General features: G+C 49.5%; 1 protein-coding gene and 4 non-coding genes across 5 annotated transcripts; 2 read left to right on the top strand and 3 right to left on the bottom strand.

The window, feature by feature from the left end:
- Positions 1 to 9,620: 9,620 nt before the first annotated feature.
- Positions 9,621 to 9,754, bottom strand: LOC125110172 (small nucleolar RNA SNORA71). The gene has a single exon (XR_007130496.1). It is a non-coding gene; the product is annotated as a small nucleolar RNA SNORA71 (small nucleolar RNA).
- Positions 9,755 to 11,082: 1,328 nt separating this feature from the next.
- On the bottom strand, positions 11,083 to 11,225 carry LOC125110173 (small nucleolar RNA SNORA71). The gene has a single exon (XR_007130497.1). It is a non-coding gene; the product is annotated as a small nucleolar RNA SNORA71 (small nucleolar RNA).
- Positions 11,226 to 21,978: 10,753 nt separating this feature from the next.
- On the top strand, positions 21,979 to 22,112 carry LOC125110170 (small nucleolar RNA SNORA71). Its single transcript, XR_007130494.1, has one exon. It is a non-coding gene; the product is annotated as a small nucleolar RNA SNORA71 (small nucleolar RNA).
- Positions 22,113 to 23,193: 1,081 nt separating this feature from the next.
- LOC125110171 (small nucleolar RNA SNORA71) lies at positions 23,194 to 23,326 on the top strand. The gene has a single exon (XR_007130495.1). It is a non-coding gene; the product is annotated as a small nucleolar RNA SNORA71 (small nucleolar RNA).
- A 7,842-nt stretch (positions 23,327 to 31,168) lies between these two features.
- On the bottom strand, positions 31,169 to 53,645 carry LOC125109251 (lipopolysaccharide-binding protein-like). Its single transcript, XM_047746059.1, has 15 exons — positions 53,388 to 53,645; positions 52,592 to 52,706; positions 51,167 to 51,295; positions 50,459 to 50,614; positions 46,114 to 46,177; positions 43,437 to 43,500; positions 42,229 to 42,320; positions 41,349 to 41,525; positions 39,376 to 39,435; positions 39,075 to 39,245; positions 36,432 to 36,499; positions 34,810 to 34,855; positions 33,813 to 33,876; positions 32,605 to 32,681; positions 31,169 to 31,745 (listed from the first exon to the last, which is right to left on the bottom strand). The coding sequence occupies exons 1-15, from the start codon at positions 53,509 to 53,511 to the stop codon at positions 31,713 to 31,715; spliced, it is 1,440 nt and encodes a 479-aa protein (XP_047602015.1). The 5' UTR covers positions 53,512 to 53,645; the 3' UTR covers positions 31,169 to 31,712.
- Between the last annotated feature and the right edge of the window lie 414 nt (positions 53,646 to 54,059).

Raw genomic sequence — 54,059 nt, 5'->3', positions numbered from 1 at the left:
TAAATTTAACATGACCAGAAAATAAATTATCATGCACATTTTTTTTGCATATTCTGGGTGAGATTTGTATTTGTAGTTCTCATCAATGAGTCCCAGGGAAAATCTCTGAGTCCTTGGAAACCAGTGTATCGACACCCCCGCTCATGGATGATGAAGCATCATGAGTAATAATATACAAGCATTAAATAAATATATTAGAAGGCTACAAAGTTATGTTATATTGCTTCAATAATAACAGGTTCCAAATAGCATATTTTTGCAGTGGGAAATATGAAATTAGGCAAAAATGGCAAATTTTATAGTAAAAAAAATGAAGGGATGATACTTGGACTGGAACTGGAAGAGATCATGTCTGGATACTACCAAGAACCTTCCTGTGCCCTGATAGGATGATAAATACAGCCCCAGGACCTCCTCCCTAGCCATTATTCTAAATCACCACCAATGAACCACTGTATTCCACATGGGCCCATGAATTTTGTGATATATTTTTAAGCAAATTGCTTATATAGAAAGGAGCCACGCAAAAAACATTTGCTCAAGGCCTTGCATATACTAGGGCTGCGTTGGCTAGTGTCTTCTTCCCCCAGTAGCCCCCTTGAGTTTCCCTGAGCTCACTTCCTCCACTCTTGAGAGCACCATCTTCCAGGCAGTCTTGCTTGCCAACCTGGGCCCCACTGGAGTAGCTGCTTGTGCCCAGATCATCCCCTCCCATCAAAAGGTCCAATTCATACATATACTCCTTTCCTGCTTGGAGTGAGTGTGCCTGCTCTTTTAAGATCAGAAGATAAATTTTGTGACTAAATAAGGGCAAGCCACTGAGAATGGACTGTTGTCTGAATGCCATGAGCAAGGGCCATCACAACATGTTTATTCTGAGAACTTGACATGCTGCCTGTTTGCCGGAATCTAGCTAGGCTGCCCAGGGTCATACAGGGGAAAGTCAGCCTGGATAAGCAAATTGACCACAGCACCCCATGCAAAGCATCCATGGAATACCGTAATAACTGGCCATTTGGATGCAAGTTAAGGAAGAAATAGGCTTTTTGCCAGGATGCACTGGTGACAGAAACCTAACTTATGCTTCCAAAAGAAATAACTTTTGGAAAACTTAGAGAATCAAGTGAAGGGGAGGGCAGGGGTCAAACTGGCCCAACACAACACATACCAGGGACTGGAATGCCGCCAGACTTCCTGTTCTGCATCTCTGCCTCTCTCTGTATGTGGACTTGCTGACTTCACACTCAATCTGGTTTTTTGCATACAGTGAGGGACATATGCTGGGTTTATCCCAGGGCACATCCCCATCCATCTTCCACTGAGGGTGGGCAGGACAGCCACATAAGAGTCGTGCATTGGACAATTCATGGGAGCCATTCACATCGTCGTTTACTGTTGGGAAACAGAGATGCTGGGGATGCTTGGCTGAGCCAATGCCACAGAAAATGGAAGGAAATGGATAGGTTTTCCTAGCGCATCCTTCTCTGGTGAGGAGTGGCCCTTGATGAGCCCATTCCAAGGGAGTTCAAAGAATCCCATCTTGACCCTTAATGACCTCCCCAATAAAGCTACCAGGGAATAAAGCTGGCCTTCTGATTCCCTCATGGTTATGGAGTGCCAAAGACCAGAACAGTAGGGAGTTCTGAACCCTCTGAATTCCTGTCTACAGGTGTCAATACAGGTAAGTCTCCTGTGTGATGGGTCACATGCTCCCTTACTGGTGGGAAATCTCAACAAAAGCATTTGAGGTTATAAACTCCTTGCGTAGTCTTTAGCTGCATTCAACAAATTTTGATATATAGTATTTTCATTTAATTCAAGCAATATTCAAGAATATTCTTTAAAGTTTGTTTTGGTTTTATGCCTTTCTGTTGTAGTCACATATTGTAGTCTATATCATACTGACGCATTGGTATGTGAGATTTGCTTTGCAACATACAATGTGGCCAATATTTAGAAATGTTCTAAATGTGCTTGAGAAAATATATGCTCTCTCACTGTTGAGCAAAGATTTCTAAACATGTTTTCTAAAATATGTATTAAAATCATGCCTATATTCCAAAGACCAGAATCTTTGGAAAAGAAGAAACAGCAACTTTATAGTGAAGTTTGGCAGCCTCCCCTTAGCCAAGTAATCAAGGCTAATATCACTAGGGATAAGTCATGTTGATATCATGTGCTCCTGATATGTGACAAGAGGAACTTCACCTCTGTGATAATTCTTTCCCCAAACCCATAACCCCATTCTAGTCATGAGAAACCAGCAAAGAAAGGCAAATAAAGGACATTCTACAAATAAAGGACATTCCCAAAACTGTCAAGCTCTGGAAAAACAAGGAAAGACTTGAGAATCTGTTGCAGATTGGAGGAGATGAGGATACACGCCGATGAAATGTAATGTGGTGTTCTAGATCAGGTCCTGGCACAGAAAATGGACAATACGGGGGAAGCTGGTGAAATCCAAACTGAGTCTAGAGTTCAGGTAATGGTCATGTGCCAATATTAATTTCTTAATGGTGACAACTATACTGCGGCTACATGATAGCCATGTGCTTGTTAGGGGAGGCTGGGTGAAGGGTATATAGGAAGTCTTTGTACTAGGTTTTTAACTTTTCTGCAAATCTAAAATTATTCCAAAAGAAAAGATTTCTTTTTAAAGATTTTATTTATTTATTTGTCAGAGAGAGAGAGAGAGAGAGAGAGAACACAAGCAGGGGGAGCAGCAGGCAGAGGCAGAGAGAGAAGCAGGCTCCCCGCTGAGCAAGGAGCCCGATGCGGGACTCGATCCCAGGACCCCGAGATCATGACCTGAGCCGAAGGCAGCGGCCTAACCAACTGAGCCACCCAGGCGTCCCAAAAGATTTCTTTTTAAAACTCAAGTGTGTTGCGTGTGTTGTTCAAATCTTTTAGTAAAAATAAAGTAAGGGAAACAATAAGGGGAAGGGTCTGTCTCTACTTCTCTAAAAACTGCTCTGGAGCCTTCAACCCCAATATCCCCAAGACAAGGAAACAAACACAAAATTTGGCCATCTTGATATGGTGCAGAAGAATCTTTAATAAAGGAGGTCAATAATTTCACAATGAATCAGGGCATCTGCTATATCAATGTTTTCATATGTCTTTACCGCATTCCTTTAAGGGAGGTAACCAAGGCCCAGAGAGGGTGAAACTTGTCACCCAAGCTATGCAGCTGGCTTGAATTAGGTGTGTGTGGCACAACGAAGCCAGTGTTGTCACACTCACTCCAGGATGCTGCCCCAGTTCTCCATGCTGCATGCCATCCACATTGGCCCTCCTCCAGCTCCCCCTACGCCCCCCACGCTGCTTGTGCCCGTGCACCACTCCTCCACTGCCCAGGTAATTCTACTTGCTCAGGGACCTTCTCTGACCCCTTCCCCCACGACAGATCTCCAGTGTCCCCATTTAGTCCCATGGCAACTTTCATTTGTCTTTCAGAGCATTTATTACATTTCTTCATTTGTTGGTTACTCATTTATCATGACAGGACTGTGAGTTTACAATGGCCTGTATTCACCGGTGTGTGTTCCCATTGCTTACCCCAGAGGCAGACACTTAGTAGGTGCTCAATAAACAAGTAGTGACTGACCGAATGTACAGACTCTGGGCATACTAAGCTTAATTCCAGGAGGTGGGGCTTGCACTAGATAAGCACTACAGAAGTTGGTGTCCTGCTTCCAGAAGGCTCTGAACATGATGCGAGGATTCCATCAGGCACAGTGAATGTATACCCAGCCCTTCTCTGCCAGGATGTAGGATACCCAGGTGGGGTACCAGAGAATGGGGGACCTAGGCAAGAGAAGCTTCTTTAAGACTCTACAGAATGCAGCAACCTTTCTGTAGAGAAGGCATCCTCAGGACACTCTTCTTACATGGAATTAGCCTTGAACCTCTCACCACCTGGATCTTTGCTGTCTAATAATGTAGCCACCAGCCGTATGTGGCAACTGAGCATTCTAAAGGTGCTTAATTGAAACCCAGATGTGGGTTTAGATGTATAAGCATAAAATATGTACCCGATTTCAAAGACTTAGTTTGGGAAAACATGTAAAATATCTCATTAGTAATTTCTTATATTAGTTATATACTGAAATGACAATATTTTCTGATATGTTGGGTTAAATAAAATACAGTATTAAACTGCATTTCATCCTCTTTTTATTTACGGGACTACTAGGGAAACTTTAAATTACCTTTGTGGGTTTCATTGTATTTCTGTGGGATATTGCTATTCTAGACTATAAGCTCAACGAGCCCCCCTCCTCTGCTTTTGTCAGAGCTGCACGCCCAGCTTACAGCAAGACTGAGAATAAAGTGACGGTTCATAGCAATGTGGGGTGTGGATTAATAAAACTTACTATCTTAGGTAGTTGTGTGTGATCCTCAGGGCAGAAACTTTCTTTTTCATCACTGTATCTCTATTCTTAGCGTAGTGCCTGGCAGTATTTTTGAACGGAAGAGTAAACCTTCATTCTTCTGGCTCTCTGTTCTCCTACAGTAGCAGCAGTGGTGGCGAATGTAAGGTCTCTAATGCAAAAAGCAACAACAGTAAAGATCAACAGTTGAAATTCTGGTGTTGGCTGAAACATGCCTATTGTCTCTGTACATGTCAGGTTCACAAGTTCAATGCTAAAAGCTGTTGATTTAGATGGAGAATATTTTAGAAGACTGGAAAATAGGCAGTGTGAAGCAGATGGGACAGAATAGTAACATACCCTAATTTCTGGTTTTCCAGCACAAACAAGCATCTGACAACCTGATATGCTCATGCTATTTATGAAATCAGCCTGCAACATTTTTCACTACTTAATATACCAAGCGATGGAAAACCAGCTGAGCCACTCATTAGAAGTAAGACACGTCCCTTCATTACTCTGAGCCTTGGTTTCCTCATTTATAAAATGGGAGATCATGAAATCTACCTCACTGGGTTGTTGTGAAGATTGAATGAGGTAATAACATCTATAGGCTTCCTTAGTACAGTGTGTGACATTTAATCAAAGTTTGATCAGTGGTGGCGATGATTAACACCAGTCCTACTGGGGTATCTGCAAATTAGCAAAGAAGGAAGTATTTGTGGTGTCACATTAACGGATGAGTCTGTCATCATGATATACTTGTTCTCCATGTTAACCATCAACAAGCTAGACATGCTCATCCAATAAAAACGGCTGACGTTTAGCGAGAGCACAGCAGGAGGTGGGCACTGTGTTATGCAGTGAACGTGCATCAACTTACTTCGTCCTTGTTGTGGGGGGTGGGTGCTGATGGTCAAAGTACGGAGCCAGAAACTGAGGCCCAAGGAGGCAAAAGGACATGCTCCAACCCCACAGTCTCACAGGGACACTGAGAATTCAACAGGCCCTAAATGATCTCATTAGGCTGCTTCCCAGGTGTAGTTAGGTATCCTGGTGACATGGCAGTTATAGTCCCGGGGACAGAGAGGCCTCCAGGAGCTATTCCTGGTGCACATGGTCAAGACCACTCTTGGCCTCCTTCCTCACCCTTGAACGCTGACCGAGCTCCTGGCATGTGTCAGTCACTGTACCCGTCAGGCTGTTAGTGGCAGAGGCTCACTTGAATCCTGATTGTAACAAATGGCACGGTGGTGGTAAATGTTAGGTTTCTGATTAAAAAAAAAAAAAAAAAGGAAGACAGGGGACGCCTGGGTGGCTCAGTCAGTTAAACGTCTGCCTTCAGCTCAGGTCATGATCCCAGGGTTCTGGGAATGAGCCCCACATCGGGCTCTTTGCTCATCAGGGAGCCTGCTTCTCCCTCTGCCTGCTGCTCCCCCTGCTTGTGCGCTCTCTCTCTGACAAATAAATAAAAAAAATCATTTAAAAAAAAAAAAAAGAAAAGGAAGACAGGAGTTTTGGTCACTTGGCCACATCTCACAAAAATTCAGGCAAACTGGACCCTGGGCCTTGCAGAACACAGATGTGGTTTGGAAACTGAAATATGCTCCTCCCTTCAGAAGAGTTCTAGAAATGGCCCCTCACCTGCAACAGGAGCCAGTGCTCTGTAATTGAGATCCTGTGGTTAAAGGGACTCAATCCCTCCGTCTCTTCCAGTTTCTGTTCCTGTGACCAATCACAACTCCCAGAGAGGAAAACCTGCTCTTAGTCGGAGACCAAAGTCATGGGTTAGGGCTGCCCTTGGGTGGCTGGGCTTTCTTATCCACTGAGCTGCAGTGGAGGATGGGGAGGGGCTGCAGGGCTGGCAGAGGCGGAGCCTACCCTCAAGACACACACAGCCTAGACTGACCAGTCAGTAGACTGACCATGAGTGGGTCGCCACCCCGCCATGTGACAGCCATTCATAACCAGATGCAGCATGGCGATGTCCTCTTCGATGTCCTCTTCGGCCTCCTATGCCCCCAGTTTCCTGAGCCTGGTACCCCAGAGGAAAGCTTCCTACCACTCCATCTACACTGTAATGGAGGCAGCAAGGCTGCCATGAACATCCAGAGGTGAGAGGCCCTCCCTTGACTCCAGTCATACCTGCCAGGTGAGGCCTTCCCTGTCTGCTCAGTTTCAAGCGCCACTCCCCCTCTTGCCCCAGATTTCCTGTCTCCTTTCCCTGTTTTTCCTTTTAGCCCATCTCTAGCATGTACACGTTTTAGTACTTTATGGTCTGTCTCTGTCCTCTAAAATGTTAAGTACTATGAAGGCAGGGGTTTGTTCTTTTGCCTTCTTTCGTTGACCAGTATCTGGAATGGTACTGCACGTGACTGACACTGGGTATGAAGGAAAGGAAGGGCAGGGAATCCAGTCTGGCTGCGGGTTAGCCAAGGAGGGTTTCCTTAAAGAAGTAACACAAGCTGAGTCAAGTCCAGCCTCTGACACGGGGGACGCATGCCAAGCAGGGAGGCCAGGAAAAGGAGAGCACGTTCAGGAGCCTCCCGTAGTAGCATGGCTGCGGCCTTTGGTGATCCCAGGGCGTGGTGTGTGAGGTAAGGATGGATACGCAGACCATGGGCAGTGAGGAGGGCCCCGCAGGTTCCCTGGAGAATGGAATGTCCATGCTACTAGGGCCCCTCAGATGGGGCCAGGGGGGCAGAGGGCAGGGGAGGGCAGACCAAGAGGCTGGGCCTGGGGTAAGGATTGGTCACAATTTGAAAGCAAACAAGTTGTTGACTGAGGAGAGCTGTGCTCTGAGTGTGGACTGTGTGCCAGCTGCTGCCACGAGGACCTCTCTGATCTCCCCGGCCCACCACTATACTAAGGGGCTGCAGGAACAGGGCAGCGATGGCTGACACTCCACAACCTGACCAGTTCAGCTTACTGGGAAGGACATTTTGGTGATGCTGGGCCAAGCCACGGTCAGTGATCACGCCTCCGCAGCCCCAAGACGCCCCTCCCTTGGCCATCTCAGCAACCATGGCAATGTCACCTCCTCCTTTCTTCCCCAGCACTTCGTCGCTGCCCTCTCCACAGATCATTGACCAACGGGCAGCAGAAATGCCACAGGACTGAGGTGCAGGGCAGGGAGGCAGTTAAGAAAACATGAGAAAACAAACAGAAGAAAGGGGAAGGGAATGCAGGGCACGGGGCTACCCAAAGCTGGCGGGAAGGTGCCTGGCAAGGAGGGGCTGGTCAGTGTGAGAGAAAGGACATCTACAATAGCAAGGCAACATCCAGCTGTGAACTTCACTGGAAAGGAACTTGGGCCAAGCTGGGGAAAACGCTTTCATTTTTCACGAGGGGACCAGGGCCATGGTGGGAGGACACTGGCCCAGAGAGTGGAGTAGGTGGGGGACCTTTGAGAGAGAGTGGGTGACATCAGGTCCTCGGGTAGGAGTTCGGGAGAGGGGAGAGGGAGAAAGAAGGGCCTCTGGTGGAGCTGGTGGGCAGTGTAGACGCTTCAGCCCCAGGAATGCCTCCTGTGGACTGAGGCTGTCAAGGTGCTGAACTCACAAAGGTAGGCCTCACCACCTGGTTTTGACTTCAGCCCCAATCAAGGTGATTTCAATTTCCATGCAAGGTTTGCAAGGCACACTGAACATGACTCTCAGAGACCAAATCTACCTTGTGGCGAGAGCAATAAAAATCCTGACACCAGGCCTTTGCCTACCCCAGCCACAGAGCCCTCCAAAGGACAGGTGTTGTTCGTCACCTGCCCCTACTCAGAACCATCTCCCAAAATCCCCCGGGGGAGCCCCGGTGCCAGCACTCAGGGCACTCCTTCCTCCTCACTGTCAAAAAGTATTCTTTTCCAAAGCCTGGGCCCAGATGTCCTTCAGCCAACACTCCTAATGTTTTCCTTTTCTCCCAAACCTGAGCCCCCCAGAAGCACTCGGGATTGTTCAACCCCTAGGCCAAATTCTACATCCCAGCGCCTAGCGCTAGGCGCGCCTCGGGAGTGCACTAAACGGAACAGCTCGGTGAGTAAAAAATGGAAGGTTTGTTCATGACCCACCTTCTTTATAGCTACCCTACTGGCACATGGAGGTATGGGCTTCAAAAGAGAAGAAAAACAACAAAAACAAGCAGCAGGGCAGCTTCAAAATTTATTGGATGGGTAAGAGGACAAGGATGCACTGTGCAGAAAACTCTTGGTTCTAAAAAGTTATAGGGGGAGGAGGCGGGGAGACGTGGAGGCTGCTGGACAACATGGCCCAGGTGGAAGGGAACTGGTCTTCCTGGTCAACAGCGCTTGGTGACAGCTGCTGGGGGAGTGGCAGAACCAGCTAAAGTCTCTAGCTCTGGACCTCAAGCTTCCAGAGTGCCAGGGCTTTCCCTCAGGCCTGCCTACACAGACGGAAAAGGCGTTCCATGCTGTGCTGAGGCAACCAGGCAAGGAGGTCTGGCAATGCTTCACACGGCAACGTCCTTCTTCACCACGCCACTCCAGCGTCCACGATCAACCCCGACATCATCTAAAGGAGAAAGTCCAATAAGAACAGCAGCCTGGAATTTCCGTATCAGAAACACAGGCTGACTTAGCCCTTTGGCATTAACTCACCATGAGGAGGTCCCCCCAGGGCAGCTGGGACCCAGCTCACCATGAAAGGGCCGGTGCTTCCATCCCCTCTGGCTTCCTCCAACAATCTCCAGATTCAAGGCAGCACTCTTGGAATGAGCAGGACACCATGGAGCAGCAGGTGGTCATAACAGACGTCTGGGTTCCAGTGTGGTCTCATCTTTAAGCTGCTATCGATGAGAATGCCCCAATGAATCAGGCATGAGCTGATTTCACGCCAAACACAGCTCAGAAATGAATCTCAATTCTCAGAGAAGAGTCAAAATAAACACGGTCTTAAAAAAACGGGTGTTTTCAGGGCAAGAGCAGGTAGAGCAATTGGCAAAGAGCTGGCCAGAGAGCTAAAGCTCAGAAGCTCCTCCCACGGAGCCCCCACCCCCACGCTGGGAGTGAAGGCCACCACTGCAGCCTCCCTCCACTGTCATTACATCCCGGCACATCTGTCTCTCTGATGCTTGTGCTCACCCCAAGGTCAAACTCCTCGTGTTGCCCCATCTCCCCATACCTTCCTATTTCCCATCACATCACATTTGGGCCATCAAATTTGTGTCCCGTCACTGACTCACACAGCAGCCCTCAATGCCTGAGACCAGAGAGCACTAGCTGGAGAGGAGCAGGAGTGTGTGAAGGCATCAGCATTTGGAAGGGACAGGGATGGACCCTCCAAACACGGGAAGCCGCTTTCAACAATTCCTCTCCCTGCATTATCAATGACCAGAGCACAGGCAGCCCATGATCGCTTTTGAATGCAGGTGCATGAAGGGCAGAGAGAGACCTAGGAAGAGCAGCAAATGCTACTGGCCTTTGGAATAGACTGAATCTGGGAAACCACCCAGCCGAGCACAGGACCTCAGGAGTGGCCATTCTTACAAAAGCCCAGTAGAGCCTCCCTGCCAAGCGGAATCAGAGAAGTCACTTTGAGCAAAAATGCTGGGAAAATCTTAAGGGTTGGAAATGACAGGAATCCTGTGGTATTAAGCAGCACGGAAATCACCTCTATTGTAAGTGTGCTTCTTAAATAAAGAAAATAAGGTTCTGAATAGGTTACTGAGAGAGCAGCACAAGGAGATTCAAAGCCAGGGACAAGAGTATCTGATGTGTGGGTCCCATTTCCCATTAAAACATGCTTCTGCCATTACTCCAAGGATGGAAGGCAGATACCCCAGAGAACTCTCATTACCCAGTGGGACTCTGGAGACCCTCAGTGGCTCTGCAGCAGCCACTGAAAACTTAGCAAGGGCCAGATGTGATCAAGGTTGTCTGGAATTGAGGAACAGATCTGGGGACTCACGGACATTACCTTCTCACCTCTCAGTTCCCCGATACCCTCACACGAAGCCCTAGGAACCCACACGTGACTGTACCAGATGCAAGGAAACCACACTCTAGAGAAAAGTCAAGAAATCTTATCTCAAGGACACTGGGGTCTAGAATGTTCCTGAGAGAACTCCCATGATGCCTCTGCACACGGTGGGCTCACCTGCAACAGACAAAAACCCAGGAATGGGCACCCAACTTATCCCTGCTCACAGCAGGGCATGGGAGGCATCAGGAAAGGACTCAGCACAGTAGCTATCACAGAGTAAAGTAAGCATTCAACAAATGCTGGCTGTTATTATTTCCCCAACAATCACACTATTGCCTCGTAAAAAGGGTGGAGGTTACTCTAAAGAGGGAGAGAGTGCATGGCCTATGACAGGTGGCCAATGCTGCTGAATGCATCATTAACCAGGCTGAAAAGGATGCCAAGGCCAGATTTTTGGGAGTATGTGTTGGCTGCCCGGCAGCAACCCTGCTGGACATTGAGGAAAACTCAAGTAACATGCACAGACTGGTTCCCAACAGCACGGACAGAAGTCAAGCCCCAACAATGACACTAATGCACCCATGACTGCCCCCCTGGGCCCTGGAGGCCCAAGGTGTCTGTGGAGAAGCTGGAACGTGGGCAAACTCCCGGAAGGTGAGGATGTGCACACTCCAAACACAGGACAACCTTCCCTGAATCCTCTGCCTACACCATCCATGAGCACGACATTGGCACAGGTGACAGAAGACATCTAAAAGGTGGTAGGAAAGAGGAAGTGTGAGAACTCTCCAGGTTTGGAAGGGACAGGAAAGGGCCCTCCAAACTTGGGGAAACACTTTCAGGAAATCCCTTCCTTGCACTATCAGTGACCAGGACACAGGCAGCCCATGTTAGCAGCCTGCCACCTTCCCAGGCAGGAGAAAGCGGTGTCGCCAGGCCCACGACCCTGAGCATCATCAGCCCTTTATGTAAAGATTCCATCTCCCATCATCAACGGGAAGACCAGCTCCTGGGAAAAACGCCTACAGTGTTCATTCACCCCACACATACAGCTTGAGTTCCTACTATGTGCCACCCATCCTGGGCTCAAATACAAAGGACACACAGGAGACCTCTGTCCTCCCAGAGCTCTGGCAGTTTCCCCACTAAAAAGAAACCGAAGCTCAGGACAAGGAAGGAGCTGAGCCAAGGTTATGCGGTGGGCCACCAGCTGAACCAGGACCTGAATCCATCCAGACCTCTCTGACCCCAAACCTACCCCACCTACCACACCAGGTCCCCTTCTGCGCAAGCGCTTTGCAAGAAGGCGGCTCTCAGAACCTGTGCTCCAGGATCACCTGCCCCCTCACCGCGCTGTGGCAGGAAGGCAACCCACTCCCTGGTCAAGGGGCTCGGGCCCAGCAGCACTTACCTAGCAGGCCTCATCCCTGCACACAGGGGCGGCCTCAGGCGCGGCGGATCAGGGTCTTGCGGGACAGAAGCGGGTGCTGCCTGCCGCACGGCCCGCAAAGCCGTCCAAGGGACAGTCTCCATCTGCTTCCCAGACAGCCGCAGAGGCCGCACGGCCTGGGCACGCAAACAACAGGGAAGGGGCTTTAGTGCCAGGCAGGGAGGGAGCAATCACACGCTGCCCCTCTGGGGCCCTGCGAGCGCCCCCAACCGAAAGCTCAGACAACAGCTCCGCCCAACCGGCGTTTTCACGCTCTCCGTTAACGACGGGTGACGGCAAAACGGGTTCACGTTCCTCAGGTCACTTCGGAGGCAAACGAAGAGTGGTTCTGGGGAACTAAGGGTCCGGAGGTGGGTGTGTGTGAGCAAATCGCGGGGGCCAGTGCGGGATCCGAGTCCTTCCCGCGTGCGAGCTGAGGGCGGGGGATCGGACCCCGGGCCCCTTTCTCGAGGACCCGCCTACCGAGAGGTCCGCACCCGGCGGAGGGGCCGGACACGGAGCCAGGAGCGGAGCCCGGAATCCGGGCTGACCTCCGCCGGCTCTCCCCGCCCCTTCGGGCCTCAGTTTCTCCTCCTGTCTGGGAGAGGGGGATGCAGCGCTGACGCTGTGCTGCGCGGCCCCGTAGTGACTCACCCGGGGCACCAGGACTGTAATCGACGGGACCAAAGGGAACGACGAGAGAAAGTGCAGCACGGTTCCGGACGGTTCGGCATCGCTCGGGAAGGCGGCTGCAGCCACAAGAAACCTCCCCACCAGCCGGTCGCCGGCGGAAATGGCCCTGGGGCGCGGGCTGCGGCCTAGAGCGGCGTCTCCCGAGCTGAACCCGCGCGCGCGGTCTCTTCGCGCCCCCTCGTGGATAGGAGGTGAAAACCTGAGCGGCCAAGTACCCAAGCATCCTTTTATCTTCCCATCACTCCATCCATTTATCCGGAAACTATTTAGGGAGCACCAGCTTTTTCATCTATCCATCCACCCACTCACCCACACACCTAACCATTCATACATCTATATGTTCATCTAGACTTCCATCTACACCCCAGAAAAATCTACAGAGCAGCAACTTCGTATCAGGGACAGGGTTAAACGTTGGAAGTATATTGAAGACAGACAGGGTTCCTGATTTTTTTGTTGTTATATTCTCGTAGGAATGAGACAGCGAATGCAATAATTAAAAATCCTAACTAATCAGGACGTTTGGGTGGCTTAGTTGGTTAAACATCTGCCTTAAAAGCTCTTAAAAAAAAGAGTTTTAAAAAATCATGACAAGTGCTACAAAGGAAAGGGACAGGGTGGTATAATAGTGGGGACATATTTAGCCAGGGTGGACAGCAAGGGGCTGCCTGAGGGAATAACAGTGTTTTTCTTTCTTTTCTTTTTCTTTCTTTCTTTCTTCCTTTCTTTCCTTTTTGTTTAAGATATTTATTTATTTTTCAGAGAGAGAGCACGCACTCACAAGCAGAGGGAGAGGCAGACAGAGGGAGAAGCAGGCTCTCCACTGAACAAGGAGCTCGAGGGGGGACTGGATCCCAGGACCTTGAGGTCACATTTAGAACAGCAGAGACAAACACTTTCAGGAATGAGACAGCGGTCAGAGGACAGTCAGAGCAGAGAGTAAGAAATTAGAGAAAAATAAATTGAAAACTTACATAAAAGGAACACATTCCTGAAAAATATATAGCAAAATTGCCTTAAGGAAAAACAGAAAACCTGAATCATCTTAGAACATTTTAAAGTGTTGAATCAGTAGTTAACAATATTTCCACAAAGAAAACATCGTACCCAGCTTTTCAGCCTTACGAAGTCTCCCAGATAATAGAATAAGAGGGAGTTGTTCTCAGTTCAGAGATTAACCATGACTCCCAAATTAAGCAAGGAAGGAAGGAAAAAAAGTTATAGTCCATCTCATGAATGTAGATGTAAACATCTTTAAAAATATATTGGCAACTTCAGGTGGAAAGAGCTGTGGCCCCCTGTGCCCTTAAAGGGCAGTAACCGCGCTCCTGTCTTGTGAATGTCTTCTGACCATTGATTTCAGACTTCCGGGTTTCCAGAATAGTGACAGGATAAATTTCTGCCATTGTCATCCACTCAGTTTGTGGTGCTTTGTTATGGCAGTCTTAGGAAATTAATACAACAGACATACTTAAAACTTTTCTTTACCACATTCTAGCTGTATTAACAAGTGACTTCATCTTTCTGAACCTCAGTTTTTAAACTTTAAAATAGATAAAATATGCAAATTAGTGCAGCTGCTATGGAAAATAGTATAGTATAGCAATTGCTCAAAAAATTAAAAATAGTATTACCATATGATCCAGCAATTCCACTTAAGGGTATATTCTTTTTTTTTTAAGATTTTATTTATTTTATTTGACAGATAGAGATCACAAGTAGGCAGAGAGGCAGGCAGAGAGAGAGAGGAGGAAGCAGGCTCCCTGCCGAGCAGAGAGCCTGATGCAGGGCTCGATCCCAGGACCCTGGGATCATGACCTGAGCCGAAGGCAGAGGCTTTAATCCACTGAGCCACCCAGGCGCCCCTTAAGGGTATATTCTTGAAACAGTTAGGAATGTAATCTTAAAGAGATATTTGTCTACCTGTGTTCATAGCAGCACTGTTCATGATAGCCAAAGGTTGGAGTAACTCAAATATCTAACAACAGATGAGTGGATAAAAAAACGTGATACACACACACACAAGCACACCAATGGAATATTATTTGGCCTTAAGAAGGAAGGAAATTCTGACATATGCCACAGCATGGAGGGACTTGAGGACTTGCTGCTAAGTGAAATAAGCCGGACGCAAAAGGACACAAATTGTATGATTCCACTAGTACGAGGCACCTGGAGTAGTCAAATTCAGAGACAGAAGGGAGAATGGTGGCTCTCAGGGGCTAGAGAAGCCAGGAATTGGGAATTGTTGTTTCAAGGATCCAGTTTCAGTTTTGAAAGATAAAAATACTGGAGATTGTTTCCACAACGGTGTGAATGTACTGAATCCTACTGAGCTGAATATTCAAAAAATGGTTAAGATGATGACTTTCATGTTATGTGTATTTTGCCACAATTAAAAAATTTAAAGGTATGTAATATAATACATTGAAACTCAGTACTATAAGTGTTTTTTTTTTAAATAGGTGTTGGGTTATAGTAAGGCTGTTTAATAAATTTTAGTATCATTGTCGTAATCATCATCATCACTTGATAATAATCAATACCCATTCATAACTTTAAAAAATTCTTACAACTCTAGGGGCGCCTGGGTGGCTCAGTGGGTTAAAGCCTCTGCCTTCGGCTCAGGTCATGATCCCAGGGTCCTGGGATCGAGCCCCGCATGGGGCTCTCTGCTTAGCAGGGAGCCTGCTTCCTCCTCTCAATTTCCCTGCCTCTCTGCCTACTTGTGATCTCTGTCTGTCAAATAAATAAAATCTTTAAAAAAAATTCTTACAACTCTAAAAATAGAATATATAATGTAGACCATCAACCAATATTATACATAATGGTGGAATCATAGAAGCATTCTTCTGCTTTCATCCTGGAAGTCTTCAGAGAAATAGCCGGGGGTGGGGGTGTGGGGGAAGGGATGTCCAATGCCCTTGACCAGGAAGATCCAAGGTCTTAAGAGTGAAGAATTGATGTTGTTAGTTACCATGGCAAAAGATAATCGGGGCAAAGCCAAATATTATCCCGGAATGCCCAAGTATTCAAGCAAAAAATTTAAGCCAGGAAAGTTTAAGTAATAAGCCACATATATCTCAGTGATTTAGTTAACAAGGAAGGTACAGGGTTGTTGTTCAGGGAGGCCCAAGGTAATTAGCTGCGACCATCCAGATTTAGTAAAGACAGTTTTTTTCAAGGATCGTCCACGATGGATAGAAGGAAAGTCCAGTGTTCCTGCTAAAACATCAGTCTTCAGCTAGGACTCTAGTTCACCATGGCCCAACTTTGCTAGTTTCTGGAGGGGGTGGGCCACTTCTTCTCATGCCTGTCCCCATGGCAGAGACCTGAACCATTTATACCTTCTCTGAACCCACACTGAGTCCCTCTCCAGAACCAGTGGTCCACAGCCCAGTACAAAAATGAACCAGAAGCAAAACTATTACAAGAGAGAATGTGAGGGTTGGAGGACCCAGCTAGGGGACCTAGGGAGGAGGAGGGACGGAGACCTAGGTGGAAGCTGACCCTGGTGGGAAGGGTCCAGTGAAGGTCCCTGGCTGTTGAAGACCCCAAAACAGGCCAAGACCCAGGCCATTGGCAGCTTAGAAAGAGCCCGTCGTGCTTGACATGTCCTGAGAGGCTAGACTGGCCATGGCTTCCATCAAGTCTCAGTCCCACCTTGCAGGAGCTATAGCCTAATCCTTCCGAAAGAAGAAGTAACAGATGAGCATCAAGAAGCAGATGAGGATGATGAACAGATACAGGATGGTTTCCAGCATGGTGACCATTCTTGATGCAGGGACAGGGCCTGGAGCTCTTGGAGGCCTCAAAAGGTTGGTTCTGGACTTCCAGCTTGGACCCTGGGCACCACCTCTTTGGAACAATCTGTCCAGCAAGCCTCAGCTTCATCTCCCCAAGGGAAGGAGCTAGGCACACAGGGATCTCTTAGCCACTGTGAGGTCACAGTGCTGGCCTCCCAGCTATAGCCCAAATCTTTATTAATGTGACCAGTATGTTGAAAGCAGGACTCCTGGTATGTAATCATACATTTTTTTTTTACCTGCCTCTTTAGACTTCCTAAATGGAAGTATCTATTCCCTATCCTTAGAAAAATATCAGGCACACCTCATAGCTTTTCTGATCATTCATAGGTTGTAAGTGTTTATCACTAAAATTATGAACACTGTTTCCATTTGATAATGATCAGTCTAGTATATATAAGTCACATTTTCCATAATTATAGGTAAGACTTCTCTTGCCATCTGGGGCCAAGGGTAGGGTGTGCTGCTACCTGCTGAGAGGAGATAGGGCACTTTTCCCTCATCTAAATGTATTTCTTTTCACAAGGAGGACTCTGTCCATTCTCTTAACGCCTATATCTCCAGGATCAGAATAGAGGGAATAAAGGTTAAGGTGAAGGGGAGACCTCTCCAGGTTGGGCATGTATTTTATGTAGGTCTTTCTCCCTTGGCCTCTATTGCAGGGGTTCTTTGGAGGACCCAAGGACCCACCCTTTGTCCTCCTAGGGATATGAACAAGACAGGCCTTCCTGAGGGTCCCCTAACCCTAGCAGGCACCCTCTTTGGCAGGACCTCTTGGGTAGCAGGTGGACATTCTCAGGTCCTGAGCCCTCAACCACCAGCTGGTGCCAGGTTCTTGACTTCCCCAAGACAAAGAATTCAAGGACTAATCAGAGAAAAATACAGCAGAGAAGCTTTATTGCAATGCAAAAGTACACACTCAAAGAGAGGGTTGTGCAGGTGCACTTAGAGAATCTGAGTGGTGCTGGGTCGATGTGTGATTCTGATTACTTTTTTTTTAATTAATTTTTAAATTATTAACATATAATGTATTATTTATTTCAGGGATACAAGTCTGTGATTCATTAGTCTTAGACAATACACAGCACTTACCACAACATAGACCCACCGTAGTGTCCATTACCCAGCGACGCCATCCCTCCCACCTCCCTCCACTCCAGCAACCCTCAGTTTGTTCCTGAGGTTAAGAGTCTCGTATAGTTTGTCTCCCTCTCTGGTTTCCTCTTATTTCATTTTTCCCTCTCTTCCCCTATAATCCTTCGCCTTGTTTCTCAAATTAGGATTCTGATTCTTACAGGCAATTATAATCATAGGGTGGAATATTCATGTAGGGTTCTGGAAATAGTTCCAAGAACTCCCTAAGTCATTAAGCATGCTCTAGGCCAGTCACTATGCGCAGGCGCAGTCTGATTTTTCTCTTGAGGACAAGCGGTAGTCAAGATCTACGAGTTGGGGCCCTCTAGCGCCCCCAGCGGAGAGGTCATTCTCCCTCAGTTGCAGGAGGGCTGGGGCTTTTGCGCATGCGTGCTGCAGTTGCGCATCGTTAGGGGGTATCGCTGAGGCTTCTTACGGCCACAAACATTCTGCTTTTGAACAGGTGTGAGTTCAGATACCTGGTCCTTGTCTGTCTTCCTCCAGCCACTACCCAACATCACTACCACAGATGCTACACCTGCTGAATAAAATGATGAACCTTGGACTGAGGAGTGGGTCAGGTGAGGCTCCCCTGTGCTCCCTAACTCCAGGTAACATATATCAAGCTCCCACGTGTTTTTGCCAGAACCCCTGATACTCAGGTACTTCTCTTGTTCTCCCTCTTTGGGGCAGGGGGTGGGACTATTTTAAGAAATAGAATTCATAGTTCTCCCTCCTTTTAATGTCTAACTGTACTGTTCATACCCTCAACTTAAAGAAGCTAGAGTCACGAGCAGTCGTTGTTCAGTTATTTCCTTCCTAAATTCTGCATCCGGTCCAACACCTTCCTTGGGAGGCAGCTTCCATTTTATCAGATGGAACCTTCACAAATTGCCAGGATTGGGCCACAGCTTGCTTACCACAGCAGCAATCTGTTGTTGCTCAGCAGTTCATTCCTATATCGTGGTGCCTCCTTGGTGCCTTGCTGAAATGTCCATTTTAACATCCGGTTACGCTAACGATTAATGAGCATCAGCCACACCTCTTAGATGCCCAGCCTCCTCTAGGCACTGGGGATGCACAAATAAACTGCCCTGGATTCCCTCCCTGGCATCACAGGAGCAAGGGGTGCAGGAGAATAATCTAGGATTGAATCGTGGCTCCGCCCTTTTATAATCTTCTTAGGGCACCCTTGCCTTAATCTCCAGCTTGGGACAATAAGGCCTCCAGCCTGAGCCGTGCAGGAGGCCGTTCTCCTCCTAGGATGTCCCAGGCTCATGAAGTGCTGGGCGCTGTGGAAGGGACATGCTCTCAGCCTCCTGCTTGGGCTTCTTTCCTGTGGCTTGCAAGAGCTGATCAAAGTCAGATGGCTTTAGACCTGCGCTGATGAACACAGCAGCCAGGAGCCACGGTGGCTGGAAATGTCAAATGTCAGTGTTAAACATTCGCCAGATTCTGAAAACTTTGTCAGAGTAAACAGCAAATATTTCATGAGTAATTTAAAGATATTTAAAAAATGCTCAAATGATGATATTTTGGTTATATTGGGTTAAATAAAATGTACTACTAAAATGAATTTCACCCTTTTTGTGTCCTTTTAATATGGCTCTTAGAACATTTTATTTTTATTTATTTATTTTTAAGGATTTTATTTATTTATTTCAGAGAGAGCGCACAAGTGGGGGCAGATGGGCGAGGGAGAAACAAGACTCTGCTCAGCGGGGAGCCTGAAGCCAGGCGATCCCCAGACTCTGGGATCATGATTTGAGCTGAAGGCACACACTCAACCTACTGAGCCACTCAGGCAGCCCAGAACATTTTAAATTACATATGTGGCTACCATTATATTTCTACAGACAGCGCTGTCTCAGACTTTTCCAGCACAGCACATTCTCTCAGCCTCATAAATAATCCCAGTGTCCTCTCAGTGACAGAAGCCCTTGGCTTTCTCAGAAATACTAAAGTATAGCAACTACCATGCTTGGCCATTTGCTCTGTGCTTTGCTTTTGATAGAATCATTTCATGTAATTCTCGAAGCAGTGCTCTGAGCAGTAAGCTATGCTTTTGTCCATTTTTCAGAAAAGAAAACCTCAAGCTGGGCTGAGAATTTAGGTCATTCAGTCAAGGTCACACAGAGCATAAAAGCAAGAACAGGAGGCAGGAGACGGCACCAGGGCCTCAAGTTTGTGCACCTGACCCCATGGCCCAGTGTCCTCTTAGCTACAGCATCCATGGTCCCTACCCTTCACAGAGTTCCCCAACGTTCCCACAGTCTTGGAATCCCACAGGCTCTTCCCAGGTACGCAATATGGAGTGTGTTCACTGGATTTCTGCTCTGTACTGACCTAGTCTGTTCCAGGAATCGGACTGGGGGGACCCCCTCCTTGGGCACAAGGGTGGGCTGTTTATACCTCAGAATGTGGGTTGAGTTAGTGGCAGGGTTACCTTAGGTTTGAGGGACACACATGACCCAGGGTGAAGGCACTGTTAGTGCCTGGGAGGTTTGGGAACCACGAGCCCCTTCTCAAGCCTGTCTGCAGTGTCCTCTCGGGAGCACGGGGGTTCTGTCTGTTGTCTTTGCCTCTGCAAATCTGATCAATTCCCTTCTGCTTCAAGGACTCATTTTGGGGACAAAGTTGAGCAATGCCCCTGCCCATCTCTCTAGATTGATCTCCTTGTCACTCTCACGTTCCACTTTCAGGTCATCAGAACAATATTTTAACCTGGTGATGTTGACATATATGGTTAGAATTCATTCACTGGTTCAGTTGGGCCAGTCATGAAACTAGGTACTGAGAATGCGTGGTCCATCAGGCAAGAACCCTATTGTCCAGACTACCTGGAATCAACATGAGCTCTTGCTAATCACAGCTCCTCACGTGGAAGACCATTTCTATAAGTTAATGACAAAGCAGTGGCAAAAACAGAATAAAGAGAAAAGCAAAACAAGCGAGGGAATGTTATTTCCAAAATTCCAGGTTGGTCTTGGAAATGATCCAAAGCCCTACGGAGTCAGAATTTGAGCTCCGCGCCACCAGGGGGCGCGACAGGATCGCTTGCGCGGGATCAGCCCCCGGAGACGCCGCTCTAGGCCGCAGCCCGCCCTCCAACTGCATTTCCGCCGGCGCTGAGCGGTTGGGGCGTGTCCTGCTGTGCTGCTGCCAGCGGCGGAGTCCCACGCTGTCCGGGTCCATCTCTCGCAATCCCCAGACATCCGCACCTTCCTGCGCTGTCGGCTCTGTCAGCGCTGCTGTTCCGCGTCGTAGGTCGCGGAGCCCGAGGTGAGTCCACTGCGGGGATCGCTGGGCGCGTGCTCTCTGCCCCCCCCGCACCTCCAGGGGAAACTGAGGCCCGAGGGGGCGGGGAGAGCCGGCGGAGGTCAGCCCGGATTCCAGGCCTCGCTCCTGGATCCGTGTCCGGTCCCTCCGCTGCGTGCGGTCCTCTCGGGAGGTGGGTCCTCGAGAAAGGGGGGCCCCGGGTCGGATCTCCCGCCCGGGCCCCCGCGATTTGCTCGCACGCACCCACTTCCGGACCCTGAGTCCCCCAGAACCACTCATCGTTTGCCTCCGAAGTGACCTGAGGAGCTTGAACCTGTTTCGCCTTCACCCGTCGTTAACGGAGAGCGTGAAAACGCCGGTTGGGCGGAGCTGTTGTCTGAGCTTTCAGTTGGGGGCGCTCGCAGGGCCCCAGAGGGGCAGCGTGTGATTGCTCCCTCCCTGCCTGGCACTAAAGCCCCTTCCCTGTTGTCTTGCGTGCCCAGGCCGTGCGGCCTCTGCGGCTGTCTGGGAAACAGATGGAGACTGTCCCTTGGACGGCTTTGCGAGCCGTGCGGCAGGCAGCACCCGCTTCTGTCCCGCAGAACCCTGATCCGCCGTGCCTGAGGCCGCCCCTGTGTGCAGGGATGAGGACTGCTGGGTAAGTGCTACTGGGCCCGAGCCCCTTGACCAGGGAGTGGGTTGCCTTCCTGTCGCAGCGCGGGGAGGGGGGAGGTGATCCTGGAGCGCAGGTTCTGAGACCCTTCTTGCAAAGCGCTTGCGCAGAAAGGCTCCTGGTGTGGTAGGTGTGGGTTTGGGGTCAGAGAGGTCTGGGTTCAGATGCTGGTTCAGCTAGTGGCCCCGCTGGATAACCTTGGCTCAGCTCCTTCCTTGTCCTGAGCTTGTTTCCTTTTAGAGCTCTGGGAGGACAGAGGTCTGTCTCCTGTGTGTCCTTTGTATTTGAGCCCAGGGTGCCTGGCACGTAGTAGGAACTCAGGCAGTATGTGTGGGGTGAATGCACACTATAGGCATTTTTTTTTTTTAAGATTTTATTTATTTGACAGAGATCACAAGTAGGCAGAGAGGCAGGCAGAGAGAGGAGGAAGAAGGCTCCCTGCTGAGCGAATCCCAGGACTCTGAGATCATGACCTGAGCTGAAGGCAGAGGCTTTAACCCACTGAGCTACCCAGGCATCCCCACTGTAGGCATTTTTCCCAGGAGTTGGTCTTCCCGTTAATGATGGGAAATAGAGTCTTTACATGAAGGAGGGATGATGCCCAGGGTCCTGAGCTTGGCGGAGCAGCTGGGGGGCTAATAGGGACTTCTCTTTCTGGCTCACCTTCTGCCTTTTCCGTACCTGCATTCGAAAGTGATCATGGTCTGTCTGTGTCCTGGTCATTGATAGTGCAGGGAGAGGAGTTGCTGAAAGCGCTTCCCCGTGTTTGGAGGGTCCCTTCCTGTCCCTTCCAAACTCTGGAGCTTTCCCACACTTCCTCCCCCTCCCCACCTTTTGGGTGCCTCTGGGCACCTGCTTATGACGTGTCTTATGGCGTGCTCTCTGTGCCTGGCTCAGGATGGTTTCTGTTTCTGTGAGGTTTTCTAAAGGGAGCATGAGCGTGGGTCCTGCCTCAATGCATGTCTGAGTAGGTTGTGGGAACCACTGCTGTGGTCTTCTGACTCTGGTCTCTAACTTCCGCGGCCACGTGTTGCTTTCTGCCCGTGTTTGAAAGGATTACAGGCTACCTGTGTCCTGGTCACTGGTAATGCAGGCACAGGAAAAGTTGCAAGGCTTTCTTTATGTTCAGGGGTTCTAGACTAGGACAGCCCTAGGTGACGGAGCACGAGGTAGGTGCGGGGAGGAAGACTTTCAGTGCATTTACCTCCCTCAGTGTTTTCTTGTTCGTGAGCATAGAGGTTTCCCAGATAGGTAAAGTGGTTCCAAGTGCTTCTTGTCCCCTGCAGGAATGTCTCGTGACTGCTGTTCCACGTATGTGAGAGGCAACCTCAGGGAGAACCTGGATTGGGAGGTCCCAGGTAAGTGGTGTCCTACCTGGTTCTCTAGAGCTCAAGTCTGTGTGGGCTCTGAGGCCTGAGGTGTTCAGGTGGGGGGTGGGGGATGAGTGCAGGGAAAGGCTACTTCCCTGTGTTCCCAGCTGTCTTTGTCCCCTGGATCTGGTGGGCACAGGTCTGGGCCCTCTTTTGTTCCTGAGAGCCCCTGATGAAGGCTCCTTTGACGTGGAAAGCGGCAGCATTGGGATGGTCAGAGGGCTGCATTTTAGAGGCAAACCGAGATTCCTCATTGGTGTAGAGCTGAGCACACGTTATATGACCACTCACATTCAGTCTTCCAGAACCACGAATCCTTAGTATTTCTACATGGTCAGTCACCACTTTATCTCTGGGTGGGCGTGGTAAATCACCCGTGCAAGGGAGAGGAAGCTTCTGTGATACCAGGCCGTCAGTCTGGTCATGGGCCTGTGTGCCAGGCTCCGAGTTCAGGCCAGTTCCCAGTTCCCAGGCTGCTGCCCAGCCAAGGCTTCCCTTTTTGGCTCACTGATGCCCTTTTCTGCTCCTGCATTCGAAAGTGATCGTGGGCTGCCTGTGCCCTGGTCATTGATAGTGCAGGGAGAGGAGTTGCTGAAAGCATTTCCCCGTGTTAGAAGGGGTCATCCCGTCCCTTCCAAACTCTGGAGCTTTCATACATGTCTTTTTTACCCACTGATTTGTGTTACTTCCTTGTACCTGGCACTGTGTGGCTCACTCAATGCCCTCTTGGCCAAACAGGTCCCTTCCTTGGGGTGTTTCTGTTCACGGGCCAGTGGTAGAATCATGTTGGGGTCCCTCTTCTCCCAGGCCTCCCCCCAGGAAGCTTTTTCTGTCTTCTCATTGCACTTTTCCCCACACCCTCAGCCCTGGTCCCACTGGACATTGGTGATTTACTTGTCACACCCCCTTTGCTGTAATCTTCAGGGCAGTGGCTCCATCTTGGTGCCTGACACGTAGCACTTGGACAAAACAAGATGGAGGAGGGGCGCTTGGGTGGCTCAGTCGTTAATAAGCGTCTGCCTTTGGCTCAGGTCATGATCTCAGGTCCTGGGATCGAGCCCCATATTGGGCTCCCTGCTCAGTAGGAAGCCTGCTTCTCCCTCTCCCACTCCCCCTGCTTGTACTCCTCCCCTCTCCCCAGTGTCAAATAAATAAATAAATAAAATCTTAAAAAAAAAGAAAACCAAACAGCACAGACAGAGGAGCCCAAAGTGCCACATGGTGAGGCAGAGGGCTTATCCCATTGTGGCGTGTCAGTGTGGAGGTAGGGCTCTTGAGCTAGCCTGCCTGGTCGAGGCTGAGGCATCCTTCTCTCCCTGGGGTGGTTCTTTCTCGCTCATCCTGGGCATGGGCTGGGCCCATGGTCCGCAGGGGGCGGTGTTCCCCAGCCCTTAGATTGAGGGACAGGGAATGGAGTGGTGACCCGGCTGGGCAGCACTCGTCATGGTATATAATATGAAAGCTGCCCTTACACTCTAGATGGAGGACATACCCGCCTCCCCCACCCCGTTTCCCCTCCTGCTCCATGCTCGTCACTGCCAGTCAGCGTGGCGTGCTCCCCAAAACCTGGCCTCCACAACCTGTTGACACAGACTGTTGTTCTGTGTGACAGGTTGTTCTCAGGTGCACAGGTTAACACCGACCTTACTCTTGTCACAGGTGATCCACAGACCCCTTTCTAGAGTAAAGTTGTTCTTGTCCTTGAGGCGGTAGTGTATGGCCTTTCAGATACTAGTAGCAACAGGCCACGTTTGTGACTGCCGTGGTCTGCCGGCCACTGTGCCCACCTGGCCTGCTGCGAGCGTTCACATGTGCCTTGTGTCTTGCAGGTGGGTCTGCGTGGGCAGAAGCTCCGTGAGTGGTGCCGTCTTCCCAGCCCGGACTAGGCTGTGGGGCCTGAGGTAAGGCATCCAGATCCTTCTCTGGAAGTTTGTTTTGTGCATCTGTGAAGTCACATACTTGTGCCCTGGGATTTGAATGAGGAAGTGCCCTCGCAGTTAGGTCCTGCTGCGGGCAGTCCCTCACATGCTGAGAGGGGATGGATGTCAGGTGAGGGGCTCCCTGGGGCAGCCCCCTTTCTCGTGTGCCCTGATGGAAAGCATGTAGCTTTAGGCACCAGAGATCCCTGGGCCGGCCTCTGAACCCTTGTAGCTTTGTGACCTATTTTCAATCTCCACTTCCTCTGCAAAACAGCTGGGATAGCCATGAAGGACTTTTTCATGGTGGTGGTGTGACCATGTGATCCTGATCTTTTCTAGCTGAAAGCATTTTTCCTTTTTTTTTTTTTTTTAAAGATTTATTTATTTAAGAGAGAGAGGGAGCAAGGGAGAGAAGCGGGGCGGGGGGGCGGAGGGAGAGCGAAATTCCGGCAGACTCCACACCAAGCATAGACCCCAACACAGGGCGCGCTCCTGCCATCCATGAGGTCATGACCTGAGCTGAAACCCAAGATACTTAACCAAAAGCCACCCAGGCATACCACCCACTGAATCACCCAGGCATGCCCCATATTAACTTTCTTTCTGCCATTCCCTTCAGAGCTTGGGCCTTTTCTGGCTCCCATGTGATGCGTGACTGGGCTAGCCCCCGACCTCTGGGGGCTCATTCTATCATTTCATATTACAGATCCCCATGTCAGAAATCAGTCTATATGTTTCTATGTGGACCTCACCCTGGACTGAGTTCATAATAGTGTTTGAGGGCACATGGGAGAATCCTAAATCATGGGTTCTGCTTTATGAATTTGTGGGAGTAGAGGCTAGCCCATGAGAACACAGGACAGTGTGTGAATTCATTGCTTGTGTGTGTGTGTGTTGTCTTTGCTCCCTTACTTTCTTGAGCACAGTGGATTGCTTCTCCAGGAGCTGTCAGTGATGTCAGATAAATGGAGAAAGAGAAATACAGGTGGGGCCTGCTGTAGGGCCGTGGGGGAGTTCTCTCACTTCTGAGTCAATAGAAGTTCTCATTTGTCATGGTCTGCCAGAGCCGGGGGAGTTTTCTTGTCAGTCAGTGATGGGAGGAGAGTGTGTTGACTGATAGCCCTGTCTGTAGCTTTCCTTTCGCTGACTTCATCTGTGCTTTGTGGGTTCTTTTGGAAAGGGCGGCCCAGGGGGTTGACTGAAGAAGAATTTCTCAGGCCTGTGGATCTTTGAAGTCTGTATTTATAGACTATAGACTTCCTAGCCTGCTTTCTGGTTCATGCCTGGGAGGGTGTTGTTACTGACAGGGCAGTCAGTGTGGGCATCCATCTGCAGCAGGCTGACTGGCTGCCTTGCGCGTGGTGCGCTGCCGATGTGTTCCGGGACCAGAGACCCGCCACAGTGCCTTCACTTCGTAGACAGTTAGAGCCTGGTGTCCCTGGGAGAGACAGCCTGAGGCGTCTGAGAGAGACAGCTTGGGGCCCCTGAGAGAGACAGCCTGGTGTCCCTGAGAGAGACAGCTTGGGGCGCTGAGAGAGATAGCCTGGTGTCCCTGAGAGATACATCCTGGGGCCCCTGAGAGAGACAGCCTCATGCCCGTGGGAGAGACAGCCAGGGGGCCCTGAGAGAGAGAGACAGCCTCATGCCCATGGGAGAGACAGCCTGGTGTCCCTGAGAGAGACAGCCTCATGCCCATGGGAGAGACAGCCTCATGCTGGTGGGAGAGAGAGCCTTGTGCCCCTGAGACAGCCAGGTGTCCCTGAGAGAGACAGACAGACAGCCTGGGGCCCCTGAGAGATAATATAGCCTGGGGCCACTGAGAGGCATGTCTTGGCTCTCAGGTAATAAGGGCGCTGAGGTTGGAGGTGAGGTCAAGGTGTCCTTCCCTTTGACCCCCACTTGTGGTTGGGGCTCCTGTCTAGGTCCTGAGATCTCTTTTTACATTTGGGTCTCGTGTTGCAGATGGGAACCTGTCGTGCCAGGTGGTTTTGTTCCCATCTCACCCCAAGGTGGGGGTAGTGAGAATGACGTTCCACCTGGAGCCCAGGAGCCAGGTTGAAGAACCCAGGAGAATGCCCTTGGCTTTCATACCTCCACTCCGCCCTCTTTGCCTCAGGGGCTTGTCCTATCCCACAGCCTAGTTCCTGGGCCCAGGCTCCTCAGCCAGCCTGGAGGATTTAAGGGACAATGGTGACCATTCTGCACTTGATCTTAGCCAAAAGGCCCAATGGTGACCATTCTGAAAAAAATTATCCCGTGCCCTGCTCCAGACCTGGTCATTCAAACCTCTGGGTGTAGAGCCCTAGGGATTGAGTTGGGGTGGGGTCCTTCGCACAGTGTCCTCAAGCATTCGTGATGTCTTCTCGTTCTCCTTCAAGTGGGTCTGGCAGCGTTGACGTTTGAAGATGTCCTTCCTTTATTCTCCTTTCTATTCTGGTGATAATCTAGTATGGCATGCATAAACTGGGCGCTTAGGCGACCCTCTCAGTGATGTCCCTTGGGGTAAGGAGGCAACGGAGACTGAATGTGTGTATGCTTCTTCTCCCTTGTAGGTCAGCCTTAGATCTGGAGCTGATGAAGTAAGTCCTAAGGCCATGAGTCAGGTGCCCTCGGGATGACTTGGGATCTGGGTTTGCTGATAACGCCTCTCCAAGGTGAGTTACTGCCAAGTGCTGGGGACCCACAGGCGGGGGGTAACCTGGTTTGCTTCTCTGTGGGTGGGAACTCAAAACCATTGGGTCTCACTTGTTTCTGCCTTTTTTTTTTTTTTTTTTTAAAGATTCTCTTGATGTTAGCGGACATGAGAGGAGCAGAGGAAGGCGAGGGAGACCCCCAGAGGACGCATCCCCAGAGCACCTCCTCTTGCTCTCCCTCGGAGTGTCATGGATCGGCTCCGCACTCCACATGGGAGCCCAGAGGGCAGGGGCTGGGGCTGGGGTCCATGTCAGTGGGCTCCGAGTCTTGACAGCAGGGCCCTGAGAAGCCATGGACAGGGAAGGCCAGCCCCCTGTCCCTTTGCTGTGCCTGGAATGACCTTAATGACCAAGACTTTTTCTCTTGAATTGCAGCTGCCCATCACTTTCCTTTCTGCCACCCATTCAATAAACCTTATGGACTCGCTCTTCTGCCTTTTAAAGTCTGTAACAAGTTGCATGCACTGAGGTTGGACGTGAAGAAGTGGATCATAGGCCAGTCTTGTTTTCAGCCCCTGAGCCTCTCTTGCCATGCTCCTGGGGCTTGGCACACAGGCCACAGTCTGAGGTGTTGCCTTGGGACTGGGAGGTAACCAGGTGTCCGTAGCTAGCTCAGATTCAGGCCCATGAAAGAGTGGAAGGTTTGAGGATCGGTGAAGCCAGGGCTTCGGAAGGGGACTGGTGACAGGGCGCTGGAGTGAGGTAGGCACTGATGTCATTGAGGAAGTGGGTTGGCCAGAGTTCTGGGGCCTGGCTCATGAGGAAATGCCTGTTTTTGTGGCCAACTGCCCTAGTTTGCCTGAGATTGAGGCGTTTCCTAGGACATGGGACTGACTTGTTAAATCTAGAAAGGTCCTGGGTAAACTGGGACGAGTTGGTCAGCTTACTTGGGGAGTAAAATACATGATGTCAGGTTGAGCGGACAGGTTACGGGATAAAGGTGAGAGGGAGAAGGGTGAACATGGAGTGCTGCCATTGGTGGACCTTGTGGGTATCCTCGGCCGGGCTTTTGGAGATAATTGGGGTAAATCAGTAATTGCGATCATGTGAGGCTGGTCTAAGGATGTGCATGTGCATGTGTGAACTTTTTAATTCCCACGTTATAGATGGACGGGTCTCCATGAGGAAACAGGTCCCAAAGGCCGTGATGAAAGGCTGGAGTTCATTGTCTAGTTTCTGTATTTGAAATTGAACTTGACATGATGAGTTGACACCTGGATGGGCTCCTCTGCGGGGGCAGGTGTTCTTCATGGCCGAAGTGTTCACTCTGCCAGCTAGTTCCTGATACAGTCATCCAGAAGTCAAGTCTTTTTTTCCTGACTTCCCTATGGACTGTCCTGACTTTTTTGTTTGTTTTTTTGCCACCTTTAGCTCGGTGTAGTTGAAAAGATGCCAAGGGAAGGATCTGGGTCCACTTGAGAAAGCTGTGACTGGTTGGTAATGTTTGCGGCTGTGGAGGGGCAGCAGCGGAACGTGGGCCAGTACTTAAAAAGCATATGTGGAGACACTTGGGATGTCCCACCGGGCACAGGTCATGCCCGCCTCACACTGCGGCATGGGAAGCACAAGCTATGCTAAGTCTTGAGAGCCTGAGGAAATCTGAGACGACCACCGTGACTCAGGAACAGGGCTTAACATCAGGGAGCTGTGATCATTGCTGGGAAATGTGCAAGCTTCCTGGAGGGTCCAGTGGACCCGGGAATGGGAGATTTCCATAGCAGAATTCAGAGCTGGGACTATGGAGAGCTGGTCAGAGTGGAGGTCCATTCATTAAAAGGAAGAGCATTTATTTATGAGCCAGACACCTTGCTAGAAGTAGGGGTATAATGGGAGATAGGATAATTTGTGCCCTTAAGGTGTGCCTGGAAGGTCTGTAGATAACGTGTCACATGCTGACTGTGGAACATGCACTCGTGTGGAGGTGTTGGGGATACAGCTCCGAACACCAGACACGGGAGGCCTCGGCTTATTCAGAACTGCAGTCCGTTACAGTAAACCAGAGATCCAGGTGACAGGCCAAGCTCTTAAAATACAAGTGAATGTCAATTTTTGGTCACCGATTTCAGCTGAAAATTAACCCCAGCATTGTGATAGCCAGTTGGGGAAATCCTGAATGGGCTGTTAACACAGGCTTGACAAGGGAGCCCAGCAACTGGCCAAGCTCCAGAAAGGTCCCACAGGAATGAAGGTAGAGAAGGAAGATGGGTCACCCATGGGCATTCAGGAGGACTCTTGCTGAATTGTCCCAGAAGGATTGGGGGTTGAAAGTCAGAGTCAAGGGCGGCAGAAGTGGTCAGGTCAGAAAAGTCAAACCATCGTCTTGGAAGTGGGTGGGCTTCTTCGCATGGCAATGACCAGACCCCTCACAAAGCTGCCTTCTTGGTGACGGGAAGGATGGTGACAGACTTCTGATGGAGGAGCCAGAGGAAATGATCTTGGGCACAAAACCTTTTGCCCAACCCTGGCTTGGAAAGATAGGGCTTTCTGCCTTCAGGGGACAATGTTGACTCACTGGACAGGGAACTTAGCAGCACACAAGACTAGGCTGGACACCAATGGGGCTCCCCAGTGTTTGGGACTAGGGAATACCCCAGGACCTTTACATGTCTCTGAGGGAATAAGGATATCCAGCAACAATGGGGGAGGAATTTCCTAATAGTTCAATAAATGGCACAGAGGAAATTATACTTAATTTAGCCAACATAACAAAATGAGACCTTTTCCCACCCTAGTTTTGTGGCATAAGATGCATACCTGATACTCATAGGTGGTATTGAAGGAACCAGACTTTACATCTAGTTGCTGTCTTTGCTTTGCTGTCAGTATCTCAACAACTGTTGGGGCATCTCTGTAACAGGGAGTGTTCTCCCCAATCAAGGCAGACCGCTCCCCCCAACCCCCGCCCACCCACCGAATGAAATTTCCGTTCATTATCTTTCACCGTCTTGGCCGACTATCACATCTTCACTTTTAGACACCTTGGGTTTTCCTGGACAAGGTCATCAGACCATCCTGAATCATTTCCTGGGCCTTGCAAGATAAAAACACAACACTTCTATGATCTCATCATAGGTATGATTTTGGTTGATGGTGCAAGACAGATTTTTTTTGAAAATTTGAAAGTCTGTCATCATACTCGTAGTATATGAAGGAGTATATAATGAGGAGGGGAGATGGTGATGACAGCTCTAGCTTATTGATCTGGTGCATTACGGGCCAACAACCGTCCTGAGGACTTTGCACATGATTTATTTCAGTCTCTCATCTTCCTCATGTCATGACGTTAAATGACACGTACACCTTAGTCATTTGACATGTTTAAGGGTGAGCAGGGGGCTTCAGGTAGCATGGTCATTGGCCACAGCTCCTGCTGTTTTACAGGATTCTGGGGGTTAAGAGAGATTTCGTAAATTGCTGAGAGCTGAGGAGGGGGAGCCACGATTTGAAAGCAGGCCAGCCTGCGCTCCAGCCTGTGCTCTTATGACCAGTAGGATATGTTAGCACATCTCCTGATTGAAACCCAGACTTGTGTTCATGGTATAAATCCTATCTGTTGGATGGTGGATTATTCTTTTAGACCACAGGTGGGCGCATCATGGCCCCCCACTCAGATCTGGCCTGTTGCCTTTTTTGTAAATAAAGTTTTATTGGAACATAGCTACGCCCACTCGCTTGCTGTCTGGCTGTTCTCTGCTACAGTGGCCATGATGAGTAGTCGGGACAGAGACTGGATGTGTGGTCAAAGCTTAAAAGGTTTGCTCTCTGGCCCTTCATAGAAAAAGTCTTCCAACCCCTGTTTTTGGCGATAAGCTTGGCGAAGACAGAAACCGTGTGTTTTCCTCTCTTGGACACCCCTCCTCCCACAGCACCAAGCCCAGACACAGAAGTCAGTTCAGGACACTCATTAGCAAATTGAAATCAAGGTTTGTTGAATAAATGTAGAGCTCTTACAGTGGCTGGGTAGTCTCTACTCCCATCTCAATAAATATTATACACCAAGGAAGTGGCGACACAAGGCTTTAAGTCCACATTGTCTCACTTCTGTTCCTGTAACCACAGCGTCAAAGGACACGTACAACTTAGTTCATGTTTAATGCTGAGCAGGGTGCTTTGAGCTTTGTGGTGGTGACTGGACACCGCTCACTGAAGTTTTTTCTAGCGGCTGCCCAGAGTAAGGCTAAGGACAGCGGTAAAGGGGACAGGAAGAGGCACAGGGAGGAGGAGAAGAAAGTTGGGGGACGTGTCCTATGGCCAGGTGTGTCTTCAGGTGTCCCAGGCTCCCCAGTGACGAGTGTCCCATTTGGAGGAGACCCTCATGGGGAGTAGAGGCAGAGAGGCTGCAGCCTCCAGACCCCCACAGGGGCAGGACTAAGCCCTGCTGTGGTTCCGTCCACTCCTCCAGCCACGGCTGCTCCTTCCTCAGTGCTCAGCCTAATCAAGGTTGGCCCCCAAGAGCAAGAAGTTCTGGAGAGAAGGCAAAAAGGACAGACAAGAAAGCTCATTTTCTGCGTGCCAGAGGTTAGGAGCTTCCTGAAAGAAAACCCTTCAGTGGGAGAGGCAAGTTCTCACTTGACCCGAAAGCCAGATCAGGGCAAAAACCAGGCCTTTTGGCCTGGGAGGCCTTTAGAAAACACTGTCCCTCCTAGCTGCCTGACCCTGGGGATTTATTTGCATTTCCCAGTATCGTGATTTCTGGAAGGCACACAAGAATGTCACTGTCCTCCAAAAACTTTTTTCTCCCCGGAGAACAATGCATGTGTGGGTGCCGCCTGAATTCACTCTCTGCACACAATTAGTTTAAGAGGATGTGGTTCAGGATTACATGAGAACAAATTATGAACAGTGAAGACGTTGGTACCTCTGGAGTTACAGAGTGAGCTGTCATTGTCCCTGTCCCTGCTCTTGATGTGCTTCTTGCCCTAAAATTCCTGGTCGATTTTGTTCCAGGATCATCCTTGGCTGCCATGGCAAGGGTGAAGGCTGGCCTGTGGCCCCGTGGAGACTCTCATTAACCCCAAAGTGGAGCATCTAATCTGACCCCTTCCTGCCATACATGGCTCATGGGCCCTGCCCGTTGCTGATGTTGAGCTGACACACTGGGACTGAATTACAGGAAACTGAGCTCATGTGGAAGTCAGGATTCCACACAATCAATGTATTTGCCCTCTGTACTCCAAAATTCAAAACAAAAATATTTTCTCCTCTAAACACTAGGTTCAGGATGTGAGTAGGAGTCAAGGGCTCCCCCTAATTCTACCAGCCCCGAAGCAGCCCTCCCAGGAGGTCTTAGAGCTCCCCCACTCAGACCCCACTTCTCACTGACCTCGTGAACTTGGAGCTCCAAACTGTTGAGGTGGGTGTCCCTCGGCAGAGGGAGAGGGAAACCCTTCTCAAGCTTTGCTGGAAGATAAGAGCAGAGAGACACAGGCTGGATGGGGAAGGCTGGGGAGGCATGGACACACACGGCATTTGCCACTGGCCAGTGAGAGGACGGGCTACTTCAAAATGTGGTCAGCTATTGGATTCAGGGTTGGTTTTCTGTTGGCGGTGGGCATGGAGATGTGAATGCCTGGTAAATGCAGCTTCTTCAGGAGGGGACAGATGTAGACAGCCTTTACCAGCCAATGGCTCCTGGGATGGAGCATGCCATGCTTCTGACCAGGGACTCATCCTTGAGGACCAGCGTCTCCTCCCCTTTCTCTTTTCCAGGACAGCTGCCCTACTCTTCTCTCATGGTGGTAAAAGGTAGATGGTGAGGTTGGCCAGAGAGGGTCCTGGCATGGGAGGAGGCCAGCTGGGTTCTCAGACAGCCACTGTGCCAAGCCCTATTTCCATCGAGCTCACCTGGCCAGTCAGTGATCTAACCTGGACCAAAACCCAGGGGTGCTAACTCTAGGTGAGGCTTGGAATGCCCCTCCTCCCTTGGCCTAACTCCCTGTGCTTTGGGACTCAACTTGACTCTTGCCTCCTGGAAGTCACATTCAGTGCCCCCTCCCAGCTAGCTCCCGCAGCCCTCTGTGCTTCCGGTCACAGCATTTATCGCACTGGTTGTCACTGCCTGTTACATGTCTCCCTTCCCAACAGAGTGTAAGCTCCATGAGGGCAGGCTCATGGATAGCCAGGACCCCAGCCAGCGCAGAAGAGGGGCTCAGCTTGTTGAATGACTGACTGATTGTGAATCCTACAGAAAGGGTAGCATTTAACATTTGCACGGGGCAGTCAGTAGCAGCTGTTCTTTTTTTTTTTTTAAAGATTTTATTTTATTTATTAGAGAGAGAGAGAGACACACACACGCAGACACACACACGCAGACACACACACACACACACACAGAGCGTGCATGCGCATTTGAACAGGGGAGGCGTAAAGGGAGAGGGAGAGAATGAATCCCAAGCAGACTCATGCCTAAGCGCAGAGCCCAGTGTGGGTCTTCATCCCAGGACCCCCGAGACCATGACCTGAGCTGAAACCGAGAGTCAGACACTGAACCTATGGAGCCTCCCAGGCGCCCCAGGAACAGTTTATTCTTACCGTTGAGAGAGGGGTACATGGTGTGGAGCGCGTAGTAATTGAGGATGGCTTCCATCAGCTCCACCTGGAGTTGGGGGCGAGGGGAGCAAAGAGGGGAGCAAACAAGACATGAATGAGAATAGGAGTCCGAGGGAAGAACGTCTGGCTGGCCCCCAGCCTCCAGAAATACCGACACGCCATCCCACTTACAGAACGGGTTGACTGTGACTGTCACACTACAGAGAACTCCTTATTCGTCATCTCCTCAACTCCGATCTCTGGACTTCATTCCCCATCGGTATGTACCAGCTCATTCTATGGCAAAACCTGACCCGAACCACTGTGGGGAAATTTAGTGTTTCTTTATTCCCCTTTGTGTGGATATTTTAAAATTCTGTTGCCGAAGCATGAATGCGTCTGATTATAGAGTGCCGTCCCAGATCCCGCTGGAAGAGTTCCATCACCTATGGTGCCTCCTCCAAATTACCTCTCATAAAATCTCAATTCTGAAGCTTACCAGCTCTGCAGGCTTTGGGTAAGGCACTGTGCTCCCATGCCACTATTATTACAATAGTGAGCACATACTGAGAGCTTACTACGTGTGTGAAGAGTTTTGCCAAAGTGTCTTCCTAAACCCATTGCCCTGTTTCATGTTCTAGTTCCCATTTGACGTGGTTGAAGTAGCTATTGTGTATTCCCCATTTTACAGTCAAGGAAACTGAGGCTCAGAGAGGTTAAGCTATTTTCTCAAGGTCACACAGTAACAAGTGGCAAGGCTGGTGTAAGAGCCCAGCTCTATCTTCCTTCAAAGCTCGTGCTCTTCCTGTCCATGTCCTGTCTCCCCGTTAGCCCTCAGGCAGTGCCCTTCTTAGATGATTAACTTTCAGACATGGTGTCCACTTCCTGTAAGACTGCAGCGCCGTCTTCTCAAGGGAGGGGGCCTTGGCACTTCTCCTGGAGCCCCCTAAAGCCCCCCTTGAAGAAGATACCCAAGAGGTGCTAGGAGAAAACCACTCACATTGATGAAACGGATGTTGGAATGTTTCAGTTCCAATTTCAGTTTACTGCAAGGAGAAAGAGAAGCACAGGTCACCCCGAGCGGTGGCTGCTACTTCCTCGCAGTTCCCCTAGTGGGGAGCGCAGTGCTCATGGGCAGGACCATTTCTGGGGGCCAATAGCCAGCCCAAGGGTTCTCCTCCAAGGTGGTGCCTGTGCGTTTCAGGCTTTCAGCATGCACAGTGGTTTAAGAACAGGTGACAGGGTTGCAAATTATGGTGGCAGAGCATCTTCAATACCTTAAATAAATGAGGATGCTATAAATAATAACTGGAAAAAAATGGGACGCTAAAAGGATGTGGTCTGTACGTCCAATGACGTAAAAGTGTATTGAAAAAAAGACTGGGAGGAAACGTGAAACTATCAGTAGTGACAGTCTCTATGTGGCAGGGTTATGGGGGATTTTTTTTAAAAAATACTTTTGCAATTTCCATGCCAGGAGCATGCATTATTTGCATAATGTGGGAATAGACAGTAACAATGGGAGGGAGAGGCACCTGCGTGATGCTGGCGAACAGCAGAGGGAAGGACAGCAGAGCGACTCAGGGATCCTCTGGTGTTACCACTATAGAAGCCAAACCCCAATTCCCCCCACTGATTTTGGCTGCTGGCCCGGCTCCCTTGTTCAGCGATTCTAACTGCCCTGGACCCATCTTTTGCTTTCTGCTCTTGGGGCAGAGTAGTTTTGCTAAATTCCTTGATAAAACCCCTGTGTGAGGTCCTCCTACTTTGCTGTCTCTCCAAAGTCCAAGGCCATTGGCTGTCCTCCTGGGTGCCACAGACCCCCCCAAGCCAGGCTGAGGCATAAACTCAAGATCTGGGACCTCCAAAAATGCCCACATGCTCATCATTAGCTTCTTTTTTAAAGACCTCTTAAGGAGAAGTTCTTTCTGATGGAGTCAGTGCACTCTCTCAGCCAATAGGTATCTAACCCCGAGGCCAGGAATTAGTTCCTCTGGTGCGCCCAGTGGACCTGCTCCTCAGCCGGGGGGCAGCATGCAGAGTGGGTGAGACATGGGGCACAGGTGAGGGCCCCAGAGAAGGACACGACCAGGGCAAGTGCCAGTCCCTGCTGGTGGTATAGTCCCTCCTGCTCACTGGCTTTCTGGTTGAGTGAGTCTGTGCCTACTGGGTATCTGGACAGTGCAACGGCAAGGAGTGGCTCGTGGACACCTTTAATCCTCCATCCAAAATCCCCTCCCTTCTTCATGTGAAGTACTGACAGTTTTTCTTAATCTTACATATAAAGTCCTTGCAAAGCCCCACATCTTCCAACTTGATTATGGCTCCTGAGTAATCCCTTTGGAGAAGTTCGGCTCCTCCACAGAGACCTAAGAGTGAATGGGGCCCTGAATGTCACCTGTGTTATGTGCCAACTTGTCCGTCTTCCGGGTTTCCCACTGAGGCATTGTCAACAGGCCTTTCTGAAGGGGCACCCAGAATAGAGGATAAGCCAGCCCCACTGGAGATCTCTGTCCCCAAGGCGTCAAAGCCAGCCCTATCAGTGAACAGACTAGATGCTCTGGTCATTGCTGGGTTATCCCCAGCCTACTGCATTTCCTCCCCTTGCCCGTGGCCTCTTACCTTCCTGTGGTCACTGAACCAACAATCCTGTCAGAGTTCGCACTGATGGTGGCGGAGATGTTGGTTGTCTAGAAAAGCAGAAGGGGATACCCCAGACTCTCAGGTGATGTAGAAATCCTGCTGTCTCTCAGTCCAGGAGACAAATCTTCAGAAACAGAAACCACAGCCAGATGTGGGACATGTGGGCGAAAAGCAGCTACCCAAGGATTATGCGCTGAGGCTATAGGATGTTGGCGGCTCCACAGCTGACTTTAGGAAAGGTGAGCTGAGGTTTTAGATGTCTTAATGGAAGCATCGAGAAGGGCAAATAAGCCCAAGCTAAAGACACAGAGCGTTTGGATAGAGAGACCGTCCCCCAGTAAGTGTGGCTGAGCTTTGAAGCAGGCTACTAAGAGAAGTTCAGAGAGTCCCCAAGCCCTAGGGACCTTTAAATACAGCACTAACTGACAGCTGTGTGTGAGAATGAAGCCTGGCCTGTCGAGGGGTGCGGTTGAACCAGATGATTGAATTTGGGTAATTTCTATTGTTCTATATCTTAATTCATTTGTTCTTTTCTGTCTTCCACTGACACCCCCCCAGCAAGGACGTCGGGGCCATTGTTACAACTTCATGCCAGTCTAAGGGTTGAATCCCCAGTCAGCCTTTACTGGCCTGGGTGGGGTTAGGGCCATAGCTTTTTCTCTGGTGTTTGGCTTTAGTACCACAGTTATTGATCGTTTACAAGTTTTCTATCTTACCAGGCTTCCCCCGTTTGAGTCCTCTGGCTAGAGAGAGAGGAGGTTATTTGAGCTCTTTCTTGTTCATGCCTGTTGGTAATTCTGGGTTGCCCCAAATTGGAATATTCAGGGCAAAAAGAAGCCCCAGGGAGCTCATCATCATCATATTATTCCTTAGATCTGGAAGCCTCTTGCTGATCTACATTTTTCTCTCTGCCTTTCAGAGTTTTCTTATTTATTTTATATGCAATGTATAAGATTTTGGGTTGGACTCAGCAGGAGTAGGGAGGACAATGGACATCTACTCAATCTTCCCAGAGGAGGAAGTGTTTTGCCCATTTTGAAATTAAACTGTCTTTTTCGTGACTGAGTTGTAAGAGTTCTTTATTTATTCTGTATACAAGTCCCTTCTCATACATATGATTTGCAAATATTTTCTCTCCTTCTTTGGGTTATCTGTTCGCTTTCCTGAATTATGTCCTTGGAAGCATGAAGTTTTTAACTTTGGTGACATCCAATTTATCCATTTTTAATTTATTTTGTTCATGCTTTTGAGTTGTATCTAAGAGGGCTTTGCCTAACCCAAGGTCATGAAGATTTAACACTGTGGGTTTTTTTCTGAGAGTTTTGTGGTTTTAGCTTTCACATCTGGGTCTCGGGTCCACTTGGGAGTCAATTTTTGTGTATGCATAAGAAAGGGATCTGGCTTTATTCTTCTACATGTGAATATCCTGTTGCCTCAGCACCATTTCTTAAAAGCTTATTCCTCCCCATTGAATTGTGTTGGTCCCCTTGCTGAAAATCAGTTGTCTAAAAATATGGTGATTTATTCATGTATTCTCAGTTCTAGTCCGTTGATCTGTATGTCTATCCTTGTACCAGTGTCACATTGTCTTGATTACTATAGCCTTATAGTAAGTTTTGAAACAGGGAACAATGAGTTCTACAACTCGTTTTTCTTCTTTTTTTTAAAATTTTTTTTTAAAGATTTTATTTATTTATTTGACAGAGAGAGATCACAAGTAGACAGAGAGGCAGGCAGAGAGAGAGAGAGGGAAGCAGACTCCCCGCTGAGCAGAGAGCCCGATGTGGGACTCGATCCCAGGACCCTGAGATCATGACCTGAGCCGAAGGCAGCGGCTTAACCCACTGAGCCACCCAGGCGCCCTCGTTTTTCTTCTTGAAATTTGTTTTGGCTCTTCTGGGTCCCTTGAATTTACATATACATTTTAGGACTGGCTCGTCAAACAAAACAAAACAAAACAAAAAACAGCTGAAATTTCGATAGGGATTGTGTTGAATGTGTAAATCAATTTGGAGAGTATTGCCGTCCTAAGAGTTCTTTACATCTTATACTTTCTTTTAAAACATGATTTAATGATTTTATTTATAACAATTTCAAAAGAGTGATGCTTTAGATTGAGCCCATTTTTATAGCAAATGTAGCAGTGAATAAGCTAAAATCGTCCAGCTTAGCTGGAGTGAATGGCTTTTAAGGTTTCTTTCTTTTTTTTTTTTTAAAAAGATTTTATTATTCATTTGACACAGAGAGAGAGAGATCACAAGTCGGCAGAGAGGGAGGCAGAGAGAGAGGAGGAAGCAGGCTCCCTGCCACGCAGAGAGCCCGATGAGGGGCTCGATCCCAGGAACCTGAGACCACGACCTGAGCTGAAGGCAGAGGCTTAATCCAGTGAACCATGCAGATGCCCCGACTTTTAAGGTTTCTTGCAACTCTCACAGTGTATGATTTGGTGAAGAGCACCCTTGGGAAGCCTGGCTGTTGTGGCCGGGAATGCAAGGTTCCCTCCCGGTCCAGGCAGGCAGAAGCAGCCTCCAGCATCCTTTAGCCTCCCAGTCCTTCAGTGAAGGGAGGGGCTTACCCCACAGCAGATGTAACTTTGCTGCTCTGTCAGGAGATCAGACTTACCACCCTGAGCCGGAAGAGTAGCTTGCGGTCGGAGGAGGTAGGCAGGAGAACAAAGGCCTGGATGTCTATCACCGGCATGAGGGTCACATTCCCAGGGGTGAACGTCAGGAATGGAGCTGATTCGGGTGTTGTCTCAAGCTCTAGCTCCATATTGGGGTACATCCTGGACAGCTAGAGAAAGAGGGCAGAGGCTCAGGGGGAGGACCTGAGAACAGTCTCTGCACAGCTCACTGATGTGCGACTACAATCTCCACATCTGGTCTAGGTCAAGTTCTCTGTGATGAAGGTTTAGAGGTCTTACCCGAGGAGCAATGGCCCGGAATGAGCTGGTGTGCAGGCGGATCGGAGAGTCCGGGGGAATCTGCAATAGGAGAAGCAGGAGGCTCCTTGAGACGCAGGACATGGTAACGGTTAGAGATGCGGACTTTGAGGTCATACAGCTTGGGTTCAAATACTACTCCCACCATTTTTTAGCTGGCTGGTTGTTGGCAAGCTTTGTTAGGTTCTGCTTCTATAAAATGAAGATGATAATCACAGCATGAACCATGCAGAATGGGCAAGGATTGAATGAGACCGTGCCTGGGTAAAGCACTAAGCGCAGTGCCTGGGATCTCAGTAAATTCTTAGTTACTGTTTTTGTTACTTATTATTTCTCAGGATGACCCCCTCAAGGGCCGGTGAGAGCGCATAACCTCCACAACCTAGATTGAATCTACTTCCAGCTATGGCTGCCCCCCAAACCTTTTCTAACCCTCTCTCCTGGTGCTGCTCTCTACCCACCCCTCTGACTTGCGGATCTTCTGGCTTGGCCAGCCCTGCCTGCACCTGCACACAGCTCACCTTCCTTGATCTCTCCTCCTCCGTCAAGATTCCCTCTTGACCTGGGCTGCTCCTGTAGCGCTTGGCTGTGGGGGTGCACGGCTCAGGTCTCCCTTCAGGGGCTTCCCAGTGAGGACAGTTGGCTGACAGCCATTCATGCTGGGGCCACGCTCTCCCAGACAGCCCCCAGCCCCTGACCGAGCGCAGCCGGGTGTTGCACTGCGGAGTTTTGTCAGATCACAGGCAGGATCAAGACAATGAGCCAAACGGAAAGTAACCAGCTCTCGTGCACTTAGTGTGATAGTGTAAGCAAGAGGCTTAACAGGAAAGGGTACTGGCCCCCACTCTGGTACTAGCCCCGTGGCCCGGCACCTGTGAGGTCAGATGCATCAGCAGAAGGGAGGAGGGGGGTCACCTTATTACCAGTAGAGCCCCAAAGAAAAGGCTCCTGCTGTTTTATGGATCCAGAGGGAGGAGGGCCAGTAGAAAAGCACCGAGACCAGACCGAGTCAGATTGGAGAAAGCTGTCCTCCAGGCGCCAGCAAGGGAGTCTCAGCAGAAGAACCTGAAGCAGACTCATCTGAGGGTCCCCCACTCCCTCCACCCGTAAGGAGACCTCGGAATGGGGTTTCTAGGCTTGGAATGCAGATAAGCCTAAGAGCACCACCAGCCCCTGCCAGGGGAGGGGATGGGGTGGAGGCTTGAGTCCTTGCCCACAGCTCCCTCCAGAGACTGAGGAGCACTGTCCTGACACCACATCCAGTGTGGGAGGCCCCACCAGGTCAAGCCTTCCTAATTGCCTGCGGTCAGGCTGGAATGATCCCGCAGGGGATGTTAGCCTGGAGCCGGGCTTGCCCAATTTCTGGCTGCTCTGGCACTCCTCTGAGAAGCAGGCTCTGCTCTGTGCTCTCCCTCAGCTGAGCTGAGTCTTCTCAGGGCAGCACTTCTGGCCAGGGTACCTGTCTTCCCCTCTCCTCCATGGTTGCAGGACCAGTGCAGCTGGGGGGGGGCGGGGGGGGTTGGGTAGCTCTCTCCCCTCATACTTCTCCTTCCTCTCCCGTTTATCGTTCGTGGGCGCTCCCCTAACCCATCTCTTCCACTCTTCCAAGTCAGTACTGCCTTGGCATCTACTGCTTGGAGGACCTGATGTGTCACTTCCCAGTCTGTTGTGTTTTTGTTGAAGTATTCCCAACAATAGCTACTGTGTATCATGCATCAGAAGCTAAACTCTTAACAGACAATCTCTAACACGGTCTCTGGGGACTAGACACTGTTGGGATCCACGTGCATAGCCTGGATTTGAACCCATATTTGGCAGGCTTCAGATTATGCATTCTTTCCCTGGTTCCTGGAAACCCCCAAGCTTGGTCTACAGTTCAGTCTGACGCTCTCTCCTGGGATCCCTCCCCCCCCCCCCCCACCCCACCCCACCAGCCTTCTCCTTCCCCTACTCACATGACGGTTTTGGATGGTGAAGTTCATGCGTCCAGCTTGGTGGTAAACCCAGCTGGCTGTGTTGAGGACATATTCAGAGATAGCAAAGTAGACCATGTGGTCATGTTTCTCCGGCAGCCTGATGGACGGAGCATTGAAGAGGGCTGGGGAGCGCCAGTTTCGGCCAAAGAATTTACCCTGGAGACAGAAGGACACATTGCCCACCCAAGGTTTCTACCAGGGAGGGTGCCAGGAAAAGGTGTCCAGGGGAAGACCGGGGAAGCCTCCTGTGCCCTGTGTGGTGGTCTGGGTAGTGGTTCCTCTCCAGAATGTGGACCTGGGGTCCTGAAATGTTCCTTCTGGCCCCACAACATTTAGACACTGACGGCTGCCTGAAATCCCCCTTTTACATTACAGCTTCCTATTGGGGAGGTACACCTTGTGTTCTCCTGGGCTTAGGATGTGGCCTGGTGGTGAGAAGTATGGACTCTAGAGGTTAGCTGTCACTTACTAGCTCTGGGACTTTGGGTGGGTCCCTAGCTTGTGCCTCAAACTCTTTATCTGCAGAACGTGGGTGATGCTGATGGCTTCTATTTCATAGAGGTGGCATGACATATAAGGGAACATTTGTACAAATACTCAGTTTCTGGCACACTAAGATGCATATAAGTGGTCATTAAGTAAATAAAATTGGAGGAAGATGGCACTGCTGGACCTGGCTCAGCCCCCAGGGAACTGTGGAAGTGACTGGAATAAAGAGGGGGCACACTAGTTTCCTATTGCTGCTGTGGGCACTGGCCAGGGATGGGAACCTATGGGCAGATGGACTAGAGAAGGAGGGTAGGAGCCAACTCTGGGAGGTAGTACTGATTTTCTGTCAGTTCCAGTTCTGGCAACTTACCTTGAAGGGTGTGTCTAGGACTTGAGAATTCACTTGGGGAGCACCTACTAAACTGTAGTCAATGCCAGCAATCTGGTCAATCATAAGGATAACTGTGGACCAGGAAAGAGACAGTGTTATGAATAAGGTAGTCAAACACAGTTGTGTGAGTTGTGCACTGCACAATTGCAAGGCTCTCCTTTCACATGGACTTTTGCTTTTGGAGAATGGAAATGGGGTTGGGGCTGATCCATGGTACCTTCTGTCACAAAGAGAGTGCTGTATTCATTCACTCATTCATTCAGTATTTATTGAACATCTGCTATATGCCAGGCACAATGCAAGGGGCTGATGAGACAGCTGAGTGAGAGAGTCAGAGTCTCTGTCCTTTGGCAGTCCAGGGTTGGGGGGAGGAAAGGGAAAGACAATTAAATACTTGAGCAAATAAAGGTAAGATTGCAACTCTGTCAGGTAGCCTGAGTCCATAGAATGACATCAGTCATATAACAGAGGGTAAAATGGTGAGGGGGGTGGGTTGCAACCTGATTTGGACAGGGAGTCGGAGGAAGTGTTTCTTGGGCTGTGATCTGAAGGAGGAGTGGGTGTTGACTGGGTGAAGGAGGGTGGAGGTGAATGACGTGTAAAGATCTTGTAGCAGTAGGAGCATAGTAGAGACACTGAGAGTGTATTAGAGGAATTAGCAATATTGGAGGCATATAGGGACTGTGTAGCCAGTCACATTGCCAGACCATGCAAGGTCCTGTCACTCGAAGGGGGGCTCAGTGTCCTAAGAGTCAGAGGAGTCTTCCATGGGTTCCAAGAACAGGGGAGACCCGACCTGATGTGTGATTGTAAAAGGTCCCTGTGGCAGCCAGGGGGTCAGGACTGGGGGGATCCCCGCCCCTACACAGGGATCTCAGAGCATCCCTGTTTTGTTAAAGTGGCCAGGACAGATCCAACACATGCCTCTCCCATGTACTTGTCATCCTCTGCCCACCTCGTGCTCCCAGCATGCTTCCAAGTCACGACGCTCAGTCGCCTTACTTCCCTACCTCTAGAACAGACCCCTAAGAGAGATGGTCACCCCGTATCCAGCTTCGTAGGATGGAGAGGCACTCAATGGGGAAAGTTCTCCTGGGGCTCATGGGAGATGATTGTGATGATGGGTCTGGGGGTAGCAGGTGTCACGGCATCTGATGGCACCCAGAGAAGAGAGGGGGCCTCCAAACCTGGTAGAGTCCGGAGATAGGGCTCCAGGTAGGAGGTGGTTGACTTCCTGACCATTTCGCAGATCTGCCGACAGTGGGGGAGAAAGTCAGGTGAGTTCCCCTCTCCCTCTCTCCTGGGTGCTGCCCCTCCCCCAACCGCCCTCCAGGAGACCTGGCTTTTCTCCCTACCTTGTAGGCAGGTGTGTGAGGGGTGGAGGAGCGTGTGGAAAGGGAGAAGAGACTGCTATTTCTGTCAACACACAGTACTTGGTCACTGTCCCATTGGGCTGGCCACATACATGGGCCCGGCTTAAGTGCCTGGACTTTTCTGGAACCCACATTAAAAGTGAGTGGTGCCCAAGTTGGCACCGCTCTGGGGTCTGCTATTGTCATGGTCCTCAGTTCAATGCCTTGGCAGCTAAGTGGCGAGAAGTATAGCACATAAACGCATTTATTAGAGGGCCGAGGGGCAAAGCAGGAGAGCTTCCAGGTGTAGGAGCAGCTCTTGGGTCTCCATCACCTCAAGACTCAGGCCCTTCTCTTTCTGTCCAGGCTCCTGGATATCTGGGAATTAGAGATCCTAATAGGCGCGGTGCCTGGTCTGCATGCAGTACTCACTAGAGCCACCAGAGGGCCCCAAAGCAAAGCCAGAAGAACATTTTTCCGGAGAATTCCCATTCCTCAGGAGTTTGGGCTTGGGAGATTCCAGAAGTCCCCCTCCTTCTAATTTCCTAACTTCAGCTATTCCTACACCATCTCTATGACTTTGCCTTTCCCACCTACTCACTTACCATCTACTTTACATCAAGTGGCCTTTTAAAAAATATAGGAATTTTATATCACTTGTCAACGGAAGACTGGCATCCCTTGGCATAAACACGACAGAACTGGGGAAAAAAGAATACAAGGGGCTGGGAAAACGTCCCGGAAGCTAGGCTAGATCGGGTTGCCTAGTTGGAAAATGCCTGTTTTTTGTTAAAAGTGTTCAGGATACATTGGCCCCAAACTGAGAATTTCCCTTTAGTGTAAAAAAGAAAGAAAAAGGACTGCAAAGGGGAAGGGTCGTTCATTCCATCATTCTGCATGGCACAGCACTGAAGCTCCACATCACTTAAAATCAACGCTTTGTGTGGAGGAAGCTTCCCCACTAGGGGTACCAATATTTTGTGCAAACACCGAGCCAGCCTGTGTCAGGTGGGCCTGACCTGGGCTCTCCTAGGGCACAGGGTAAGGGAAGGACCACCCGGGCGGCCAGTCCTTTGGGGGCCTGATTTCGTCTACCCCAAGTCCCCTGGTCAGAGGTCTTCTCTCTCTTCATAGCTCTCTGCACTCTCAGTCCCGTGGGGGCCCAAGTTAGTGCCACATCCCCTGAAACTAACCACTCCTCGGGCTCAGCCTCTCTGGCACCCACCCTATCCCCCCTGGATACATGGTATCTAGAGTTTTCTGGACCATGTTTCCTATATTTGTAGAGCAGAGAGCACAGCTTGCCTCTAGCCTCAGCCTGCTGCCCAGGGCTACTGGGGCATAAATGACAATGAAACTAACCTCTCGCGATTTACTCTGCCCTTCCTCTGCACGAGGCACTTGTTGGTGCCTGTGTGTATGACATCACACAGCCCTCCCAACAACCCTGCAGGGTAGATGCTGTCATTATTCCTGTTTCACAGACAAGAATCCCAAGGTTCAGAGAGGGTAAGCCCGTTAACCACGGCATCAGAGCAGCAAAGGGGCCGAGCTGGGATTCAAACCCAAGGGTCTGACCGCAGAACCCATACACTCAGGAGCAAAGATTCCAGAAGGTGGAATGTGGTTGAGAAATGACTCTGCAATACTGTTGAGTGCTCTGAGCACAGCCCGTGTGCCAGGCGTGCTAGGTGGTTATTGAATCAAATCTTTACCAGCCCCCTTCAGGGGAGGGGTCCTTGTCTGCATTTTATAAATGAGTAGAATGAGGCTTTAGGGGGTCCGTGCCCAAAGATACGCACCAGGTAAATGGAAGAGGCACTCTTTGCCTCCAAGGCTTTTTCCAGAGGTAAGAGGTACTGAAGCCAGCCCCACTATTGTTCTCAATATGGTGCATTTGGGGGGGGGGGTGAGTCTTTTTTTTTTTTTTTCTTTTTATTTGACACAGAGAGAGAGAGATCACAAGAAGGCAGAGAGAAGGGCAGAGAGAGAGGGGAAGCAGACTCCCCGCTGAGCAGAGAGCCCGATGCGGGGCTCAATCCCAGCACCCTGGGATCATGACCCGAGCTGAAGGCAGAGGCTTAACCCACTGAGCCACCCACGGGTGAGTCTTGTTTAAGAAATATTTTCCTCTCCTCAAAGTGAGAAAGATATCCTAGATTTTCTCCTAAAAAGTTTTGGATTTGTTTTGGCATTTAAATCCTTAGACCACCTGGACTTGATTTTTGTGTATGGTGTGAAAGAAGGATGTAAGGTCACTTCTCCCTATCTCTGTAACAGCCTCTACAACTAGATACAGACACTCTGCCAGTTCCAAGTGCCAGGTTAGCATCTGTGGTCATACAAACTTGAGAAAGCCTTGAAGTTTGCCTTGGCACCACGAATGAAGAAAGTTTTGCTAAGCAAATTCAAATGACTGTGCACTTACGAGACAAGGCTGTTTCTAAATACCAAATATGTACCTTCTGGTGATCCTTGTGTTAACCACAAATTTACTCATCCTTTTTTTTACCTTTTGTTCCAAGATATTTTTGAAATTGTTTTCAATTCTTTCATGGAAGAGGTTCAGGATCCAGCTAGGAAAAAAGAGGAAAGAGGGTCAGGATCCACTTTATGATTAACTAGGACTCCCAAAGGGAGGGCTACCCATGGATCTGACCTTGCCCCATGTTATCCCAAGAAGGGACCCAACTAGATGGGGAGCTCTCATATACTGTTAGTGAGAATGTCAGTTGGTGCAACTAGTATGGAAAACAGTGTGGAGGGTCCTCAAGAAGTTAAAGATAAAACTACCGTATGATCCACCAGTTCTACTTCAGGGTATTTATCTGAAGAAAACAAAATGCTAATTTGAAAAGATATTTGCACCCCCTTGTTCATTGCAATCTTATTTATTATAGCCAAGATATGGAAACAACCTAAGTGTTCATCAATGGATGAAAGGATAAAGAAAATGTGGTGTACGTGCACACATACACACACACACACACACACACACACAGATACACAGGAATACTAGCTAGCCATAAAAAAGGATATCTTACCATTTGCAACAACATGGATGGACCTTAGGACTATTACATTAAATGAAATAAGTCAGACAGAGAAAGACAGATACCACACGATCTCACTTATACATGGAATCCAAAAAAAACCAACAACGGCTAAGCTCACAGATAGAGAGAACACACTGATGTCTTCAGGGGCAGAGGCTGAAATGGGTGAAGGAGGTCAAAAGGTACAAACTTCCAGGTATAAATAAGTTATAATAAAAAAATTTCCAGTTATACATAACTAGATTCTGGGGATGTGATACACAAACAAGGGACTAGAGTTCATAATACTGGGTTGCATATTTGAAAGTTGCTAAGAGTAGATCTTAAAAAGTTTCCATCACAATAAAAAAATTTTGTAACTATGCACAGTGACAGATGTTAATGAACTTCTTGTGGTTGATCATTTCACAGTATCGACAAGGATTGTATCATTGTGTCGTATACCTGAAAGTACTATGTCATTTGCACCTCAATAAAAGAGAAAGAAGGGGGGCATTCAGGCCTATTCTTTATACCCTAAAAAATCCACAGAACCACTTACCTGGCAGTTTAATAAGTAGTCACTCACTCATTCATTCAACAAACCTTGACAGAGCTCCTCCTACTAGCTCAGCCCTGAGTTAGCTGTTGAGGGGACACTGGTGAATACATTCATGGAGCACGTGATTTGAGTCTAACCCACTTCAGGTAAAGCTGCCCCCAGAGACCCTTCCCCACCACAGATAGTGCTCCGTGAGAATCATGGCCCAGAACAGACATTGCATGCCGTGTTCTCAGCTGGAGTGAAGGTAAGAGATTGTGGGACATAAGTGAACTAAGTTAGTGGAATTATGTCTGATAAAATGTTCTTCTCCCACAAATTTTCCCTTACTGTTGCATACTTGCTGATTGAGTGGTGTGTATTATAACTGTATGTATACTATCAATTCATGCAGTAAAATTGGACACAAGTATTTTCTGGGGGTTCTGCAGAAAGCATCTTGACCTTTCCAGGATTCTGTCCCCTGAGCCAGCCCAGGACATAGACCGGCTGAACGTTGGACCCTCTGTGGGTCTGAATGACCCCAGGTGTAGAGAAGCTGGCTGGAGTCCCTGATAGCTGTGGGTGAGGGTGTTACTTCTAGAAAAGTCTGTCCTCTCCAACATCTCTGGCTACCCCTCCAACATGAGGTTGAAGTAGGACAGATTGAAGCAGTAAGAAAATTTCCAAGGATCACAGGCTACCTTAAGTCATCCTGGCCCCATTCCTCCTCTTGTCACCCAAATTCGGTCCAATCTCATAAATCTGCCACAGGTACTTCCGAGAACTCTGGGATCACGACCTGAGCTGAAGGCAGTCCCTTAACCAACTGAGCCACCCAGGTGCCTCAGGAAGTGACCTTTCAAAAGGGCCAATCTGATTATATCCCTGCCTTTTTTTTTTTTTTAAAGATTTTATTTATTTATTTGACAGAGAGATCACAAGTAGATGGAGAGGCAGGCAGAGAGAGAGAGAGAGAGAGAGGGAAGCAGGCTCCCTGCCGAGCAGAGAGCCCGATGCGGGACTCGATCCCAGGACCCTGAGATCATGACCTGAGCCGAAGACAGCGGCTTAACCCACTGAGCCACCCAGGCGCCCTATCCCTGCCTTTCTTAAAATCCTCCAGTGGCTTCCCACTGCCTTACTTCAGGATAGAGACTAGAGTTTGGCTAATGCTTATTCACTTCACTTTTTCTAATCAATCACCACCCCTTCAGGTACACGGATCCCTGCTTGCTTCCTGGGAAGCTCAGGTTTTTCATGCCTCAGGATCTTTGCACATGCTTCTTCCACCACCAGAGAAGTTCTCCCCTCCTCTTTGGCTAAAATTCAAGGCTCGTACTCGCTTCGGCAGCACATATAATAAAATTCAAGTCTCATTTCAGATATCCTTTCCTTGAAGAAACTGCCTCTGCTCCAGATGTTAGCCAAACCCTCTACATTCATAGCATCTGGACTCTCTCCTTTTAAACATGTTATCACAATATTCAATATATGTTAAAATACTTTATGTCTCCTTCCCCCACTAGACTATACATTGCACCAGGGTGGAGACCCTGTCTCTTTTGCATCATCTTATATTCCTAACATTTAGTTCAGGATCTGACGAATAATAGGGCATCAGTAAATATTTGTTAACTGAATGACTGAGGAAATCTAGCAGCTCCCCATTTTGGTCAAACCCTGGGTGCTCATGGTTCTGTGTCCCTATCAATAGCACCCAACTGTGCAGCTATCACCACCCTAACAAATGAACAAAAATGTTTTTCTGGCCCCCGTTGTGTCCACCCGCCCCCTGTGTGTGTGTGTGTGTGCATGTAAACCACACAGAATTTCACAGCTTTGCTCCTGAGAAATGGGGTATTATGCCCACCCCGTTCAAACAACAGAGTGGTTTCAAGCTATTCAGTCTCCACTCACAGTTTCCTTTTCCAAATGGCAGCCTTGAGTTCAAAGGCTTTAGTATTTGTGCAGAAAACATCTATCTGTTGAGTGAATGCACAGCGAAGTCTCTGGGTTCTCTAAAATATAAATTCCCCTAAAACTGAGAGGGTTAGAGGACCCTACTTTTCTGCTGACATTTGTCCACCCCAACATGGTCACCCAGCCAATACATGTCCAGCAAAGGGGCAATTGGCCATTTGTTCTGTTTGCCACTTACCGCCCCCCACCGCCAGTCACCTGTGCCCTATGTCTCCTCTCTGTGTCCTGGGTGGCTGACATGTGTAGATTCCTCTCTCAAGCCCTTTTGCTGTCTGGCTAATGGGGGGCACAGGCATTAAGCAGAGAGAGGAGCTGGGGCACTTATGCCCACGTGTGCCCCTGCTGGGCACTACACACCTGCCCCATGCCCCTTCTCCAAGATTCTGGCTCTTTCTGGGCTCTGGTGACACTCTTCTGTCCCCTTTCACCTTCAGCCCTAGGGGCAGTAATAGCTCCCTACTGTCCCTCCAGGCTCTTTAACATCCCTTGCTGAACACACCCCTTAACCCCGCCCACACTCCTGGGAGGATTCTTGTCATCAGATCCTTGTCAGCGAGGCCTTTTGAGTTGCCTCTGGGTCCTGCCAGGATCTGAGGGAGGCAGTGCCAACCCAGACAGAGTGAGAAGGCAGTCACTCTGGGGACTGGCCTCATTCCTTCACTATTCACTGAGTATCTCCTCCCAGCAAGTCACTTCAGAATGCTGGATTGCCATTAAAGGCCACTCGCCCAGGTGTCAGCAGATTGTCTCCCTCCCTCCTTTCTTTCCTCCCTCCCTTCTCCCTCTTTCTCTCTCTTTCTTTCCTTCAGACTTTATTTAGAGAGAGTGTGAGTAGGGGGAAGGGGCCGAGAGGGAGAGAGAGAGAGAGTCTCTCCTGCAGACTCTGCGCTGAGCCTCATGGGGCTCCCTATGGGGCTCAGTCCCACAGCCCTGAGATCATGACCTGAGTGGAAAACAAGAGCCTGATGCTCAGTAGACTGAGCCACCCAGGTGCCCCAGCAGACTTTTTCTTAAAGGGCCGGACAGTCAATATTTTGGGCACCGCAGGCCACATGGTCTCTGTTGCAGCTACTCTGCTGTTGTAACTCTAAAGCAGCCACAGACCAGATGTGAGCAGATGAGCATGGCTGTGCTCTGATGACTTTATTTACGAAAACATGGTGCAGACTGGATTGGCCCGCAGGCTCTGATCCTGATGCTCCTGAAATCGTTCTCTATGCCCCATCAGGAGCGTCCCTGGATGGACCGGATGCCGAGGCGTCTCGGACAACCGCCAGCAAGGGCATGGACTCACTTACCTTAGTTGTCCGGAAATGTCAACACTCATGTGGCCGATGGAGTTGCGGCAGTGGGCCACGGAGGCAGTGGGCCGTCCGGACGGGTCCTTGCCCAAGTTCAGAGAAACTGAGATGGAAATGTCATCCACACTCACATCGAAAGTCCCATCTAGGGTGCTGGTCGGGATTTACAGGAAGCAAATGGTGTATGATCAGTCACCTCCAGGAAGAGAAGCCGAAAGACCAGTCCCCAGGTCCTTACTACCTAGCTGTGTACCCTAACTGAGCCTCTACTTTGCAGCCAGCATTTATTAAGCACCTGCTGTGTGCCAGAAAGGCAAACTGCTAAGTGCATTCCGTCTGTTATTTTACTTAATCCACAGCTTTATCAGTGAGGTAGGCTATTATTATTATTATAATTATTATTTAAGGATTTTATTTATTTATTTGACAGACAGAGATCACAAGTTGGCAGAGGCAAGGCAGAATGAGAGGGGGAAGCAGGCTCCCTGCTGAGCAGAGAGCCTGTTGTGGGGCTCGATCCTAGGACTCCAGGATAATGACCTGAGTCGAAGGCAAAGGCTTACCCCACTGAGCCACCCAGGTGCTCCAGAAGTGGGATATTACTAATCCAAATTTTACAGATGGGGTTGGAGGCTTGGAGATGGTCAGATTTGTTCCTTTGTAGACTGGTTGTCTGAGAGACATTCTAACCTGAGTACTACTCACACGAAAGCCTTTTTCACCTTCCAGTTCCCACTGATAAACACGTAGTTATTGGACAGGGAAGCTCTGACCCCCTGCCTTGGGCGTAGCCTCAGATCCGAGTTCCTGAGCTCAAAGTGATGGATCTTCAGTCTGGGGAAGGAAGGCAGAATATCAAACCCAGGAAAGCCAGGCGCATACCAGTCCTCCGTGTGAGGCTCTCCGGCTCTGGAGTTGTTAGTGACTTTCTGTTGTTGCTAATTTCTGGGCTGCTTCACTGTTCCCTCTTGGGCTTTTTGGTTGTTCTAACACCTTTCTAGAAAATTCCCTGTATTAGAGTCCCTCCACTGAAGTTCCTCGTGTGGATTCTGCTTTTTTGGCTGGTCTGTGATGAGGATAGTCCCCCTGCCTGGTACACTCCTCTATGTCACCCCCTCCTTGTGACCATTTGAGTCTGTGGCTCTTGTTGCAGCAACACTCATGAATTCACTCAACAAACATCCACTAAGATCCTGCCTTTGAAGAGCTCGCAGTTGGTGGCAGATCTAGACATGTTAACAAACCATAGTGGCCTATTGTGAAAACCAGATACGAGGGGTGCTCTAGAGCTGTGGGAAAAGCCCTTGACCTCTAAGTGGCGTGGCCTCAGTATTGTGTGTGTGTGTGTGTGTGTGTGTGTGTGTGTTGTGTGTGCACATGCAAATTTAAAGTACCTCCTTTTTGCTCACTGACTTCAGGAAATTATCCTGGGAGACTTGGGGAGGATTCCAAGAGGCAGCCTTTTCTATCAGGGATGAATAAATGATCCCCAAGAACCTATTATGGACACTTAGGGGCCTGGGGAAGAAAAATCCATGCAATCAAGGAATGGCTAAAGAAAGAGTAAAGTGGGAAGACTCTAAGATTGACTGTGTAACAGATACAGGGAGGTCAAGGTCAGTTAAGCCTTATGGGGAGGGAGACGAGGAACCAGGGCTGGTTTACCTGGACCCAGAGGCCACCTGTTTTATTCCTCACTAGGGTTAGTTGTGGATGCCATCTTCAAGAAGTAGTATGCAAATAAAATGCAAACAGTTTCCAGAACAACTTAAAGTCCTTCATTACAGACCCATTACGGCTCCAAAGGCTTTGGAGGAATGGACAGCGTATCTCAAGGAGGTCTCTCATCTAGGCAATCAGGAGAGTAGCCAGATGTCTCTGACAGAGAAAAAAATCTAGGGCTAGTTTCTGCAGGACTGACCTCAGAGTCTGTGAATGTTTTTCAAGACTCTCCCTCCCATCCTGATGATTCAAGAAACATACAGCACCTTCCAGAAGCCCCACAAGAGCTGGTCACGATTGTTTTGCCTTTAATCCAAGTGATGATTCTGTGTTTATCCCCCTCTCCCAAGAACCTAGGCCCTCATTTTACCTCCTCACCTACCCTACGGTGGAGAATGGAGACCTCACCTGTAAAAGTCATAGGCCACGCTTTTGATCCAGCCGACTTTGAAGCTTCCGGAGAAATCAGGCAATTTGATCATAGACAGCTCCTTCTTCAGGATGGCTACTCCGAATCGGCGGGCTGAGGGGAAGTAGTGGGGGTCAGCTCCTTCCATGGGAGGCAGCCAAGCCCCACAGTCGAGTGGCCGGGCTCTGAAATCACACGGGCTGGGACAGAATGTAGGACTTGCCACTTCTTCTCCCTGTGCTCCCAGGCAAGTCTCTTAAATTCCTTGATCCTCGCTTCCCCCCATCTGTACAATGGTCATAGTGATGATACCCACCGGAGTGTGAGAATTAAATTAGATTGTGAACTCAAAGTGCCAGGTAAATGTTATTTATCTACTCAACAAGATCGTGGAAGCAATGATGTGATACAGTGGGGCTTTTGAGGACTTACTGATGCGTGGTCAAACCTTCAGGTTTTTCAGTTGCCCAGGCCATATGTTCACAATGCAGATTCCCAGGCCTAGCTTCAGTTGCCCAGAGACGGATATTTGGAATCTGTATTTTAACATAGGTCACAGCAATTCCAGGGTGGTCCACTGACCCCCCTCGGGAAAATGCGGGTCTAGTCCCATCCTTCACCTGTGATACTCAAGACCTGGAAACTGAAGCCCAGAGGGAGACACATTCAAGGTTTCTGAGCCAGGTGGGGGAAGAACCCCAGCTTGTGGACCCTTGTCCAGAGTACCCTTGTCCACGCCACTCTGGTGGGCAACAGTGGGCACCAGAGAAATGGCTGACCCTCCCCCACCCTTACCATATTCCAGGCCTTTCCTGGTGATTCTGGCCACGAACCCAGGATTAGATGCCCCTTCTTCGAATCCAGAGACCTCTGCCAGCAACAGTAGTGCCACTACCACAAAGTACGATCTGGCCATCATCCTGTCCTCAGCGAGGACCCAGGCGGAGGTTGGTCAGAGTCTCTCTGCAGGAGCCTTCCTCCCCGAAGGTGACAGCAGGGCTGAAGTGCTTATAAGGCCAGCAGCCAGATGAGGAACTGAGCCTGTCGGGAGAGAGGGCGGGGAAGGTTCAAGGCTTTGCGGCAGCCCAATTTTCAGCAAGTCGAGATGGGGAGAAGTTTGCTTGTGAAATTGTTTGAGGTTTATTTCTGGCCGGAGGGTAGCGGAAGTGGGGCCACCGCCTCCAGCCTCTTCCTCTTCCAAGCTCTGCTGCCCAGTGCTGCCTGAGGACCCTCCCTGCAACGCCTCTGTCTAGCGGCACACCTCCACTCACTCCCCATTCATTATCTACGGATTGAAATGTAAACAACCAGCGTGGCGGCACAGCCTGGCTCTGATTTCTCCAACCGGACCTTCCGCCAGCTTCCTGCCGAGCCCGCGCTCTGGCTCCCCCGGATCCCACCGGTCCCCACTGATACCACAGGAGACCATCACCAGCCAGGCCACACATACAACAAATGGATTCTGCA

This window comes from Lutra lutra, chromosome 9 (genome assembly GCF_902655055.1).
Source record: "Lutra lutra chromosome 9, mLutLut1.2, whole genome shotgun sequence".
Taxonomy (NCBI): Eukaryota; Metazoa; Chordata; class Mammalia; order Carnivora; family Mustelidae; genus Lutra; species Lutra lutra.
Note: the sequence above shows the minus strand (reverse complement) of the source record. Positions and strands in the feature narration are given on the sequence as shown.

Coding starts and splice junctions, on each gene's coding strand:
- LOC125109251 (XM_047746059.1), bottom strand. CDS start 53,511: ATGATGGCCAGATCGTACTTTGTGGTAGTGGCACTACTGTTGCTGGCA. Junction 43,501..46,113: donor AAAATATCTTGGAACAAAAG/GTAAAAAAAAGG, acceptor CACTGTCGGCAG/ATCTGCGAAATGGTCAGGAA. Junction 39,436..41,348: donor TCACCATCCAAAACCGTCAT/GTGAGTAGGGGA, acceptor CTCCTATTGCAG/ATTCCCCCGGACTCTCCGAT.